Consider the following 71,648-nt stretch of genomic DNA (forward strand, 5'->3'; position numbering starts at 1 on the left):
AATCCCAAAATGCATATGATCTTGCATATGCAACTTTGTTCCAACTTTGCTTGCTTGTCATTTGAATTTGAGAAGGAATTTGAGTGGGTGGTTTTGGGCAAAGTTGAAGTCCTTGATGTTGTCTTGGATGAGGTGCAAAGAGTTGACAAAGTGTAGAAATGAAAAGTTAAAAACCAGGGGCTCAAAGTAAGCCTCGGGCTAAAAATGGCACATATGACCATAATCATATGTGAGCTCAATTTTGATTCAAATTTGATTTGAATTGAGTTTGATTGATTTCAAAAGTGTTAATAAGTGTTTAGTATCCATTTACAACTAATGGTGCAAAACAAAATGGCCTAGATCAAAGATTTGTAAAAATGGCATAGGCCATATGTGGGTGTGAAGTTGATTTTTAGAATTTCTTTTCTATTTTATTTTTATTTGACTTTGGAGGATCAAAGGATCCTTGCTAGGGTTTTAGAATGAGAGTAACACATAAACAAGCATCTTGGCAAAAGTACACTCAAATAAATTAATTAGGTGAGCTATATGCATAGTCCTATATGATGAGAAAAAGTTTTTGTTGGCTCTGATTTTTGGGATTCTTGAATTCTCTCTCTTGTTTCCTTTTATTGAAACTTGGGATGTTACAAACCCTTCCCCCTTACAAAAGATCTCGTCCCGAGATCTAGAGAAAACTAGGTACTAAAGAGATCTGGGTATTCCTTCTTCATGTCTTCCTCGCGTTCCCAAGTTGCTTCTTCTTCGGTGTGATTACTCCATTGTATCTTCAGGAACTTGATACTTCTGGTGCGGGTGGTCCTGAATGCTTCTTCAAGGATGCGAATCGGCACTTCGCGGTAGGTTAGATCCTTGTTGATATCAATGGCTCTGTGGTCGATGTTCTTGAATACTTCGGTCTTCTCCGGCACTTCTAGGCACTTCCTAAGCAGTGAGATGTGAAACACATTGTGTACGGCGGACATCTCTTCCGGCAGTTCCAGCTGATATGAGACTTCTCCTCGGCGACTCAGAATTTTGAATGGTCCGACATATCTGGGGGCGAGCTTTCCTTTGAGTTGGAATCTCTGCATTCCTTTGAGGGGTGAGACTTTGAGGTACACAAAATCTCCGATCTCGAATGTCATCTCTCGGCGTCTCTTATCGGCGTAGCTCTTCTGTCTTGACTGGGCGGTCTTGAGGTACTCGCGGATCTTGTGCACCTTCTCTTCGGCTTCGCGGAGAACGTCGGGGCCGAAGACTTGACTATCTCCGACTTCCGACCAGTTCAGAGGGGTACGGCATTTCCTTCCGTACAGGGCTTCAAAGGGGGCCATCTGTAAGCTGGCTTGGTAGCTGTTGTTGTAGGAGAATTCTGCATATGGTAGGCAGTCTTCCCATTTGGATCCGTACTCTAGCACACAGGCTCTCAACATATCTTCCAGTATCTGGTTGACTCGCTCGGTCTGTCCGTCTGTCTGTGGGTGGTAAGCTGTGCTGAAATTCAGACGGGTTCCTAGTCCTTCATGCACTTTCTGCCAGAATCTTGAGGTGAATTGTGATCCTCTATCCGACACAATTGACTTCGGGGTTCCGTGCAGGCTGACTATTCTGGATATGTATAATTCTGCGAGCTTTGGGCCTTGGTATGTGGTCTTGACGGGGATGAAATGTGCCACTTTGGTCAACCTATCGATGACTACCCAAATGGAGTCATTTCCTCGGCTAGATTTGGGCAATCCTGTGATAAAGTCCATACCGACAGAATCCCATTTCCACTCAGGGATCTGTAAGGGTTGCAACAGTCCTGCGGGGCGTTGATGTTCTGCCTTGACTCGTTGACAGATATCACACTTGGCGATGTAGCTTCCTATCTCTCGCTTCATTCCGTGCCACCAGAATTGTTCCTTCAGGTCTTGGTACATCTTGGTTCCTCCGGGATGAATGGAATACAGTGTATCATGAGCTTCCTTCAGAATGACTTGCTTCAACTCTGAATCTGACGGTACACACAGGCGTTCGTTGTACCAAAGAACTCCTTCTTCATCTATGGTGAATCCTGGTGCCTTTCCTGCAGTTATCTGGTTCTTGATTCCATCAATGCTGGCATTTCCCTTCTGGGCTTCCTTTATCTGGCTCATCAAAGTGGGTTGGAGCTCAATGCTGGCGAGGAATCCTTCGCTCACTAGCTCTAGTCTGAATTGTTCAAACTCTTGGTACAGGCTTGGTTGCTCTATTGCGATCATGGAGTTTAACTGACACGGCAGTCTGCTCAAAGCATCCGCTACCACATTGGCCTTGCCGGGGTGGTAGTGAATTTCCATGTCGTAATCTTTGATTAATTCAATCCATCTGCGCTGCCTCATGTTCAGCTCCTTCTGGGTGAAAATGTACTTCAGGCTCTTGTGATCTGAATATATCTCGCATCGATTACCCATGAGGTAATGACGCCAAACCTTCAGGGCTAACACTACGGCTGCTAACTCCAAGTCATGAGTTGGATAGTTCTGTTCATGTTGCTTCAGTTGCCTTGACAGGTAAGATATCACCTTGCCTCCTTGCATCAACACGCATCCAAGACCAGTCTTGGATGCATCACAATAGACATCAAATGGCTTGGTGACATCGGGCATGATCAATATTGGGGCTGTGGTTAATCTGAGCTTGAGTAGCTGAAAGCTTTCTTCACATTTGTCATTCCAGTCAAATTTCCGGTCCTTCTTCAGCAGTTGAGTCATTGGTCTTGCGATGCTTGAAAATCCTTCAACGAATCGGCGGTAATATCCCGCTAATCCCAGAAATGCTCGGACTTCAGTCTGGGTGGTTGGGGCTTTCCATTCCTCAACGGTTTAGATTTTTGCGGGATCTACAGCAATTCCTCCTGCAGACAAGATGTGTCCCAGGAATCCTACTTCTTTCAACCAAAACTCACATTTGCTAAACTTGGCGTACAACTTGTGCTGCCTCAGGGTTTCTAGGACCACTTCCAAATGTTGCTCATGTTCTTCTTCTGATTTGGAGTAGATAAGGATGTCGTCGATGAAGACAACGACGAACTTATCCAGGAATTCCATAAAGATCTTATTCATGAGATTCATGAAGTAAGCGGGGGCATTGGTCAGTCCAAAGGACATGACATTGTACTCATACAGTCCATATCTGGTGGTAAAGGCAGTCTTGGGAATATCGGTTGCTCGGATCTTCAGCTGTTGATGATAACTTTGTCCTCAGATCAATCTTCGAGAATACTTGGGCACCGGTTAGCTGGTCAAACAGGTCTTCTATCTTTGGCAAGGGATATTTGTTCTTGATGGTGACATCGTTAAGCTTACGATAATCCGTAACCAAACGAGTGGCACCATCCTTTTTATCCACAAACAAAACTGGTGATCTCCAAGGCGACGCACTTGGTCGAATCAGACCTTTGTATAGCATATCATCCAGTTGCTTCTTCAGTTCCACTAACTCTGCGGGGTTCATGCTATAGGCTCTCTGGGCTATAGGTCCTGTTCCAGGGATTAACTCGATGATAAACTCGATATCCCGATCTGGGGGCATACCGGGTAGATCATCCGGAAACACATCAGGGTATCGACAAACGACCCTGATTTGATCCAGAGTTGGCCTAGCTACACTTTGGTTGCAGGTGAAATTTCTGGGTAGCTTTTCAGACAAGTGTTCTATTATTATTCCGATGCTACTAGTCATGGTGATGGCCTTCTTGGCGCAGTCTATCAATCCATGATGTTTCGCCATCCAATCCATACCCAGGACTACTTCCAATCCTTTTGTTCCCAGAACAATCAAGTTTGCATAAAAGTCTATTTCATGGATTCTGAGGGGTACATCTTTGCAAAATTTTCTAGCTTTAGTGGTTGATCCAGGTATTTGAACTATCATGACATGTTTCAAGCTGATTGGTTGAATCTTACTAGTGCACACAAAATCTTCTGTAACGAACGAATGCGATGCTCCAGAATCAAACAACACTCTGGCTGGTATTGAGTTAACAGAGAACATACCCAGCACCACGTCAGGTGCTTCCTGGGCTTCCTCAGCGTTCATGTGGTAGAGGCGACCTCCGCGGTTGTTCGGGTTGTTGGGGGCGAACTTCTTGCCGGTGGAGACACGGCGTTGCTGCTGAGCTGGTGGTGCGGGGTTGCCTGCGAGCTTGGCGAGCCTCTTGGGACACTCATTGGAGTAATGCCCCACTACACCACACTCATAGCAAGTGATGGTGGTCTTGTCCTGCTTGTTCGCGACGGGGATTGCATTGCTCCCGGTCCTTGGTGCGGTATTGGTGTTGTTGTTGCTGTTGTTGTTGTTGGGGGCTCTCGGCGGAGCGCGGTTGTAGTAGTTGTTGTTGTTGTAGTTGCTGTTGTTGTTATTGTTGTAGTGGCCTCCTGGCCTCGAGTTTCCTCCACTCCGGTTCTGATAACCGGGGCGCGAGTTCTGCATCGGTGGCTTGTTGTTTCTCGGAGTGAAACCTCCGCTTGAGCTAGGGCGATACTTCTGGGGGTGGCTTGATCCACTTTGATTCATCATGCGGCGCTTGCGGTTCTCACTGGCTTGGTGCAGTTTGCCCTCCATTTGGATGGCGGAGTCAACAAGGGCTTCGAGGTCGGCGAAGGGGATGTTGATCAACACAGTCTGCATCTCATCATGCAGTCCGTTCAGGAACCTTTCCTTCCTCTTCTCAGTAGTGTCGGTCTCATCCGGGGCGTACCTTGACAGTGTGAGAAACTTGTCGCGGTATTCCACCACGGACATCCGGCCTTGCTTCAGTTCACGGAACTCATCTCTCATCTTCTTTATCAGACCCGGGGGCACATGGTACTTGCTGAACTTGAGCTTGAAATCAGTCCAAGTCATAAACTGTCCCGCGTTCATGGCATGGGTGCTTGTCCACCAAGCTCTTGCTGGTCCTGCTAAGTAGTGTGTGGCAAACAACACTTTCTCATTCTCTTCAACTCCAGCCACTTCTAGATTGTTCTCCATAGTTTGGAGCCAATCATCTGCATCAAGTGGTTCCTCAGTCTTGCTGAAAACTGGAGGGTTGGTATTCTGGAAGTTCTTGAGCTTGGATCCTGGATGATCATGGTGGCCTTGATTGTTGTTGGCAAGCTGTTGAAGTGCTGCAAGGTTGGCTTGCCTTTCGGCTCTTTCGGCTTCTCTACCTTCCAGCATAGTTTGCAACATCTGCATCATTGCTTCTTGAGTCGCGTTGCGAACCGGAGGGGCCATCTGAGCATTGAGATAGATCATGAGATAAGAGGGAAATTCTCTATGGCTTGTTTTGTGTTTTAAGTTCAAAAAGTTTAAAACTTGAGTCTCTTCATGATAACACAAACATACATTCATTTATGACAAACAACACACATTACAAGCTAACACACTAAGGGTTTTAAGAACCCTTCTTCTCCGAGCTACGATACATGGGGCGGGATACAACTCACACCTACGATAGTGCATAAGTGAACTACTCCTCATCCTCATCCACATCTATGGCAACATGGTCATCTTCTCCAGCGTCGAGGAACTCGTAGTCTTCCTCCTCGGTGTTCTCATCCTCCTCGAAGTCGTCGTCGTCACTCAGGAAGGCACTTCCTCCCTGAATGTCATCTCCATCTTCCTCCATCTTCTTCATCTGTTCCTCCTGGTCCTTGACAGTGGCCTCAAGCGCAGCTATCTTTGCGCGGAGGCGGGTGATGGTGGCATCCTTCTTTGCCCGTTGCTGGCGGAGAGTCTTGCGGTCGTTGTTGAGGAGCTTGATGGCTTCACCTTGCTCGATGATGTGGGCGTGAGTCTGGTTGGCGTACTCACGCGCGTGGTCGAGGTCCTGCTGAGTGTGGTACAGGATGAAGTCCAGGTGCTCCACATGGTGCTTCAGCTCCGGGTGAGGCGACATGTCCATGGGCTCTCCAGCAGAGTTACGCCTCGCGAGGTGAGAAAAGCGAGGGCTCCTGAGTGCCTCCCCGCTCATCCCGCACAAGCGTGCGAGTGCCTCCTGAAGTGCGCGGGCGAGTCCGTCCAGCCAGTTGCTCTCCCTGAAGGAGAAGAGGATCCTCTCAGAAGTGGGAGTCTCCATCTTGCCCCTCAAGTCAGCGGTGATGATCCACTGCAACTCGCCTCCTGGCTGGTCATTGACCTGCACTCCATGGAACTCCGGGTGCGGGCGACCAAGGTGGTCGGAAAGGGCGTTGAGGTCATGCTCAAAGACCAAGCTTCCCCGTTTGAGCTGGTAAAACTTCGTGTTCATGGGCTCCATCTGAAAGTGAAGGATTAAGTTAGAGAAGTGAACAAGTGTGGCAAAATTTTAGTTATATTTCTAAGGAAGAGCATGACTTCTTATTTTTCCAAAGAACTCAAAGAGAAGACAAAGACTAATTTTTTCAGAAATACTTCATTCATTTTTGAAACTAATCTTTCAGAACGTCCATTTCTAACTAGGGTTTCCTAAGGTCAAACAATGGCTCTGATACCAACTTGTCAACACCCGGATTTTTAAGTCCGGATGCCTATTATGTCATACATCGCAATCCCAGGAAATTGTTGTTGCGAGGCATAATAGTTAAGTATCACAGTCATCATTCATTACAAACCATAATGTCTTACAAATTGGAATCACATGACCCATATTACACAAATAGTTGATCTAATGATCAACGAACCAACACTAGTTCATAGCGGAAGCGTAAGATACAAGGACTCTCTAGTCCACAGGCTAACGCTTGACGTTAGAAGCTCCTAGTTGTGGTAGACGTCCTGCTGATCGTCATCCTCGTACTGCTGCTCGGCTTCATATTCTGGCCATTTGAATAGCCAGGGACAAAGCCGTGAGTACTTTAAGTACTCGCAATCTAATACTAAAGTAAGTACTGACATTACTATTGAGAGTGTTCTAAGCTCTAAGTTTATTTGCATAAAGCCAATTTTAGTTGATAAACCTTTTCGTAAACAACTCCTCATGTGCTAACTAACTCAAGTGGGAACATTAGTGTCATTCCCACAACTCTGTTGTGATGCAAAATTCAAGTCACCGTTCAAGTTCAAGTTCAAAAACACCAGTCACATAGATGTAAAATCTGATGACGGAAACCGTATGGCCTTTCCAATTGTCCATATCCGCGGACGCGGCTATTCGAATAGTTCTACACTCTGCAGAGGTTGCACACTTGTGCCACAACTTTTGATTTCATCCGTCAGGGATAAAACCCCGAATAATCGTAACTCAGTACGCGGATCATCAACCGTTAACCTTTCACTTACACACCCTAGTATAGGCACCTCTCCCCATGAGCTTGGCCTCCCGGTGAAAACCAATCGTTAACCCGGAACCGCACGAGCTTGGCCGTACAATTCACCTCAATTCACATCATTTCTCAACAACGGAGGCAGCCTCAAGCGTAACCCCTATGACGTGTGTTCAGAGGGAACCCATACTAAGACACATAAATTTCCAGCTAAGCCTTACCCATAATCAGGTATTGTGGGGGTACTTAATAATTGGAAAGGTATCGCATCCAACTCAATCATCAGTTTTAGCCATTTCACCAAGTCAACTTCATGTCATATTCACCTTCAAAATTCTTCAATGGAAATGACTCATCATTCCAAGGTTTTCAACTTCATCATTTCATAAACACATGTTCCCATCTAGAGTAGTCATTTTTAATTTAGCACTAGCATCTAGGTATGAGGGGTGCTAAGTACTTTGCTTTGCTTCTAGGCTAACCTTGATAATCTTGTACTAATCCAATTCTAATCAAGTGAATCATAAATCAAAAGTACTTTGATAAAACAAAAGTAAATAAAGCTGGTAGAGTAAAACTGGGAAATATGATCATAAGCATAAAGTAAATGGGGTAATGCCTTGCTCATGGTGAGCTTGCACTTTGCAAGAGTATTATCTTGCCTTGGTTGGGGAATTGGTCAAAGTGGTCTTCTTCTCCTTGGAAGTAGACCTCCTCCTCCTTCTGGTACTCCTCGGTACTAGCGTCTAAAATACGAATACGGGGGACACAATCATCATACCAAACTAAATTACTAAATTAGGCACACTCATGAGCTACACACTTTAAACTAGCATCACACACTAATATTGGGTGGATGGATGTGTTCTTTTTATCATTTAAGAAAAATAATTTCCTCTCATACTAAACTAAATGTTATTTTGAAATATTCAGAGAAATAATTTCCTCTCATTATCTCATCAAGATTTAATTTCTCTTATGCATAAAATGTGATCTAGGTTGACTCAAGTCAACCTCTTCACACTTACTATTTTGAGAAAATGATTTAAATGAGGTGAGCACCTCATACTATTTAGTTTTAGCATAGCAAAGATTTAATATCACCAACAATTCCTATGAGACCTAATTGACCAGAGTCTCTACTTCATTTGGAATTGGTGGTGACAAGATTTAAATGAGAGAAACTGTCTCATAAGATTTCTTAATAGTTTTGGACAATATCTTTGACTAGAAATAGCCATAAAGTCATTTAAATCAACTAAGCCATGATCATTCAAAGTAAGCATGGCATATTTTTGTATAAACAATTAGTATAAGTGAAATGTGAATTATTGGAGGTGGAATTAACTGAAAAGCATTTATGATTGATTTTTAAGAATTATTTTAAGGCAGAAAAGTCCCTGCCTTGTTTATTTTGTCACTTTAATTCTACAATAGATCTAGGGTTGGGGCCAGTGTAGTTTTGTAGATAATTTAACAAGGTTTCCATATATATAAAATTTGTCAAATTTGGTTTGGTAGATTTTATTCTATTTAATTTTCAAAACAGCCTCTGAGAATAAATAATCCAATTTCGAAAATCCTGATTTGAACTGGTGGGCTTAGGCGGGAAACGCTAACGGGCTACGCAGAGAGAGAGGGAAATGGGCCGGCCCAGTAGCGCGTCCACGCAACGGGCCGACTGACAGCGCGGGGGCCACGCGTCAGTGGGATTTACTTACCGAATCGGTACGCGGCGTGTGGAGCGTTGGATCAGGCGATGATCTGACGGTGGAGAGTTGTCGTCGTCGATGGCGAGAAGCAGCGGCAGGCACGGCGGAGGTAGGGGGTCGGAGGGCGCGTCGGAGCTCCGGCGAGCGTCGGAGTGGTGCGCGGCGGTGTTGTCGAAGACGAGGACCTCCCTGGTAGCAGTGGCGTGTCCTGGGGTGGCCTCCTGCTCCGGCGAACTCCGTGTACTAGCGGCGGCGATCTTGCAATTGGAGCAGTGGGGTGGCTAATCGATCAAATTGAGGTGGCGAGGAGAGCTGTGGTGAGGAGAGAAAGCGGATGGCATGCTCAGTTTGGGGAGCGGAGGGCTCCTTTTATAGTGGCCTCGAGCAGCGGAGGGAGGTCACGGTGACGATGGCGAGGTGGTGCTGCAGGCGATCAACGGCGTGGGCGAGGGCATGGCAGTGTGTAGGCGGGCTCAGGGAGCGTCACGGTGTACTCGGAGCAGTGTTCGGTGGTCAAGAACAGTGGCGCTCGTCACGCGTCCAGGGCTACTGTGGCGGACGTCGTCGTCCTCCTCGACGGTGACCAGGCACGGGCGAGCTCGTGGTGGTGTCTGACGGCATCCTGGTGCTGAGGTGAGTCCACGCGAGGGCGCTGATGGCGAGGCGGGGTCGCTGCTGACGGGGTGACGCGGCGTTCTGGCGTGCTCTGGCGTCGCGACCATGCGCGGCATGGCGTCGCTGGAGCGTTCTGGGCGCGTGGCTGCTGGCGTGTGCACGCGTCGGCTTGACCAAGGGAGGGCAAGGGCTGGTCCAGGAGAGCACGAGGAGCGTCCAGGACATGATGGCACGTCGTTGAGGTGAGAGGGGAGATGAATGGCATGGGGTGGCCATGCCAAGCCACGGCATGGTCATGCCCGTGTCACTTTGGTCAAGTGGAGGTGCTTGCAAGTGGTGGCATTGGTGCAGTGAGGTGAGAGGAGACTCCAGAGCTGCAGAGAGGGACAGAGTTGGACCAAGTCCAAGGTGAAAACTCAGTATGGGCACTTGTTTCACCCCTGCCTGCAAGGTGTTTGTTAAAATGGCCGAAAGAAAATTAATTTCAAAATTTGCAAATCTTTTTGGTGGGTTGTAAACATATTTCAAAAGGAGTAGAATGGTGGTGGTTTGGTTCAATTTGGAGTTGTTTTGCAAAATCCCAAAATGCATATGATCTTGCATATGCAACTTTGTTCCAACTTTGCTTGCTTGTCATTTGAATTTGAGAAGGAATTTGAGTGGGTGGTTTTGGGCAAAGTTGAAGTCCTTGATGTTGTCTTGGATGAGGTGCAAAGAGTTGACAAAGTGTAGAAATGAAAAGTTAAAAACCAGGGGCTCAAAGTAAGCCTCGGGCTAAAAATGGCACATATGACCATAATCATATGTGAGCTCAATTTTGATTCAAATTTGATTTGAATTGAGTTTGATTGATTTCAAAAGTGTTAATAAGTGTTTAGTATCCATTTACAACTAATGGTGCAAAACAAAATGGCCTAGATCAAAGATTTGTAAAAATGGCATAGGCCATATGTGGGTGTGAAGTTAATTTTTAGAATTTCTTTTCTATTTTATTTTTATTTGACTTTGGAGGATCAAAGGATCCTTGCTAGGGTTTTAGAATGAGAGTAACACATAAACAAGCATCTTGGCAAAAGCACACTCAAATAAATTAATTAGGTGAGCTATATGCATAGTCCTATATGATGAGAAAAAGTTTTTGTTGGCTCTGATTTTTGGGATTCTTGAATTCTCTCTCTTGTTTCCTTTTATTGAAACTTGGGATGTTACAGCCTTCGTGGCGCTCGGTGTGTGATGTGAGTACCGCATCTTGGGGTTAGGCCTTTGTGGCGTTAGTGTGCATCCAGCAACCACACCTCAAGGTGAGGCCTCTTGTGGCGTTCGGGAGCACTAAGCCACCGCACCTCTCTAACGAAGATTAGCACTCGCAAGCGTGTGAACTTCGGGATAAATCACCGTCTCCCGCGTGCCTCTGTTATCTCTATACCCGAGGTCTTTACTTATGCACTTTACTTTGTGATAGTCTTCGTGCTTGAAGTTATATATATATATATATATATATATATATATATATATATATATATATATATATCTTGCTATCACATAGTTGCTTATCTTTCTTAGCATAAGTTGTTGGTGCACATAGGTGAACCATAGTATATAGTATTTGCGCTTGACAGAGTAAACACTAGTTTTATTCCGAATTTATTAAGCCCATCTCGTAATTTTTTTAACCGCCTATTCACCCCCTCTAGACGACATCTGTGTGCTTTCAGCTTGCCACGAGATTTCCTAACAACATATATCCAATCCTCAGCTAATTCTTCATGCTTATCCTTATATGACAAGGAATAAACTCTAGGGGAAGAACAAGCTGAGTGCATGCTATCACTATCATCGTTAATATTAAATCCAAATATTTTAGCTACATTATCTAATTCTTCATATTGTAAAACATTAAAAGCATTACCGAACATTGTACCTTTCATCCTAGGGATTTCCAGATTATTGATCTTCAGTTCATGTGCTTTCTCCAAAATATTCTTTGATCTATCAATTCTGCTATTCTGGCTGATAGGCTGCACATGGCTCCATTTGGATTTCTTCATAGCAGTAACATTTGTCTCCTGCAGAAGGATCTTGGTTGGAATCTCAATATCTCGCATAATATCATCAGGAAGCTCAAAATCATGTTCAGAAGCATCTTCACTGATTACTGTTTTTCTTGAGCCTCTTCTCACTATACCAAAACCTCTTCACTTCCTCATTCAGTGCAGCTGATGATGGAGTTTTATCCCAGATAAAGGCACCTTTACTATCTACCGGACCCTTTTGGACCAGCAGTTGGAAGACAGCACATGCTTTTACACTCCCAGGGGAACAACAATCATCTGGAGGAAGATAAGGATAGACCTTGGGGTTCACCGTGAAAGATAAGACTTCACACTCTCTTGTGATACCGCTCCCACTTGCCGATGTCGCTGTTGCAGGTCAAAAACCACCAAACAAGGTCATCATCGCAATGAAGACACATTCCGCCATTACTAGCCTCAGACCTAAGTCGCCTGCCATTCTCCGCGACAGTCTTCTCCATAGAAATCGAAAAACGACATCTCACATGACGGCAACAAACATCGCATCACTCCCACCTGAAGACGCATGTCCCAAAATATGGGTACCACGACCGAATTCCATCCAATCCAGCAATCTACAGGTATGGCGAATCCAGCTCAATTTGTTACGGTGGGGCAGACCTAAATTGGGTCGGGATTTCTTAAATTTTTGCTTATTTTCTATATATGATATATGGGGTTGGTCCAACTCTTAGGGTAGGGCCCGTCCCACCCTTCCACCCTGCTGGCTTCGCCAGTGAGCCATCATTCACCTAAATGAGCTCGCCGGTTGAGCCTTCCAGAACTCGTCACCGTCCAGATGAATGAGTGTCGTCATCAAGAAGAACATCATCCTGGCGCTAGAAGAACCAAAGGATGCCCCCCTTTATTGGGCAGATCGACCAACACCCACGCTGCCGACCGCCGGCATACCCCTCCGACGAAAGAGGAGACAAGCCTAAACATGAAGCACACACACCCGCTGGCCCACTGGTTTTCGCCGGGGGCAAGATGCCTAGCACGACGCCACAACAAGTCAGGAAACATGCACCATGCCACCTCCCCACGTACCTCTGGGCGACCGTCGGCCGCGCCAATGACGGATCTATGCAGGAGCCTAGACCTGCAACCGCAGCCTCCACCCCATACGCAGACACCAAAGGAAAAGCCACCATCACACACAAACGATCTCCGCTCCATGTGCGGATGTCGCACCCAAGGGAAAGCCGTCGTCGCCATCTAACTAGGTGCGTCGCCCTAACCGCACGCGTAGAAACTCCACCGGTGTCGTCCCCAACCGCCACAAGAGAGCCACCGCCACGATCTGCAACACCCGACACCTTTGGCGGCGGTCATGTCGCCACCATGGCCTTCGCTGGCGGCAGCAGCATCATGGGAGGCCACCAGGGGCTTGTCTTTGGCGGCGCTAGGGTTTCGCCCCGGTGCTGCCCTAGGGGTGGCAACACGGGAGCGATCTTCTCCGAGGTGCACCAGCACATGCATGTTTGGGACAGTAGAATTGTATGCACTACTATCTCATTTTGACGCCCACATTGGTTTGTTGCATGTATAATTAAGGTGTTGTGGCCTATCGAGGTTATGAGCATGAATTAACGGTATATGACAGTAGACATGATACCACTTATATCCGTGAGGCTGAATGGTTAATCATCCAGGAAAAAGTTTCCATGATAGGATGTCGGAGAAAATGATGTTGTAGGAAGATGGGAGGTCATAACAATTTTACTAGGGTAAGTTTATAATAAATTGTTTAACTACATAATATTTGTTCGTCTGGCCTTCGTCCATCTTGTTGTTGCTTCGTCCTTGCTTCATACAAATGACAGATTTGTGTGTTTTTCTGAAGTCCAGAAAACTCCTCGCAGTTGTTCATTTTCATCCGTGAGTGATCCAGCGACAATCCATGTAATTCTATAACAAAAATATATCTTATAATATGCTCAATTTGGATGGAAGAATAAATATTAATGACAAGTTTACCTATGTATCACTTACTGCCGCCAAACCATGCGGTCGTCGGAGCAAGCTTGCCACTACCACCATTGACATCGACCACGCAACGTTGGCGGCTTCCATGTCTGCGAAGAGCAACGGTCCATGTTCCACCTCGCAACTCCTTGATGGTGACGTAGAAGAAGGTTGGCAAACTTGACATTGCCCCTTCTCATACCACCGACGAGTAATATGACATACCAGGTACTATAAAGGATTGAGGAGAAAGCCCACCCTTGTACATTGGCTTGGCAGGGCTAACGAGTTGGAGTATGACTATCTAAAGTAGGGTGTGTTTTATCAACTTGGAGTACAAGACAATCAATGTACTTATCCGGGATACACTAAAATAGCATAGGCAATCCTCGGCGGTTATAAACACCGAGGCACTCGTTTAATCACCATCTTCGCGCTTAGGTGGCACTTAAAAGCTGCCAGTAATAACTACGATGGGAAAAGTGCACACATGGCGCTTTTTAACGGGGCACATAAGATTCGCCGCACACTCTCGTATACGACACCAAGCCAATACACTTCGGTGGATTAATAGACGTTGTAAATTTTAGTGTTGTGCGCATGTAAGGCGAGGCCCAATATTTTTTGCCTGTGTTAGGTATACTTCAACGACACTTAAATTAATCACGATCAATTATTCAAAATCAAGTAGTTGTCTGTTCATATCCTAATTTCTATTCTAAGATATAAAATTACATTTTTTATTACATTGATATTACACTGCAGACACTTGCTACGTAACTAGGGGTCCCCTGCAACTCCAAAAGAAAGGAAAAATTAAAAATGGCTGCAACTTTAGTCGGGTTACTTCCATCCTTCACTATGGTTATAATCATCAGTAGCTCCTTTATATACTTTAGAAACATGGGCCTAGTAGGCCCACATAAAAGACACATGGTCAGTAATTTGGGCCGTGTCATGCCCTTGACCAAACAACATGTGCGATGGTATGAATATGATACTGTACACGGTTGTTTTCGTCGATCCTTTTAGCATGCGGTTATTTTAGACAGTGTATGTACAAACATTAATCTGCCAAGGTGTTGCTCAACTGTGTGTGATTACTGATAAGGTGTCCGCGAACCATCGTTGATCGCTGTTTTTTCAGGTAGCGACAGTGTTTGTGAACAATGCTGAGTTGGTAGTGCAATATAAGCATAAAAATTGTAGCACACCATTGTGTCTGAACAGGGAACTGTCATGTAAGTAGCAGGTTCGCATTGCTGAAGTACTACAAGTTTGGACAGAAGCTAGTACTAGTACAGCGTCTATTGAGTTGACAACAGCTACAACAGGTTCACTGGTACGCGACAATGCTCGTCGACTGCAAACCAATTAAGGAACTGTTTCGATGACAGGGAAGCGGACTTAGGACTGATGATGATCTGATAGCAAGCCAACTATCTGTTGGACTTAACTGTTTTGTTCAGGCCGTGCGGTTTGCATCACATATTATGAGCTCAACTGTGACTATATCCAACAACATGAGCTGCAATATGCCAGTCGATCTTGACATTTAATCTATATGGAACTAACATTCCAATGCATGTGGTAATTTGTCTGGGAGTGGACCGGTGGAACAAAACTCGGACGAATAAGGGAAATTATGTACAATTTGTGTTATGGCAGACATACTTTTGTTTTGTGCAGAAATTGAGGACAAACTTGAAGCATGCAGAAACGAAATCCAGATGCTACTCCGCCTTGTAGGTTGAAAAAATATGTTATCCGAGATGATACGGGGGCTTTCATGGAGGCTGGCTGCTGCAAACATTAGCAAGTGGGGGATCCTTTCATCAGTGAATTACTTGCTACACGTGAAGTCGTGAAGGTCTAGAGGCAGCCGTCCGAAGGGGGCTCCCAAAGGTGATAATTCAAACTGATTGCTCCTCTCTTCTAAAGCTGTGGCAAGATGATGGACGTACGCGCGCTCAGGGCGCACATATTTTTCAAGAGATGAAGAGGCTATGTTCGAGTTTCCAGGAGTTCAAGCTTCTCTTTATAGGCCGTGATGCAAATGGTGCGGCACATCGATGTGCCAGACAAGTTTTAGGCGTTTTAGTTCCTGCTCGCTATGATGTAATATCTGGATTTTTGACTAACGTGATTCACTCTGACTGTAAATAAAGCAGTGGATTACGATAAAAAAAAAATTGGAAAAGAAAAACTCACGCTGACCCAGATGCTAGTTGGCCCAAATAATGGCACTATCTATTCACGACGTAATGGACCTGGATACCTTTAAACAAAAATTGGCGCAATAATGAAAGCCCACATACTCAGGCCGGCCCAGATCATTGTCAGCCCAAACAATCGCACTATGTATCTACGACGAACCCTAAAACCAAGGACAACCACCATAAATCAAACCCTAGCGCCGCCGCAAAGAACTACTCCGTAATCTCTTCTCCTTCAACCTCCTCGTCTGGTCGCCGTCTTGATCGCGGTCTCCGCCCACACCGCCGGAGGTACACCTCTCCGCTCTTTCTCCCCCGCAGCGACGTTAAACCTGAATTTGTAACTCCGCGCAATAGTGGGATCGCCAACTTCTATCTTCAGAAAACTCGTTGCGTAATCCTAGGGTTCTCTAGTTTTCGCTGTGTGAGCGGTAATGTGTTCTCAAACGCGCCTTCGTGCGCTCGGTGGCTAATTAGCCAGTCACACACTGCGGCCACCACGCGTGGCTGCGTTCTCTGTGTGAATGGTCAGTAAGCTCACCTACATTAACTCGATTTGTTGTGTCAATAGGAGGAACGACTCTTCCACGTGCTTCCTCCTTCGATACATCAACTCACACGAAGCTATCAACAAGCTAAAGCTATGGTTTGCCCGGGGAAAAAAAATCATAACTTTTAGTTCCCTTAATAAATAAGCTATTTTTCTTGGTTTTGTCCTACGTTTATTAGGTTTTTAGCAAGACATAGTTTCTCGAGTTGACATTCTGTGTTCAAGGTTACTGAAGAAGTCAGCATAAATGGTTTGTACAGCGCATAGCTGTGCGCTAAACTGTTGCTGTGTTCAATTGCAGACTACTGTCTGCCACTAACAATATTTTCTTCATATTATGTGAACATGAGTTTTTCATTACTTGGACGAAACCTTTTGTTCATCCAGTAGACTCCATATGGGTTAGTGCATCTGATTGATCTGCCACTGCCAAATATACTCCATTACAAGGAATTTTCTGTGTGGAACACCCATATACAAAATTGTATGTTCAGTGCGATCTCAAGCCTTTCTTGGCTCGGTGGCTAATTAGCCAGTTACACACTGCAGCCACCTTGGCAGCAATATCTGTGTGAATGGTCAGTAAGCTCACCAACATTAATTTGTTTTGTTGTGTCTATTGATGGAATAACTCTAATGTGCTTCCTTCTTTGATACATCAACTCACACAATTGCCTGAACAAGCTAAAATTTTAGTTTCGTGACAAGTTTTGTTGGCTTCTAGTTCTAGGAACCAAATGTGCATATATTAGTTGCACTTCACTTTCATTTTTGTTGCAATTAGTAGTAGATGTTTGTCTAAATTTACAAATTTGGTAAAAGGCTATATAGTGAGGCAATCAGCAACATTTGTCCTCCAACCTGTATTAGCAGACTTGACTGTTAGATTGCAGACTGTGCATTGAACTTCGAATCCTTGCTAAGAAACGTATCCTCTGGCTATAGCACTATGTTCCGCCTCAGTTGATGTAGTGGTAAAGTTTGGTGCATAAGTACCACCATTTTTTGTGACCAATAGGGACTGTCTGTCACTATATTAGGAAATCAGGACTGTGTATATTCATGTCCCTGTACAATCTGATTTACCCTTTCTGAAGCAACCTTAGTTTAAACACCTGATGGCTCTTTCTCTAAAACATGTATACACAACTAGTTCAGACCTTCTGTCAGTATATTAGGAAAATAGGATCGTGTACATTCATGTCACTGTACGATCTGATGCACCCTTTCTGAAGCAACCATAGTTTAAACACATGACTCTTTTTTAAAACATTCACTCACAGTTAGTTCAGACAATTGCTTGTTGCTCTATTGTCTGTCACTTCACAGTTTTAAAACTGCAATCATGGTGCCTGTTGATTTGATGATATATCAATTCTTTTCCTTTTCTTGTAAGCTGGAATTACTGTAAGTAATGCTTAGGATTATGGTCAACCATTTTTACCATTGACTCTTGTAAAATATTGAATTTCTTGTTGCATCATATACTCTGTCAAACCCAAATGCGAAATAAGTTTTTAAAAATACTTCATGAGTATTGGTTGATAGTTTCTGAAAATATATCAAGATGATGGATTGATTGAAGTCTAGAATTTGTCCATTGTGCTCACTTGGCTGTCCATCATATGCAGTTTCCCACGATGTCTGGCGGTACACAATCTGAAGGCTCCCAACCGTCTGCTGCTCCTGTAAAGCCTGCCTCGACTTCGTGCCGAAAAAAGAACTCTGGCAGCACCTCGTTTGTCACGGAACTGAGAGATCACTTTCACGAGTTCGTTCACGCCTCTATGGACGACCACAGGACATGTTTAACAAACACTGTCAAGAAAATGTTTGCGATGTCAAAGGCTGTAGCAGAGAGAAGCAATGAAGCAAAAGAAGCTGGAGCTGAAAGCGTTTTGTCACTTAAGACTGAAGTGTCACATTAGAAACGTGATGCAATGGTGTCCTCCGTAGCCAGAAATGTTTTCACTGTCAATAAGCATAATCCTTAGGTAGAAAACATTGTAGTTACACTTTTGATGAATATATTATGTACAGTTACATCATGCTGTTGTCCTTTTGACTTTGCAAAGCAATGTATACAAGAGTGGAAACACTTGCCTTCTGTAGATTCACCCTATCCAACTGCTATCCTTTTGCCTATAAAAACATGTCCTAGTCTATCTACAAGTGCTTCACGAGTATGACCAAGGCTGTTGCACAGAGAACCGCTGGAGCTCAAAGTGTTTTGTCACTTCAGACCGAGGTGTCACAGTAGAAACGTGATGCAATGGCCATTGGTAGTCCTCTGTAGCGAAAGGTTTTCACTGTCAGTAAGCATAATCCTGGTGTAGAAAACAATATATTTACACTTTTTTGATGAATATATTATGTACAGTTACATCATGCTGTCGTCCTTTTGACCTTGCAAAGCAATCTATACAAGAACATAAACGCTTCTGTGTTGTGTATAATCACGCTACCAATTGTTTTCTTAATCTATCCCTTTTGCCTATAAAAACAAGTCCTAATCTATCTACAAGTGCGTCAGAAGAATGATCGAGACTGCACCAACTAGTAGCCTAGCCGAGGAAGCGACCCAACTGCTCCTCTCCGGTGCCATGGATGTGTCCTGCTCGCTGTGGAGGGAGCTGAGACTGAAGTCCGGGTTGGATCCGTAGAGCAGCTGCACGCCTTCGACGTCGTCGACGGTGAGGTCCGCCTTCTTCTGCAGCGGCTTGATGCTCGGGTACATGACGGCGTGCGGCGACGTAGAGTGCCCAAGCCCGAGGACATGACCAATCTCATGCGTGGCGACGGACTCCAGGTCGATGGATTCTGACGTTTCCGTTCCATCGCTGAAGCTCAGAGCCCACTGCTCCGAAGCGTCGAGGTGGAGCCGCCCGTTCTTTGGGGAGAAAGCATGGCCAAGCACGCCGAGCGGCCCGTCGAACGGCACGCCGTCGCCGTGGTTGCCCTTGTGGAACCCCACCTTGATGTCGGCCGCGTCGTAGTCGTCCGTCTCCACGAACGACACGGGGATCACCAGCGCCCATCGGTCGAACGCTCGCCGGAACACGGCCCGCACGTCTTCTTGCGACAGGTAGCTGACGGTGGCCGTGGGCGACACGGCGTAGGAGAGCACGATCGGGTCCGACCGCTGCGTCCACCTCGGCTCGCCCTTGAAGAAGGTGAAGCGGCTGACCACGGCGCCGCCGTGGTGGTCCGGGGAGACGGACACGCCGTGGTCGTGGTCGTCCTCGACGCCGCAGCGCGGGGACATAATCTGGTCGAGCGTGGCGGCGTCAAGGCTGCCGGTGACGGGCAGGCTGAGCCGCGACTGGTACCGCTTCACGGCGGCCTCGAGGTGCTCGTCGAAGGCGTCCGTCGGCTCCCCGCCGCCGTGCTCCGCCCCGGCGGTGCCGGCTGGCATGTACCCGAACGTGGCCAGGTACCGCTTCAGCTCGCGCAGCCCCGTGACGTGGCTCCCCCGCCGCGCGTCCTGCAGCCGCTTGAACGCGTGCCACCCCGCGCCGTCGTGCCGGCCGTGCGCCGGGGCCGGCCGCGCGGCCGCGGCAGGGCCGGCGCAGGACAGGATCAGCAAGAGCAGGAGGCACGCGGCCGCACGACATGGAAGCATCAGAGCCAGGGGCGCGCGCGCGCGCTGGCCGTTATTCCGAGGTGCACGCTGGTGGTGGTTATTCTCGTTACCGGTCGCGCGCGGCAAAGAATCTCGTGCGCGCGCGAAACAGGACAGAGCAGAACGGTGCGGATAGGGGCCTGATGTGCCTTTGGTTGGCCACCGGCTGACTCCGTCTTCTCCGTCGTCGTCGTCGTTCGTCGTCTCCCCGTGTGCCCTTCGCCGCCACGCAATCGACGACCGGCTACAAGGAAAAATCCGAGCTCTGCGTCACTCGCGACGACCGAAACCGCTGCGAGCCGCCGTGACCTCAAATTCCAAACGCATATCGCGAGCTTGCATCGTGATCGCACCGGTGCTTATTAACAGGGAGAACATATGGAGGAGCTAATCCGAGCAGTGATCGCACTCGGGCTCGGAATATCATAGGCGCACGGATAGAATTAGAACCTGCAGTGCAGGCAGGCGCTAGCTGCGACCGTTTCAGTTTTGGACACGCCTATTGCCTGGTCCGAACTCGGCACGTCCTCTCTCTGTCAGAGACGAGAACGACCGGGACGGTTTGCAATTTGCAGTTTGATGACAAAGGACGATGGTTTGAGTTGACAAGCTAATGGATTAGTTGATTTTGAATGAGGTCATCGTCTGATGATCAGGGCTAAAGACGAGATTACATTATGGATGCCCCTGTCAAATGACATTTTCAACACTTTCAGCGCACACGCCAAGTTGGAAAACGACACGGCCGTTTCCATGCCTGGTCGTAACGAGTGGCCTACGTTCGTACTAGAAGGAGAAGTTGCTCTAGCCTAGCAAGAAAGCTACTTTTGCACCATCAGCGATTGAACGAAGTTTCTTCGTTGCAGAAAGGTATCATCAGCGTACCCACATATCGATTCAAACGACTGGAAACAATGACATAACAAATCATTTCGATCCTACTAATCGCCAGTGGTTTTCTCCCAATAAAAGGATTGCACATTTGTTTGCCAACGCGACACGGCCGTGTCACGATCAAATGGGGGTCTCTTTGTCTAGTGCGAGGTGTTCGACCACGATATCTTCCATCGTTATTCGTTCACATCCTTCTCACGCGGGCGACCCATGCGATCGCAACCCGCGCGCGCTGCACCAGAACACCGCGCTAACTGTCCCAAGAGGGTGTCAAGGTGGATCCACGTGAGATTTCACTTATATTGTACTTTGATTTTTCTACTCCCTTCGGTTTATATTAATGGACTCAATTTTATCTAGATACATATGTATCTAGTCTAAAAACTTAACTAGATACATACGAATCTAGATAAAGTAGACTCCATTAATATGGATCGAAAGGAGTACTTTAAATTCTACTGTTAAAATGTATACTATAAAAAATAAAATGCACTACAAGTTAGACTTAGGTGAGATCCCACTTGACACCCCACCTATAAAAACCAATGAAAAGGGAACTTTGTTGTGAATCACGTAAATCAATGTAAAACAATTAGGGAACCTCACATAGCATGTATGTATATCATATAACATATCAAATGTACCAAAGTTCATGGATACATTTTTCATGTATCATAAATACATAACATGATTAGTTGCTTTAGCCCAAAAAGAATTAGGCAACTTTGCATGAGAGAGAATATATAGATGTGACCCTCTCCGTGAGTGCCCTAGTCACTCTCTGTGCAAGACCGTTGAGCTGGGGTGTATTTGGTGGAGTCCTCTCAAACCTCTCAAAGTGACCTCGGTATTAACCACCATTGTTTGAACTGACGCATTTCAACTTTCTGGCAGTTTATCTCTCAACCTTGGCATGGAATTTCTTGAAGATGTAGAGCACCTGCCACTTTTTTTAACACATACAAAAATATCTTTCTAGAGCGGTCATTAATGAGTGTCACAAAGTATAATGATCCACCTTGAGATTTTTCGGTCATGAAGCAAACAACATTATGCACAATGTCAAGACGTGTACAAAATGCAAACCTATGTTAGCAAAACAATGTTCACGGGGTTTCAAGGTTATGCTTTTCAACTTAGGGAGGAACTCTACGCGAGCAAAATCCAACATGCCTTTCTCACTCATATGCCCAAGCCTCTTGTGTCACGACTCAACCGAAGTTTCATTCTCAGCAAGGTCAGTACATCATTGCATAGCTTGGTTTTAGTCACATAGAGAGATGACCTTGGTTACTTCCTCGAGTCACAATAAAAAATCCTTTGTCGAGCTTCCATTTTTATCATCAAAGTAACTTCCCTGGCCAATGTCAGAAAGCTTGCCAACTAATTAAAAAAATCCAACCGTATATCTGGTACATGCTTCACATCATCGAGCACCAACCTTGCAGCATGTGTTTGTCTCAATACATATAGAGCCTTGCCGGCCAACAATAGTCGACGAGCCACTATTTACCATCCCCACCAAGCTAGTAACATTGTTGGTATAGGAAGTGAAATACTCCTTCTGTGATCTAATGTGGAAGGACGCACCTAAATACAGAACCCAACTCATGGCATCATCACGAACAACACTATAGCATTCTTCATCTTCAGTTACTAGATAATCTTCTACTTCACCTTCGACGGTCATGGCGGCGCCATTCTCGATCTTTTGCTCGTTCTTTTTTGGAGGTTTACCTTCTGCAAGATCTCTTCTGTGTTTCCCACATCGCTCTTCTTGTGATTTTGCTTGCCACAGTAAAAGCAAGTAACTTCTAGTCTCTATTTTGACTTTGACCTCCCCTGGATTTGTGGTCTTGTCTTTGCTAAATTTTGTATTGGATACATCCACGGTTATCATTCTTGCCATGGGATTCAGCCACATAAAGATTAGATGAGGAGGCATCATATTTTTTTTCTTCTTTCTGACTTCTTTATTCAGCATGCTATTCTTAACCGTCTCCAGCGTCAACTTCTCATCTAGATCTAAATTGCTAATTGGCACAACAAGCATGTTGCTTTCACCTTATCCTCGAAGTTGATCTTCATGATTGAAAATTGATTTATATGGTATTGGAAGACATTCAAGTGTTCAATCACATGGTTGCCATCTCGGTACTCAAGCTTTGCAAGTCTTTTGAGCACTGAGGCCTTGTTTATAGTTGTCTTCCTCTCATACATTGGCTCCAACTTCTGCTACATCTTGCAACATGGTGGAATATAAAGAAGCTCTCTCCTGACCATAGAGGGTGTCTATGGTAGGGAGAAAGTTCAATGGACAGCTGCAACAGATCATCACAAAAGGACACCAATCTATTTTTTATGTGTAAAACATCTCAACTTGAGAGGAAAAACCACGAAATCCACACAAATCTTCTTCGACTGTTATCAAATGGGGGTATAACTTGTTCTTCTTTAGAGAGCACTTGAGGATCACATACATCAAGATACACGCAGATCTTAGATGCCAACAACAAAATTCGGGGCACAAGAGGTAGGATTAATTGGAGCAATCTCAAGAAAGATGGTGGAGCCACATCTTAGGACAACACCCATTAGTTAGCTATTTCTAGCTCTCCCCGGTTCCGCTAATCCAGAAGTCAGTTCATCTTCTGGATTAGGAGACAAGGTTGTCGATCTGATCTTCACAACCTTGTGGGCAAGGCCTTGCGCTTGATTTATCTTCTTGCTTGAACTTCATCTCGTTCCCTTCTCTGTTGGTTTTTTTCTCCTTCCTTTGTTGGAGGCTATCATGGATTTTTGTCACTCCACTTAGCGGTAGCTGGATGGGAGAATTATCCTCTCCCTTCCTCATGTGCAATGTCTAAAATGACCCTCAGCCATAACCCAAATGGGTAATGTGCTTTTGCACTTGTTTGGGACTCTGGGTCGTGTAAAAGGTTTCAAAAGTCCATCTCCTCATAGCCCACATGATGAGGAGGATACCCAACAGTGCTCAACGCTGCCACACTGCAATTCTCAAATGAATTTGCCGCCATTCATAAAAAAAGGAAGACTCCACACGTTTTATGCTTGGTGAGACCAAGGTTGGCAATATGTGTATTGTTTGTGGAGCTGAGTCCAATGAAAAGGAAAGCATGCTTGTTGTTTGTTTTTGGAGAGCCGACGCTGAGGGCGTAGAGAGATGGATGGACAAGAGGTTCCCCTTGCACACAATTACTGAGGTCACTAGTTCATCGGGGATCATATCGTAATGACCGCTGAGGCGGTTATCGACGGCGTTGTGTACCTGTTTAGTTACTATGAAAACACTGTTTCTCTGCATTGGTTCCTATCCTTCTGCCTAGAAACAGTGGTGCTCAAAAATCTCTTTCTGGATACATATGAGTATATGACACACCATGGTCACCATTCAGGGGAGGAGCTACAGTGTCCGGCTGGGGTCAATTGACCTCGACGACTTTTGCGCAGTACCTTGCAACTATAGGCTTGTGCAGAAAATTATCCCTGTGAAGAAGGAATTGACCCTGGCGCATCAGGTTACATGCGCAATAATCATTGAGGCCCAGTAAGTTGTAACTTGAAACCAATCGCTCATTCAATCTCCGTGTCGATCGATTGCATGAGGAAATTAGGGCTTGTTGTCTACATTCAACCTCCATATTTCAGTGCTAATATCTCTTACCTATCTGCTAATGGGAATCATCAGTCTCTAAAAGAAAACACAATATGGCCATTTTTTTCAATTTCAAAACAAAATCATTACCAACCACATCAAATTGCCAATCATGATAAAGATCCACCCGTGCATCGTTTACTTCTTAGAGCAAGGTATTTAAACGGTAATATCGAGGGCAAGGTAATTAATTTTATAAACAAGGTTTCCTTATATCAAAGGCATTGTTCTTTATGAGGCACTAGCAAGTATGATTTTGTTATTTATGTGAGCTAATTAAAAGATAACTTATAGGCATGTTAGTTAATACAAGCTACGTATTCGAACTATGTAAGCTATACGTAATACATTAGTGGTATTTTTTTGTAAAGGAGGAAAACCCTGAAATACTAGTTTTCTTAGGGCATTAATTAATGCTGCTTGTTCATCTTGACCCGGGCGACCTTTTTCCCTGGCTTCGCCCCTGTCACCGTTCCATCCTTAGATCATGGCATGGACACCTTCTTCTTCGGTATGTAACAAGGTGAGCCCTGACTTGAAGATGATGGTAAACAATTTTTCTAGTAAGTTCCTTGAGAGCATTTGGGTGACTGTATTGTTTTTAAAATCACATCTATCGACTCTTCAAATTTCATTATTCTGGTGAACATTCATTGAGTTTCCTACAAGGATGCAGTATTTAATTTTGTAGCATGCGGTTAACATGTCTGGTTTCCGCATGGCATAGTACACGAATTCATTTCCAGATTGTATATTATTACAAGGATACAGTATTTAATCTTTTATCATGAGGGTCTCTGCAGATTACCTGATAGCACATGGATATGAGGTGCTGCACTGACAATATTTGTGGCTTAAAAAATTGACCTGAAGTGGCTTAAATTTTCTCTGCACTCTCAAGTAAACTGCTGTCTAGCAAATACTTTGTAATGCTAACAACTATGAGATGGATTTGGTGTGACAGTATCTTATTTTACTTTCATTCCTTCTGTTAATAATATATAAATCCATCCTGTTACTGTAATCTATAGCCTTGCTCAATCTGGATCCATATAAACTCAACTGAATCCTTACCTGCTGTGAAATACTTTTATGTCTCAGGAGTCAGAAAACAACGTTACTGGAGACAGCGTTGAGGATGATGGTCCTGTGGGCTGTGGACACAGAGGAAACTTTATCTGTAGTAACAGTGTTGCAAACATACAAAGAAGCCTTGATTAATGGTGATAAGGCCAAAGTAGGGGAGATAGAAGCTTTTTTACTTTCTATTGAGGATGAGAAGAAGTCTCTTAAGAGCAAACTCATTACTCTAGATGCAGAATTGACAACTGGGAGAAAGCAAATCTTGAGGATAGGCACCAACTTGATGACTTCTTTTTTTTTTTTTTTTTTTTTTTTGCGAGGAACTTGATGACTTCAGTGGCTACAAGAAAATGACCAAGATTGAGCTGCTGATAAATGTGCAAGGGGAGGATGTGGTGAAAATGCTGCCACTTGACACTTGTTTGCTAGTTCAATTAGCCTCTTTGGAGTGATCATCGCATACTTGTTCTGCTGAGATGAGTTTTTTTCAGGTGTTTGGTACATCAATTTTGCGATGGGACTTCGAAATGAGTGTAACCATTTTTTAAATTTCATGGAGATTTCTATGTTGCTATCTCTGAGTGAGTATTCCTCTGTACTTGATCCATCATACTGTCGATCACCATTGTTTCCATCTTTTCACCTGACGGACGGTGCATATCGCTTCTCGTGTCAATGAAACATATACATATGTGTGTATATATATGTAAAAAAAAATCGGCAATCTGCGAGCACGTTTTGGGGGGAGATAAAAAAAGTTGGTTCATGAAATGTTGCTCATCTGCAGACACCATATATGTAAAACAAAAAATTCACAAAATATATTGTTCATAAAAATTGTCAGAAATCCATGCTATGAGAGAATTACAAAGAACATCCATCTGAAAGCAAAATATATGAGACAAAATAATTGGCCAAAACAAAGACATGAGACAAAGGAAAGCACAAACACTATCAGCAACCTGCGAGCAGAAAAGTTCACTGAAATACAATCACTACTCTGATCATATAACTATAGCTTCAAGCTCTCCAGGTACCTCCTCCCTTCCAGCTTTGCAGTGAAGTATCCCTTTGTGTACTCAAAACCGTCTATCGCCTTGTAGCGTGGATCGCCTAGCTCCTGAAGCGGGCCGATTGTGCAGGGAAGGTGCACGCTGTGGAACGCTGCAATCGTGATCCTTTCCTTTTCAGGGTTTATCACGGCCCGGTGCTCGATGCTCTTGTACTTCCCGTTGGTGATTATCTGTTGGAAAACAATAACAATTACTCAGGCAGATTTAGAGTAGTGAACTGGTTCATTTCGATTGCATCATCTTGTTTATAAGAAATTCTGGTCCTACCCTGGGCTCTAGTTCCTTTTCTTTCTCCTTTTGCTGAAAATTGTTACATTTCTTTTCAGTGTTTACTATTCTGGGCTGCTCTCTTAACAGTAAATAGTATTTGCAGTTTCTTAGCCAGTTTTCTCGAGAACAGACCAGATCCTAACTAGGCACATACCTCGAGAACGTCGCCGATATTGACGACGAGAGCTCCAGGCAGGGCCTGCACTGAGAACCATTCCCCGCCCTTCCTGATCTGCAGTCCTTGAACATCATTTACATGGAGGAGCAATGTCATGCCGATACCATCCGTGTGAGGTGATAGGCCTAGCACCTTGTCGGCTTGACGGCAGGGAGGGTAGTAGTTGATCCTCACGGACTGGGGCAACCCCTTGAAGGTGCCCAGGAGTGCCTCATGGTCAACTCCCAGGTCCTCTGCCATGAACCTGAACAGTTGCTCAGTTACATTTGCCAGCTCCGTCGTGTACTTGTCGAGCGTGTCCCTAGGATGAGCAAACAGGGGGTCAGATGTTTGACACTTTGACTCCGTCAAAGCCAAGCACGAATTCGGACTATGATGAAGTCTTTTGCATCAAATTGAAAAAATAGCCTATCAATCTAGGTGAAGAAACGTTAGCATCCAATTGTCACTTCCGTACGTGCAAAAAAATATTACTACTCCACTATGATCAGGTGAAATGACCTTGAGCAACGTACATCACCTAATTGGCGAAACAGAAAACCATTTCACCTGAAGGTGGGGGGCTTCTTAGGCCAGAAATCAAGGCTCCGTTCCTCGACGGGCCTAGTGGCGAGGAACAGCAGGTCAACCCAGTCGAGCTTCTGCTCCTTGGAGAAGACGAAGTGGTGGCCGAAGCCCTGCATACCGTTGGGCGGTATCGCCACGGCTGACTTCTCCTCCAGAGGAAGGCTGAAGAACTCCGAGACGTCGGCCTTGATCTGTTGCGACAGCACTTCGTCCACTCCATGGTTCACAAGCTGCAGGGAAAGAAACTTGCACGATTCTAACGAGGTTTTCCGCTGCCCAATGGTGTGAATCGTGGCAAAATATTGCAGAGAGAGAGAAGTGAATCGCTATGCTCTAGCGACTATGAACAGTAGAACACAGACCTGGAAGAATCCCCAGTGCTCACAGGCGGATCCGAGCTTAGCCAGCTCCTCCTGGGAGAACTCGGGGTTGATCAGCCTTGACATGTCGATCGTCGGCAGAGTATAACTCCCGGCGTCGGCGATGACGGGATCGGCATCGATCTCCGGCCTGATGTACCTTTCGGGTACCTCACCGGAGTCGTGGATGGTTGCTGCCACGGCCTGCACGCTCTCTTCAAGGCAGACGAACGCCACCTTGATTTCATCAAAGGCTTCAGCCATGCTTCCTTTGGTCAAACTAGCTCGCTAATGATGGATGGCTAAAACTATGAGCAATACTAGTTGAGATGTATGTATTGAGACAATTCAAACAAGCGAATAATTTAGAAAGTCAACGCTGGCATTTATGTGTAAGGATGACACAGCTCACAGTAGAGAGCAACCTAATTCTATGTCATCGCAAATCGGTAACAGGAAGTCGGCCTACAAATCAGAGTTGCTGCTTGCTTCACGATTCATTGCTTTCGGCAAACACATCCCTATACAATGCATCAACGACAGTGCAACAGCCACGACAACGGATTGCCAATCACACATCAAGGTCAAAGCATTCACTTACACCGGAAGCAAGTAACCAGTCGATCATTCCAACATGGGGCTGGCACTAAAGACAAGGTAAGATACCACCCTCACATACATACCTCATGACTGTTGATGATTAAAAACCAGACCCGTTTTTTCCCTTCGCACTGTATCTACACAGTGACGGAGGTTTTGGGGAGATTAATGGCTAACCCTAAGACACAATGATACTGTCAAGTACAATAAATAAATAGAGAAAATGCACTAACTTAAGCTAGTTTATAGTACATCCCAACACAGCAACACTCCAATCCTATCATTTTGCTTCCATACTCGGCAAGCCACCCATTATGTACAGACGCCTTTAATTAGCCATGAGCTCTCCCTGTTTCCAAACAGTTCACAAAATAGATTGACCATCATGGCATCAGGAATGACATCAATAAATTAAATCTCCAAACCACCAAGAATAGAAGCGTTACCTCTTGAGGCAGAAGTAGCACTCCTGAAATTAGTCCTAGGGACTTTTTCGCCAGTAACTTTGGAGAGTATAAGGGAACTCTGCATGCCCTCAAGCAACTGTGTAGCAAAACCAAGTTAGCACATATACAGCAACAAGCTCCATAAAGTACGTTGTAACACATCAATACTGAAGACTACAATGAAACTGAAAGGTGCCAAATTATGCCCCAATATACAGTTGCCGCAACAAAAACTATCAATATTCAGTAGCAGAATGGATAGTTCCTGTACCCGTGAGGTTGGTTGAATTTTGCGGTTCGACCGTCGGGGTTCAGCAGAGTCAGAGCTAGCCTGGGCTGGAATTTCAGATGTTTTCCTGTTCAAGTTATTATCCATAGAAGGAACATATTTCCTTTTTGCTCGATCCATAGTGGCTGGCTTCTTCTTGGTACTAGGGACACTTGGTGTAGGAACAGAAGCATCTTCAGTTATAAGGTTGACAGTAGGGTTGACAAGGTTGGAAGAGCTTGCCGCGTTAGCCGCAAAAGCAAAACTGCTTTCAACAGCACTAGAGCCTGGGACATTCTGAGACTTCGCAGATTTGAGCCCTCTGGGTCGCATGTCACCTACCCTCTTTGCTCTCTGGTCGAGTTTTAGGGTACTTTCCCGTGGTCTTCGCAGTTGTGCTACTGATTGTTTTGGAAATCTTGTTGATGTACTACCCTCAGAAATCTGTTTGCTTACATCCATGAACTTCTTCATCTTTCCAGGTTTTGGGACACCGAAGACCTTTGAGCCTTCCTTTTGCAGTCCAGGCCGCCTGGTAGTTTTATCCTCAGCTGCACTTTTTCCGATGTTGAAAATCATGTCCCTATCAGATAAAGACAGTGGTTTTGGCTCCCTTAGCTTTGTTCCGGCGTTAGTGATCTTGTCTTTATAAGGGCCCTGTGCTTCTCCAATGATGGGCATCTTGTCTTTCGAAGGGCCTTGTGCCTCTCCAACGATAGGCACATGGTCATTCACTGCTGTCCGTTGGCGTTTTTCATAAGGAGAATCACCCTGTCCACAAAACATTGCTATTCAACATGACTGCAGAAGTAATATTTAGCACATTCGATAGATATTGTAATGTGCATTTGAACTGTACAAATATGAGCTTTGACTGTAACTTTTGGTAGAACATTTTGTTAGTGGTTACAAGTACGTGTGGGTAAAATCAGTTTCACGGTTTCGCCGGTTTCAGCTTAGTTCATTATTTTGTACTAAACTGGAATTAAGATTCGATGTGTGAAAATAAATGAACAAGTCACATTAACTGGTTTCAAACGGTGTCAGTTTTGCCCACCCCTAATTACAAGATCATAATCAAAAGTGCTTTTGAAGACGATTCCAATAGTATCAAATGTGCAAATAAACGTAAGTATTATCGATTAAATTTTGGTCAAAGCTCGAATTTGGGCAGTTTAAAGTACACCTTAGATTTGCAACGGAGGGAGTAACATGTCCAGAAAATAGGAAGGAACCTTATAAGATTTGTCTTTCCTATCTCGTGCACGGGACCACTCTGTCCATTCGCCATCCTTCCAAACAAGTGATGGACGAAGAGTCCAAGCATCAACGACTACAGAATCACCAACTGCAAATACATGATTAAGACAAGACGTTAAAGAATCATCTATTGAAGAACTTTGTCGTTACATAAATAAAAATTCACAGGTCAAACTAGAAATCTAAGCAAAAAAAAGTAAGTGCAATAACCAATTATGTCCCATCAAATGTTAATGATGTCAATTTCAGTTCAAATGTGGGCGGCATACTCAATACTTTGTCTAACTGGAAGCATTGATTGTCATATACAAATTTTGAGATTGAATTAGTACTAACTTGAAATATACACTCAACAACAAAACTCACCGTGCAAACAGGTTACAATAAGAATACCATACAGCGAGCATATACATATATAGAGGTGCTAATGTTACCTGGAAATTGCACAACAAACTTTGTTTCACCAGATTCGCAGTTCTGAGAAATAATACCCTCTCGCCAACTGTTGAGAAACAAAGCTTCAGATCATTAAGTGGTATAAAATAGAACACTACTATCACACTCAGAACACTGTTACCATAGGAATGACGCTGTAGCAAGAAAGAAGACGGTTGTAGAGTTGTTTCTAAAACTCATTTTTTACTTGTATGTATGACATACTGATTCTGTGCAGCCTTCCAAACAAAAATACTGAAACAGGGATACCCACCGCAGTATTGAGCATAAAGACCACAGGTGGATATGAAAATCTACAACATATTGCGCTGTCCGCAGCTATATCTTATTGTCCTTTTCCATGGAAAAAAAAGTTAAGACTTGAGAAGACTGAATGCCATACCTATTTTTGATCCATGCATCCACGTGATCACCAATAGCCCAAGAATAATTTCCTGCGGTGTCCCTGTGGCGCTTTCGAGTACCTTTTAATTTAGACATAGTAGCAGGATGGGCAAGGCGTATTTGAGGTGCCTTCTCCCCCTCCTGCTTCAGTGACACCCATTCTTTGCAAAGACCAGGTCCTAAAAATGATCAGTTAATCACAGAGCCTGATTAGCATAAAGCCCAACACTTCAGTGTAGCCTGAGGATAACAAAAGAGTGGATAGAATGCATCCGTTATGGAAAACGAGGCACCTATGAAAGTGCACATATTAATTGAAGAAATTGGTACCAACCTCCACTGTGGACCTCATAGCTGATGAACGCACTATGTTCGTTTATATCAAGGACTTTAGCAGAAAACCAAGCCGCCCCAGACCCGCCCACATCAGCTAAAACCTGAAAAAAAATGGAGTAATATTAGACAAGGTTCTTATCATGTGACAGATCAGGTTGTAATCTTGTGGCAGATCAGATCAGATAAGATACTGTAAGGGTGACAAACAAACATACTACTGTCCCATTACAATCATTTCAATGTGCGTAATTAAACTTGCCAGATTTAAACTTTAGCTGCTGATACACACAAAAATGTAAAGCTTGGTCCCATGAAATGTATCAATAAATGGGTCATATAAGAGTACTTAATATTACCTTTTTATGGATTTCTACCAATATGTCACTTAAAGTAAACAGACGAAGTTGTGTATTGATATTCATGTAGAAAGGGGGAAACATATCCAGGCAAAAAGAATCAACTGACCTCAACAAGAGATTCCTTTCCAATACCATTCCAGATTATGCTTGGTGCTGTATCATTTGTGATGACATTGAATGGGGCAGCAGATGGATTTTCTTCAACCCCATTTCCTACACGAGCCAAGCAAAATAAAAATCAGCTACTGAACATCGATCAAAACATACAAAAAGATACTTGTAGTTTTACCTGAGTGCATCCCATCGGGCTGCAATTCTTTGACACTAGAAGATGGCTCCAATTTCTGGTCATATTTAGATTTATTACCACGCTTTCTGCCAGATTTATTAATACCAGAAGGCAGCTCCAATTCTTCTATTACCACGTTATCAATGGTGTTCTCAGCCTTTTTATTCTTCACTCTATCGGACTTCCAGTAGCCATCAGGACCAGCTTCCAATAGCTCACCTAAAGTAAAAGGCAGAGGCTCACCCATTCCAATGATGCTTCCTGCTTTGAATACAGCCTCTGCTGCAAGCTCTGCAGCTTTAAGTATGGCATCTAAGTTTTCTGCACGTTTTGCAGCTGCAGATGCCTCTTCAACCCTCTTTCTAGCAACCTCTCGTGCCACCGAAATGGTGGAGCCTGGGGCATGAGTGCTGTCTTTTGTTTTCCAAGACGATTTGGGCGTGAAACTTAACATACTGGATAGATTGTTATTGACATCAACTTCGCCAGCGTCACGCTTCTGCACGGAATTAAAATATTTTGAAGAGCCAAGGGCTTCTTCTGCCATCATTTTCGCCTGCAATGCAGCTGTTGTCGCCATCTTAGCAGCTTCTGCAGCAACCTTCGCAACAGAAACTGCAGCAGAAGCAGCAGCAGCAGCTGAAGTAAGCTTTTGTTCTACGTCTGCAGGTAATTTCCCCATTGAGTTTGTGGATAATTGGCTCCATACACCTTCACTGACCCTAAGTGCCTCCATAGAGTACATACTTGCACATTTGTCTTGGTCCATACATTGCTCTACTGCACCACTGATCTGTTCTGAAAAGATTATTCTACGGTCAACACTCTTACCACCCAGGTAGTTAGGCACAGAGGTGATCAAACTTGCATTAGGAATAAGCCCGCTGCCCAGAACATTACTTGGAGAAGGAGTAGATAAGGTGAAGCCTGGTACGTGCTTAGTGGCAGGAGTAACAGATGCAAGGTCTGTTTTGAGTTGAGAGGAAGCAATGTCAGGTTGCTGTTCTGGACTTTCTGAAGCTTTCTTTCTTTTTCTTGGCTTTTGTGATGCAGCCCCACCTCTGTTACGCTTAGTACTAGCCGGTGCCTTCTGTTTCTCTTCATGTACAACTGCTAATGGTGTAGCTTCTGAAATGGATATGTTTTTACAAGGTCCCTTTGCAGATTCACCTGAAGTGGCAGTTGGTTGCATTGATGAATCGAATATTAAATTTTGTGGTGGAACTAGCCAAGGTGCAGCACGTGGACCCTGAGGAAACCACGATGTAGCAGCAGAAGTAGGTTGCCTCGTCTGTGAGTTATATGTGAATACTGGTGATACAGCCTGGCTAAAATCCAGATGGGAACTTCGTTGTAGATTCAGCGCAGAACTAGCAAGAGGTGACATACTGAAAGTTGGTGAGTGCAACGGTACAGCAGTATATGCCGGCAATACAATTTTGCCACCTTTTCTGCCATCTGGTTCAGTTTTGCCCGCTGTACCCTTACTGGCTTTTTCAGCCACGCGATTGCCTGCAAACTCATTTACTGCAATTAAGAAGCATGTAATTATAATTATATCATAGTAGTGCAATCATCATATCACATATTACCTATATGTGAGCTTGTAGGAGTTTCCAAACCAGCTAAAGGTGATTTTTGATTCTGAAATCTCTCAACAGCAGCCCGCCAAACTGCCTCCCATGCACAGTTGCCATCACCTACTGTTCGTTAATGCCAAAATTATAAGACAGGACAAACAAGGGAAGAATCTCGCAAAAAAAAATAGTACAACACTTTCAGCAATGAAACAACACGCACCAGACTCTCCAAAAGCTGACACCATGTAGGCCTCTGCTGGTGGTATTCCTTGACTGCAGAAAGAAATTAATTTCCATAATATGTACACTTATAACTAAACAAGTAAACAATGTAAGTGTAAGAGAGTTCGAACTCACATAAGAGCTCCATAAACAAATATCTGAGCACGTAGCTGCACATGTTGTAAATCTGTGAAAGGTTGGTGTGCTACAGCTGCAAGAAGCTGATGTATTCAGGACAGGTAATATAGATATCTGGACTATTTGAAATATAGAAGGTTTGCCTACCACTGCTTGCAGACGTTGAATGCTGTTGTGGCTGCTCCTGCTCTAGTGTTGCACTTTTAGTTTTAGTACTATCACCGGTATGGGAGCTGACAGAGAGCACTCCACCACTTTGAACTACTTTTGTCCCAGATTGTTTCTCTTTGCCAGTCTCCAGAACAGATGTTTTCTTACTCTCTTCAGTGTTTTGCCTCGGTGCATTTCCAGGGCTTCCAGGTTTAGAGTTTTCTGTGGTGGCCTAAAATTGGGACAGAGTAAACAAATTACAATATAATAAACCGTGCCAATATCTCAGCTAGCTCATGCAAGTCTGATGTGTATTTAAGGTTCAAACTCATGCACACAGGGAGAGAGAGAGAGAGAGAGAGAGAGAGACCTTGGTATTTTGAGCAGACTTAGATATGGGAAAAGGGCTCCAAGCAGGACAATGAGCGTTTTCAGATACTTTTGGTGGATCTCCAACCTCAAACGAGAAACTTCTATCATCACCTGCTGTATTTGCCTCAGAACTGAGAGTAGGTTGTATATTTTTGGCAGAACATTCTTTGGAGCTCTGGGAGGCATCAGCTGAGGCCACAGGATCTTTTTTATCATCGGATTGTTCAGTTAGGGTGTGACTAATCACAGCACTACCCTCCTGTCTACCTTCCTGGAGACAGGGTTCAGTGCAACTAATCACTGTAGGGGACCCACATGTAGAATCATTACAGCTTCCATCGATATCTGTAGCCAAAAGAATATGTCACTTCAGGTCCGCTTGGGCTGATTGTGTTAGCACGGTTAACAACTTAACAGCATACTTCTCGCAACAGAATGGAAACAAGTAAGTTGACAGAATCACATATAGTGAGGCTCGAATTTGTAAAAGAGTGCCAAAACTGAGTGCAAGGCTTGAATTTAAACAATGCTTCAACATTCTATACCTTCTAGAAATATATTATAGATCTGGAACTTGTTTGGAGCAAGAAGATGAATTTGCGGAGTTTGGCTGTCTATGTTAGCATGACAAATGTATGGAAGGGGAAAAAGGGGTTACTAATCGACTAAAGGGCTAAGTGCATAAGAGCTGTCAGAAATATTTGCTTTGTAGAAATATAGTTTCTTCTAAAAAGTGGTCACACATCCCTCTTATGGAGGAAAACTGGTAGCACACACTAACCTTTTATATGCACACTCATATCATCCTTCTCATTTAAAGGAGTTTCTATGATTGCTTTTGCAGCCTTGTCAGATGAGATACTCGAGGGTGGTGTGGACAAATTTCCGCGATGCTCAGGTTGTACGGAAGGTCCATCAATCTGGCAATTTTGTGGATAAGAAACTTCTTGGTGGTCCGAGTGTGCTGAAGGCCTGTCGGCCTGGCATTTCTGTTTCTGAGCATCTGGATGATCACCTGAACGAATCCTAGCATTGTCAGTTTTAAGAGAAAACCTGCTCCAATGAAACACACATTGCTAATAGATACTCAACCAGGATGAAATTATGGGAGGAAACAAACAAAGTCACCTGATTTATCCTGAGTCTGTCTCGTGGTCAAACTACCCAAAGAAGTCTGCTCGTTGAATTGCGTCTTTTTTGCAGCAGGATCAGTTTGACTGCTCGAAACAGCATTGACATTTGAGTTCCCTGACATTGCTGGCTTCTTTCCCCATGACCCAGGAACAGATGTTACATTGTGGCCTCCAACTTCTGAAGAATTAGCACCTTCCTCAAACGACTCCACGTGATCTATTGAGGAGACCGTCAAAGTATTTTCATCGAGTACACCAGCAGGAGAACGGTCGGATGGAACACCTCCTGAACAGTCAAGTTTATCCATTGTTGCATTGTGTGTATCAGCAACAGTGGTAGAAACGATATTGCTGCTTAAAATGCTCAATGGTGCCATATTTTTCTCTTGAGACCCAGAGTTAGGTGATACCAAATGCTGGTTCCCAGACTCATCTTCTAAAGCAGGCGTATGATCTTCCTTCACTGGCCCCTCCTGATTTACTGATGAAATGTTTAGATTCTTTTTGTGAATTAAACCAGCTGAAATATTGTCAGGTGCTGCGTTGCCCGACAAGTTAAACCCATCTTTTGATGTACCAGTAAGATCTCTATCATTTCCATCATCACTAGATTGTACCGAGTATTCAGACTTCTCTGAAATAGCTGAGATTTCCTCCATAATTGTTTTTTCTTCCATAGCAACACTGTTTAGATTATCAGCAGAATCTTGACGCTGCTCTAGCACTCCATGTTTTGAGTCGTCACCAGTGCTCATATTTGTATCAGCTATAACAACATTTTTTAGATTGGCAGGTTCTTGATGCTGCTCAGGTCCATGCTTTGAGACGTTAATATCTGTATCATCCACCCCATCACTTTTTGTAACTTCAGTGACATGAGCAAGCTGTTCTCCATTAGGAGACTGAATCAACTCACTACTTTTGGTTGACAGGGGAGTAACTGGATGAGGACTAGAATCTTTGAAATCTGGATGGTACTGACTAGATTTAGCAGAACTGGGTTCTTCGCCAATACCAAACTTCTCAATGGCAAGCTTGCTGCTGGTGTCAACTGAACTTTCAAGGACTTCTGCTGCATGTTCCACTTGTGAAAAAGATGGTTGAAGCGAGGCACTGACACTCTTGCTAGTGCCATCACTCCTTTGCAGCATCTTAACTGGATTGGTGATGGCCTCCAATAACCCGTCCGAACTTTCTGTCAATTTTTGCAATTCATGCACTCCTCCACCAAGTTTATTCGCATGCATATGGTTGTCTTGGTCGAAGCGATATGAACCAGTAGAGTATATGCTCTGAATTGGAGCTAACTCAGAGAAGGGCTCGCTTTTGAGCGTCCTGGAATCTACTCCAGCTGAGTGTACGTTGAGATTGTCCAAAGAAGCACCATCATGAACCACCTCAAAGTAATTGCCAACAGCTGGACGGCTTTCTGGTACGCTTTTGGAAGCAGAAGACAAGTTCTCGCTCGCAATGCGCTTCTCAGGAATAGAGTCCAGCATATAGCTTGACGTCCTACCTGATAAAGTTGAACCTGCAGTACGTTCAGCTTTCTCATCCATCGAGGACCGTGCAACATCTACAAATTGAGGTTGATTCGCCGAAGGTTCTTCTGAATGAGCACCCTGAGACTGGTCATTTACGGCTGGCCCTACAGTGCTATCTGGTGGGGAGTTGCTTGACTTAGGTTGCGTCTTGGATGGATCGATCTGACTATCCATACCACTTGGCTGCCGATGTGCACTACCATCCATGTTACCCGTCATCTCATTTTCCCCGACCGACTTCAGCAACATCTCCACGCACTCAGTGGACGTCGCGTCCGACCAGACATAGTTGGTCCTGGATATGGAGCAGGACTCAGCCGCGCTAGAGCTGAAATCAACAGCGCTCCCGGTGGACAGCACGTCGATCCAGCTGTTATCGTGCCCTCCCACGCTGAAAAAGCCCTCGGAATCCGTCAAGTTGTCGAACCTGAGATGGCCCTGCAGCTGGTCGTCGATGTCAAGCTTCGGCAGTGCGAATGGCCGCAGACTTGACGGGGATTTACTGCTGTCCTCGCCGGCTAGCTGGAAACTTCGGCTCTGGAAATCCGTATCATCATAATCCATGGGTGTTTGCCTGCAAGATGGGCAGATTTATTTAGAATGTGCAGAGATGGAAGTTCCAACGGGTTGTCGACGTGCGTAAGCAGAGTCTGGCAATATCCGGCGTTACAGTTTACACATGATGTAGTTCATACATATTGTTCGGATGGGTGGCCTAAGATTACAGGGTAAAGTAATTTTGCTTGACAGGAACTGTAGGAGACCACAGCAGCTTAGCCTAGAATCATATCGCTAGTGAGTTCGAGACAGCTGGGTTGATGCAAACCAGGTTCCAGGATTCCTGACACAGTCATCATCCAACACTTAACGGACTGCCAGTGGACGCTACCCCAAAAGCTCGAAAACCCTAATTCCGAAACGTCGCCCACGAAGTTGAAACCAGGCCGCAGGTCAAAAGCATCATCCAAAACACGAAGCGTCCCCATCCATTTCAAGCGGCACCCAAAACCCTAGCTCGCGCAGGGCAGGCGGCTACAGGAGCAAATTCCCGACGCAGGCCAAAGCGGCGCGCGGGAAATGGAAGAGGGGGGAGGGTGGGGGGAGGTACCGATGGGAGGTCGCTGGAGCTTCTAGCACCCGCCATCCGTGAGCGGAACCCTAGATCCTGCAGGGCGGCGGCTGCTGCTCATACCCCGGCGGCCGGCGCCGGGACCGAACCCTACCCTCCTGCCTCGGCGGCCGCGCGGCGCGTGGGAGGGGAGACGGCGGCCGGCGGCGAGGCGCGGCGAGGGCGGCGGAGGGGGCGATGGGCGGGCGGGCGGGATGGAGTGAGGTTTTGTAGCTTTGTGGTTTGGTTTGGCTGCGCGAAGCACCACGCCAGTCGCGAGGCAGGCACCAGTCAGTCCACCACCGCACACACTGGGGAGAGGAGAGGAGAGGAGGGAGGCGGGTTTGGGGCTGGGTCGGGTTCTTGTTGCGGCGTTTGGGTTCGGGTTGGACCACCTGTGACTCTGTTGGTAGTGGTAGGTGTCAAATGTGTTGTGTGGGTCATGTCATGTGTGAAAGCCCTCTCCCTCCCCCTCTCATCTCAAATAAAGGTGTGAAAGCCTTCTCTTTTGTCTTTATACTCTTTTGTGTTGTTTGAATTTCGTGTTGAGAACTACGATTTTTTTGGCTCGAAGAGTGTAAAATACGGAAGTAAAACAAAATCATCTATGTTCACCATACCAATAGTGCTCCTAATTACATCAGCGGTGACGCAAGAGTTCGTTCGATCCTGAAAATGGAAGCATAGTTACGAGTTTTGGGGAGGGCGCGTTACATTTACGCCCATATATTATTCATTGTGCCAGCTAGATTGCGCGTTTTTGGTTGTCGTTTGTTCCCAACGTTCGGAAACCTTGCAAGCCACCCTCTAGATGAGCGTGAACAGTTTTTTCGTCTTGTTCCCTTCTATAAAAACGGTCGACCACGTGTCTACTTTCCATGTCAATCTCTTGTACGATCAATTCAAAAAATACTAATCAATGTTTGATAAAATTGTTTTGGCAAAAGTGCATGGGTTCACATTGTTTATGACTCAAATTACATCGTTCGCCATGGGCTATCATGATCGACGTCCAAGCGTGAAGTCGGAGAACAGATTTTGGAACTTCGATGTCGAATGACTAAACCGTTTTGTTAGGGACACATGACTAAAATGATATATTATCCTTCTTTAGCAAAAGCATAATTTTGAGTTTTGGGGAGGGTGTGTTACGTTTACATCCACGTATTATTCATTGTGACAGCTAGCTTTCGCATTTTTGCATGTCGTTTGTTTCCAATGTTCAAAAACCTTGCGAGCGCCCCTCTAAACGCGCATGAGAAGTTTTGTCTTGCTCCTTCCTATAAAAACAGGCGATTGACACTACTTTCCATGTCAATCTCTTGTATGATCAATTCAAAAATACTAATCAATGTGTGACAAAAATGTTTCGACAAAAGTGCATGAGTTTACATTGGTTATGACTCAAATTACATTCTCACGGTGGGCTATCATGATGACGAATCCAAGTGTGAAGTCGGAGAACGGATTTTGGCACTTCGATGTCCAATGACTAACACATTTTGTTAGGGAACACATGACTAAAATGATTTTATGTAAAAATGACATGCATCCCTTTTTAATATCTAAAATTATTATTATTTACATTATGGAAACTGGAAAATGATGGGTGATACGTCTCCGACGTATCGATAATTTCTTATGTTCCATGCCACATTATTGATGATATCTACATGTTTTATGCATACTTTATGTCATATTTATGCATTTTCTGGAACTAACCTATTAACGAGATGCCGAAGAGCCAGTTGTTGTTTTCTGCTGTTTTTGGTTTCAGAAATCCAAATATTCTCGGAATTGGACGAAATCAACGCCCAGGGGCCTATTTTACCACGAAGCTTTCAGAAGACCGAAGAGGAGACGAAGTGGGGCCACGAGGTGGCCAGACACCAGGGCGGCGCGGCCCTGTCGTCTGGGCCCCTCGTGACGCCCCCTGACCTGCCCTTCCGCCTACATATAGTATTCGTCGCGAAACCCCCAGTACAGAGAGCCACGATACGGAAAACCTTCCAGAGACGCCGCCGCCGCCAATCCCATCTCGGGGGATTCAGGAGATCGCCTCCGGCACCCTGCCGGAGAGGGGAATCATCTCCCGGAGGACTCTACGCCGCCATGGTCGCCTCCGGAGTGATGAGTGAGTAGTCTACCCCTGGACTATGGGTCCATAGCAGTAGCTAGATGGTTGTCTTCTCCTTATGTGCTTCATTGTTGGATCTTGTGAGCTACCTAACATGATCAAGATCATCTATCTGTAATGCTATATGTTGTGTTTGTTGGGATCTGATGAATAGAGAATACTATGTTATGTTGATTATCAATTTATACCTATGTGTTGTTTATGATCTTGCATGCTCTCCGTTATTAGTAGAGGCTCTGGCCAAGTTTTTACTCTTAACTCCAAGAGGGGGTATTTATGCTCGATAGTGGGTTCATGTCTCCGTAAATCTGGGGGAGTGAGAGAAACCCCTAAGGTTATGGATGTGCTGTTGCCACTAGGGATAAAACATTGATGCTATGTCCGAGGATGTAGTTATTGATTACATTACGCACCATACTTAATGCAATTGTATGTTGTTTGCAACTTAATACTAGAAGGGGTTCGGATGATAACCTTGTTGGAGATATGCCCAAGAGGCAATAATAAAATGGTTATTATAATATATCTTTGTGTTTATGATAAGGTTTACATACCATGCTATAATTGTATTAACCGAAACATTGATACATGTGTGTTATGTGAACAACAAAGAGTCCCTAGTAAGCCTCTTGTATAACTAGCTTGTTGATTAATAGATGATCATTGTTTCGTGATCATGAACATTGGATGTTATTAATAACAAGGTTATGTCATTGTATGAATGATGTAATGGACATACCCAATTAAGCATAGCATAAGATCACGTCATTAAGTTATTTGCTATAAGCTTTCGATACATAGTTACCTAGTCCTTATGACCATGAGATCATGTAAATCACTTATACCGGAAAGGTACTTTGATTACATCAAACACCACTGCGTAAATGGGTGGTTATAAAGGTGGGATTAAGTATCCGGAAAGTATGAGTTGAGGCATATGGATCAACAGTGGGATTTGTCCATCCCGATGACGGATAGATATACTCTGGGCCCTCTCGGTGGAATGTCGTCTAGTGTCTTGCAAGCATATGAATAAGTTCATAAGAGACCACATACCACGATACGAGTAAAGAGTACTTGTCAGGAGACGAGGTTGAACAAGGTATAGAGTTATACCGATGATCAAACCCCGGACAAGTAAAATATCGCGTGACAAAGGGAATTGGTATCGTATGTGAATGGTTCATTCGATCACTAAAGTCATCGTTGAATATGTGGGAGCCATTATGGATCTCCAGATCCCGCTATTGGTTATTGGTCGGAGTGAGTACTCAACCATGTCCGCATAGTTCGCGAACCGTAGGGTGACACACTTAAAGTTGGATGTTGAAATGGTAGAACTTGAATATGGAATGGAGTTCGAATATTTGTTCGGAGTCCCGGATGAGATCCCGGACATCACGAGGAGTTCCGGAATGGTCCGGAGAATAAGATTCATATATAGGAAGTCATTTTATAAGATTTAAAATGATCCGGAAGGTTCTATGGAAGGTTCTAGAAGGTTCTAGAAAAGTCCAGAAGAAACCACTATGGAAGGCGGAGTCCCAAAGGGACTCCACCACCATGGCCGGCCAACCCTAAAGGGGGAAGAGTCCCAAGTGGACTCCCCTAAGGGGGCCGGCCACCCCCCCACATGGAAGGGGGGAATCCCACCCCAAGTGGGATTCCCACCTTGGGTAGGTTTCCCTATCACATGGAAGGTTTTGGGTTCGGGTCTTATTCGGAGACTTGTAGTCCAACACTTGGGGCTTCCACCTATATAATGAGGGGCCAAGGGGAGGGGGCCGGCCACCCCAAGACCACAAGGTGGCCGCACCCCCTAGTGGCCGGCGCCCCCCTCTCCCAAACCCTAGCGGCCCTCTCTCCTCCACCACATCCCGCACGCTTAGCGAAGCTCCACCGGGTTTCTCCACCACCACCGACACCACGCCATCGTTCTGTCGGATTCAAGAGGAGCTACTACTTCCGCTGCCCGCTGGAACGGGGAGGTGGACGTCGTCTTCATCAACAACCGAACGTGTGACCGAGTACGGAGGTGATGCCCGTTCGTGGCGCCGTGATCAAGATCTTCTACGCGCTTTTGCAAGCGACAAGTGAACGTCTACCGCAGCAACAAGAGCCTCATCTTGTAGGCTTTGGAATCTCTTCAAGGGTGAGACTCGATAATCCCCTCGTTGCTACCGTCTTTTAGATTGCATCTTGGCTTGGATTGCGTGTTCGCGGTAGGAAAATTTTTGTTTTCTATGCAACGAATCCCTACAGTGGTATCAGAGCCAGGCTTATGCATAGATGGTTGCACGAGTAGAATACAATGGTTTTGTGGGCGTTGATGCTCTTGTTGTCTTTAGTTTGAGTACTTTGCATCTTTGTGGCATAGTGGGATGAAGCGGCTCGGACTAACTTTACATGACCGCGTTCATGAGACTTGTTCCTCGTTCGACATGCAACTTGTATTGCATAAGAGGCTTTGCGGGTGTCTGTCTCTCCTACTATAGTGAAGATTCAATTTACTCTTCTATTGACAACACTAGTATCACCGTTGTGGTTCATGTTCGTAGGTAGATTAGATCTTACTCGAAAACCCTAAACCACGTAAAATATGCAAACCAAATTAGAGACGTCTAACTTGTTTTTGCAGGGTTTGGTGATGTGATATGGACATAATGTGATGATGAATATGTATGAGATGATCATTATTGTATTGTGGCAACCGGCAGGAGCCTTATGGTTGTCTTTAATTTTCATGTTGAGTAGTATTTCAAATTAGTTGTAATAGTTGCTACATGAGGTGAACAACCATGAAGACGGCGCCATGAACCTTGACGTTACGACGACAATGATGGAGATCATGCCCGAAGATGATGGAGATCATGTCCGTGCTTTGGAGATGAAGATCAAAGGCGCAAAGACAAAAGGGCCATATCATATCACATATGAATTGCATGTGATGTTAATCCTTTATGCATCTTATTTTGCTTAGAACGCGACGGTAGCATTATAAGATGATCCCTCACATTAATATCAAGATAATAAAGTGTTCTCCCCTCGTATGCACCGTTGCCAAAGTTCGTCGTTTCAAAGCATCTCGTGATGATCGGATGTGATAGATTCAACGTTCATATACAACGGGTATAAGCCATGTTGCACACGCGGAATACTTGGGTTTGCTTGACGAGCCTAGCATGTACAGACATGGCCTCGGGACAACGGAAACCGAAAGGTTGAACACGAGTCATATGGATGATATGATCAACATGTTGATGTTCACCATTGAAGCTACATCATCTCACGTGATGATCGGTTTTGGTGCAGTGGATTTGGATCGTGTACCACTTAACAACTATGAGGGATGTTGTATTAAGTGGGAGTTCATTAGTAATTAGATTAAAACATGAACTAATTATCATGAACATAGTCTGAGTAGTATTTTGAATTAATTTTGTAGTATTGGCATCCGTTTTTCTACCATGCGCTAGTCTTGTGATTGAGATAGAAATACTGTTAAAATCTGACAAGAAACTTTACGGACTGGTACCGTATTGTTAAAGAATCAAGAAATGATTAAGTCCTATTGCAAACTTTTAGTAAACCTCACATTGTTGATTCAAAAGAGCTATGGTTTCAATTAGTACCTAAAGTTATCTTGTCTCCATGAAACTTGAAGTTCAAATCTGTTTGAAAAGTAAGGAGCTGAAAATTTAGTTTTCAGAAATAATCAAGGTATGAGATATATGTGATATCTAAGACCTTATTGCAAGATGTTAGAATATAATTTGGTGAGACTACATAAACTCATAAGTTTATGGGAATGTACGAAGGTTGAAGACGCAAGGCGTCCCAATCCTCCAACTATTGGGGCACTAACAATATTCGCATATCCATGAAGTAATCATCCTTAGTATGCACCGTTGCTAAGACTCGTCGTATCGAAGCATCACGTGATGATCGGGTGTTATAGATTCTACGTGTGCATACAACGGGTGCAAGCCAGATTTGCACATGCGAATACCAAGGTTAAAACTTTATGAGCCTAGCATGTACAGACATGGTCTCAGAAAGTCATCATGATACAATGGATAAAATTATGAGTGAAATTGTTCATCACATTTCAAGGTTACTAATAGTGAAATCCGGAACACTTGTCATATGATGATCAACTTCAAAGTAAGAACCTTAAGGTTATTGGTATTTGACTAACAAACCGAGAAGTTATTGAAGTTGATGTGTTTTTCTGAATAATGAGGAAAGCTAAAAGAGAAACTACAAAAGATTATTGGCAGAAAGAAAGAAAAGACTAGAAAGTCTAGCTCAGGTGTATATAAATGATATACATGTTATGGATGTATTCCTCGTTTAGTCACACAATGAAATTCTTGGGTATTTGTACCATTTTGGTTGGTATGAAGTGTCATACAAAACAACGCAATACAAGAATACAATGGCCTAAGTGACTAACAAGGAATATGATAGGAATGCGCGTCTGGAACAAAAATAAAGTGTTATTATGTTCGTCGTTGGCATTCTATCTAGCCCTTAGAATTTATAATAAAGAACTTAATAATTGTTATTTTGCTCTTGTCAAATAAAAACAATGAGTTGTTCAAATTATGACATTACTCCATGTACGATGGATAAGTTATTATAAATTTTAATGGTGAAACACACATACATAACACTGACGCTAAAATGTCGTAAGGCAAATGATTTGAATTCCACTTATTTGTGGAACCGCCATTTAGGTCATGTTGGAAAGGAACGCATGAAGAAACTCCATGCAAATGGAATATTGGAGTCATTTGATTTATGAATCATTTGGCGCTTGCAAATCTCTTCTAAAAGGAATGACTGAAATACCGTTCATAGGCCAAGTTTTGAACGGGCAACTAACTTAGTGGAAACATACATGATGATGTATATGGTTCACTGGGCATAGTTGTGTGCGGGAGATTCTTCTACTTCATGAAAAGTTCAAACAATGAATTGAGTATATATATGTAGATATATTCGATAAGGAAGAAGTTTGAAACATTTGAATGGATTCAAATAAATTTCAGCATGAAGTGGAAATCATCGTAATAGAAAAGTCAAATATCTATGATTGGATCATAGTGGAAATATTTGAATTACGATTTTTAGCGAACATCTAAGAGAGTTATGAAATTGTTCTACAACTCACATTTCTTGAAGTATCATAGTGATGATGAAGTATCCAAGAGATGTATCCAAACCTTGTTGGGTCAATGATGAGATAAAATATTAATGCCATTATAATTTTTGTGGATTATGCTTTAGAGACTACCGCTTTTACACTAAATAGAGCATCATCATGATCCATTGAAATGACACCATACAAGTTATGGCATGGGTATAAACCCTAATAGTCATTTCTTTAAATTTTGGTCTAAGAGTTTACAACCAAAAACGGATAAATGTCTTTGTTGGTTATCCCAGAGAATTGATTGGGAATTCTTCCCACTATGTAGACAAAAACAAAAGTGTTTGTCAATGTTTCTTATTTCCAAGAAATTGATTCTAGCGAAGTATTTGAGTGAGAGGACAATAGAACTTGATAAGGTTTATGAACCTGAGCATAATGATCAGAGTAGCGCAGCATCGGAATTGGTTTCGGAAGCGGCCACGACGATCATGGCTCCCATGACTACAAAGTGTTTTAGCCATGGAGATCGAAGTACATATTGAACCTTGTAGGTATGGTTTACTTTGTGATCAAATAAATGATTTGTGGACAAAGGATTGATTTTGAACAATGATAAACCAACTACAAACAAAGAAGTTATGATGGGCCCCGACTCCGTTAAAATGGCTATACGCCATGAAATCCAAGATAGATAAATACTTTTTGAAAGTAAATAGATCTATAAAATTGATGGACTTGGATGAAATATCCTTGAAGAAGCTCGACTTGTCGAAAAGTTGTTTACGACAAAGTTCAAAGAGTTGACTACGATAAGATTAGATCTTTCGTAGCAATACTTATAGTCTATGTGGATTATTCTAGTAATCACTACATATTTCTTTTATAAGATATGTTAGTAGGATGGTAAAATACATTACTTATCAGAAGTATGTATTAAAGGTGTATACAAGATACAACCAAGAGTTTTGCTGGTCCATGGAATACTAGATAGGTATACAAACTTCAATTAGATGAAGTGAGTATCGCGGAGTTGAAATCTTCACCAGATGAAATAATCAAAGAGTTTTTGATTTCATCAGAGACGATGAAGAGACTTGCATTTGCAAGAAATTAAGTGGGAGCGCTGAAACATATTTATAATACTTATGTAGATGACATATAGTTGGTTATAAATGATGTTATTATATACTTGATTAAAAGGTTTCATTGAGAAATTAACTTCAATGAAAGGATATGGACTGAAACAAAATTTGTGTCAAGATCTATGAAGATAGATTGAAACACATAATATGTTTAAGTCAAAGTACATAGAATGGATATTGAAATAGTTCAATATAGAAATATTAAGAAAATGTTCTTGTCATGTAAAGTTTTAACAAGACTTGAGTGTATCTGACACTCAATGAGTGATTATAGATCACAAATAATATGTACACAATCAGATATCACGTACTCTTAAAAATGTTATGAGCATGTACCAGAATGATGAAGGAGATATGCCCTAGAGGCAATAATAAAGTGGTTATTATTTATATCTTTATGTTTATGATAAATGTTTATATATCATGCTATAATTGTATTAACCGAAACATTAGTACATGTGTGATATGTAGACAGACAAGAAGTCCCTAGTATGCCTCTTAAACTAGCTTGTTGATTAATGGATGATTAGTTTCATAATCATGAACATTGGATGTTATTAATAACAAGGTTATGTCATTGTATGAATGATGTAATGGACACACCCAATTAAGCGTAGCATAAGATCTCGTCATTAAGTTATTTGCTATATGCTTTCGATACATAATTACCTAGTCCTTATGACCATGAGATCATGTAAATCACTTATACCGGAAAGGTACTTTGATTACACCAAACACCACTGCGTAAATGGGTGGCTATAAAGGTGGGATTAAGTATCCGGAAAGTATGAGTTGAGGCATATGGATCAGCAGTGGGATTTGTCCATCCCGATGACGGATAGATATACTCTGGGCCCTCTCGGTGGAATGTTGTCTAATGTCTTGCAAGCATATGAATGAGTTCATAAGAGACCACATACCACGGTACGAGTAAAGAGTACTTGTCATGAGACGAGGTTGAACAAGGTATAGAGTGATACCGAAGATCAAACCTCGGACAAGTAAAATATCGCGAGACAAAGGGAATTGGTATTGTATGTGAATGGTTCATTCGATCACTAAAGTCATCGTTGAATATGTGGGAGCCATTATGGATCTCCAGATCCCGCTATTGGTTATTGGTCGGAGTGAGTACTCAACCATGTCCGCATAGTTCACGAACCGTAGGGTGACACACTTAAAGTTGGATGTTGAAATGGTAGTACTTGAATATGGAATGGAGTTCGAATATTTGTTCGGAGTCCCGGATGAGATCCCGGACATCACGAGGAGTTCCGGAATGGTCCGGAGAATAAGATTCATATATAGGATGTCATTTTATGTGAATTAAAATGTCGCGGAAGGTTCTATGGAAGGTTCTAGAAGGTTCTAGAAAAGTCCGGAAGAAACCACCAAGGTGGAGTCCACATGGGACTCCACCTCCATGGCCGGCCAACCCTAGTGGGGGAGGAGTCCCAAGTGGACTCCCCCTTAGGGGGCCGGCCACCCCCCCATATGGGAGGTGGAACTCCCACCTCTAGTGGGAGTCCTAGCTTGGCTAGGTTTCCCCTCCATATGGAAGGTTTTTGGTTCGGGTCTTATTCGAAGACTTGGACACCAACACTTGGGGATCCACCTATATAATGAGGGGCATAGGGGAGGGGGCCGGCCACCACAAAGCCACAAGTTGGCCGCACCCCCTTGAGGCCGGCCACCCCCTCCCAAACCCTAGCCGCCCCCCTCTCCTCCATAACTCTCGCGTAGCTTTAGCGAAGCTCCGCCGGACTTCTCCACCACCACCGACACCACGCCGTCGTGCTGTCGGATTCAAGAGGAGCTACTACTTCCGCTGCCCGCTGGAACGGGGAGGTGGACGTCGTCTTCATCAACAACCGAACGTGTGACCGAGTACGGAGGTGCTGCCCGTTCGTGGCGCCGGAACCGATCGTGATCAAGATCTTCTACGCGCTTTTGCAAGCGGCAAGTGATCTTCTACCGCAGCAACAAGAGCCTACTCTTGTAGGCTTTGGAATCTCTTCAAGGGTGAGACTCGATAAACCCCTCGTTGCTACCGTCTTATAGATTGCATCTTGGCTTGGATTGCGTGTTCGCGGTAGGAAATTTTTTGTTTTCTATGCTACGAATTCCTACAGTGGTATCAGAGCCGTGTCTATGCATAGATGGTTGCACGAGTAGAACACAATGGTTTTGTGGGCGTTGATGCTCTTGTTATCTTTAGTTTGAGTACTTTGCATCTTTGTGGCATAGTGGGATGAAGCGGCTCGGACTAACTTTACATGACCGCGTTCATGAGACTTGTTCCTCGTTCGACATGCAACTTGTATTGCATAAGAGGCTTTGCGGGTGTCTGTCTCTCCTACTATAGTGAAGATTCAATTTACTCTTCTATTGACAACACTAGTATCACCGTTGTGGTTCATGTTCGTAGGTAGATTAGATCTTACTCGAAAACCCTAAACCACGTAAAATATGCAAACCAAATTAGAGACGTCTAACTTGTTTTTGCAGGGTTTGGTGATGTGATATGGCCATAATGTGATGATGAATATGTATGAGATGATCATTATTGTATTGTGGCAACCGGCAGGAGCCTTATGGTTGTCTTTAAATTTCATGTTGAGAGGTATTTCAAGGTAGTTGTAATAGTTGCTACATGGAGGACAATCATGAAGACAGCGCCATGAACCTTGACGCTACACCGACGATGATGGAGATCATGCCCGTTGATGATGGAGATCATGTCCGTGCTTTGGAGATGAAGATCAAAGGCGCAAAGACAAAAGGGCCATATCATATCACATATGAATTGCATGTGATGTTAATCCTTTATGCATCTTATTTTGCTTAGAACGCGACGGTAGCATTATAAGATGATCCCTCACATTAATATCAAGATAATAAAGTGTTCTCCCCTCGTATGCACCGTTGTAACAGTTCGTCGTTTCAAAGCATCTCGTGATGATCGGATGTGATAGATTCAACGATTCACATACAACGGGTGTAAGCCATGTTGCACACGCGGAATACTTGGGTTTGCTTGACGAGCCTAGCATGTACAGACATGGCCTCGGGACAACGGAAACCGAAAGGTTGAACACGAGTCATATGGATGATATGATCAACATGTTGATGTTCACCATTGAAGCTACATCATCTCACGTGATGATCGGTTTTTGGTGTAGTGAATTTGGATCGTGTACTACTTAACAACTATGAGGGATGTTGTATTAAGTGGGAGTTCATTAGTAATTAGATTAAAACATGAACTATTTATCATGAACTTAGTCTGAGTAGTATTTTGAATTAATTTTGTAGTTTTGGCATCCGTTTACTACTATGCGCTAGTCTTGTAATTGAGATAGAAATACTGTTAAAATCTGATAAGAAACTTTACGGATTGGTACCGTATTGTTAAAGAATCAAGAATTGATTAAGTCCTATTGCAAACTTTTAGTAAACCTCATATTGTTGATTCAATAAGCTATGGTTTCAATTAGTACCTAAAGTTATCTTGTCTCCGTGAAACTTGAAGTTCAAATCTGTTTGAAAAGTAAGGAGCTGAAAATTTAGTTTTCAGAAATAATCAAGGTATGAGATATATGTGATATCTAAGACCTTATTGGAAGATGATAGAATATAAATTTGGTGAGACTACATAAACTCATAAGTTTTATGGGAATATATGAAGGTTGAAGACGCCAGGCGTCACAATCCTCCAACTTTTGGGGCACTAATAATATTCGCATATCCATGAAGTTATCATCCTTAGTATGCACCGTTGCTAAGACTCGTCGTTTCGAAGCATCACGTGATGATCAGGTGTGATAGATTCTACGTGTGCATACAACGGGTGCAAGCCAGATTTGCACATGCGAATACCAAGGTTAAAACTTTACGAGCCTAGCATGTACAGACATGGTCTCGGAAAGTCGTCATGATATGATGGATAAAATTATGACTGAAATTGTTCATCATATTACAAAGTTACTAATAGTGAAATCTGGAACACTTGTCATATGATGATCAACTTCAAAGTAAGAACCTCAAGGTTATTGGTATTAGACCAACAAACCTAGAAGTTATTGATGTTGAAGTGTTTTTCTGAATAATGAGGAAAGCTAAAAGAGAAACTGCAAAAGATATTTTGGCAAAAAGAAAGAAAAGACTAGAAAGTCTAGCTCAGGTGTATATAAATGATATACATGTTATGGTTGTATTCCTAGTTAAAGTCACACTATGAAATTCTTGGGTATTAGTACTATATTGGTTGGTATGAAGTGTCATACAAAACAACGCAATACAAGAATACAATGGCCTAAGTGACTGACAAGGAATATGATAAGAATGCACGTCTGGAACAAAATAAAGTGTTATTATGTTCGTCGTTAGCATTCTATCTAGCCCTTAGAATTTATAATAAAGAACTTAATAATTGTTATTTTGCTCTGGTCAAATGAAAGCAATGAGTTGTTCAAATTATGACATTACTCCATGTATGATGGATAAGTTATTATAAATCTTAATGGTGAAACACACATACATAACACTGACGCTAAAAAGCCATAAGGCAAATGATTTGAATTCCACTTATTTGTGGAACCGCTATTTAGGTCATGTTAGAAAGGAACGCATGAAGGAACTCCATGTAAATGGATTTTTGGAGTCATTTGATTTTTGAATCATTTGGCGCTTGCAAATCTTTTCTAAAAAGAAAATGACTAAAATACCGTTCATAGGCCAAGAGTTGAACGGGCAACTAACTTAGTGGAAAAATACATGATGATGTATGTGGTTCACTGGGCATAGTTGTGTGCGGGAGATTCTTCTACTTCATGAAAACTTTCAACAATGAATTGAGTATATATATGTGGATATATTCAATAAGGAAGAAGTTTGAAACATTTGAATGGATTCAAATAAATTTCAGCATGAAGTAGAAATCATCGTAATAGAAAAGTCAAATATCTATGATTGGATCATGGTGAAAATATTTGAATTACGAGTTTTAGCGAACATCTAAGAGAGTTATGAAATTGTTCTACAACTTACGTTTCTTGGAGTATCATAGTGATGATGAAGTATCCAAGAGATATATCCAAACTTTGTTGGATCAATGATGAGATAAAATATTGATGCCATTATATTTTTGTGGATTATGCTTTAGTGACTACCGCTTTTACACTGAATAGAGCATCATCATGATCCGTTGAAATGACACCATAAGATTTATGGCATGGGTATAAACCCTAATAGTCCTTTCTTTAAATTTTGGTCTAAGAGTTTACAACCAAAATCGGATGAATGTCTTTGTTGGTTATCCCAGAGATTTAATTGGGAATTCTTTCCACGAGACAAAGACAAAAGTGTTTGTCAATGTTTCTTATTTCCAAGAAATTGTTTCTAGCGAAGTATTTTGAGTGGGAGGACAATAGAACTTGATAAGGTTTATGAACCTGAGCATAATGATCAGAGTAGCGTAGCATCGGAAATTGGTTCCGGAAGCGACCGCGACGATCATGGCTCCCATGACTACAAAGTGTTTTTAGCCATGGAGATCGAAGTACATATTGAACCTTGTAGATATGGTTTACTTTGTGATCAAATAAATGATTTGTGTACAAAGGATTGATTTTGAACAATGATAAACCAACTACAAACAAAGAAGTTATGATGGGCCCCGACTCCGTTAAAATGGCTATACGCCATGAAATCCAAGATAGATAAATACTTTTTGAAAGTAAATAGATCTATAAAATTGATGGACTTGGATGAAATATCCTTGAAGAAGCTCGACTTGTCGAAAAGTTGTTTACGACAAAGTTCAAAGAGTTGACTACGATAAGATTAGATCTTTCGTAGCAATGCTTATAGTCTATGTGGATTATTCTAGTAATCACTACATATTTCTTTTATAAGATATGTTAGTAGGATGGTAAAATACATTACTTATCAGAAGTATGTATTAAAGGTGTATACAAGATACAACCAAGAGTTTTGCTGGTCCATGGAATACTAGATAGGTATACAAACTTCAATTAGATGAAGTGAGTATCGCGGAGTTGAAATCTTCACCAGATGAAATAATCAAAGAGTTTTTGATTTCATCAGAGACGATGAAGAGACTTGCATTTGCAAGAAATTAAGTGGGAGCGCTGAAACATATTTATAATACTTATGTAGATGACATATAGTTGGTTATAAATGATGTTATTATATACTTGATTAAAAGGTTTCATTGAGAAATTAACTTCAATGAAAGGATATGGACTGAAACAAAATTTGTGTCAAGATCTATGAAGATAGATTGAAACACATAATAAGTTTAAGTCAAAGTACATAGAATGGATATTGAAATAGTTCAATATAGAAATATTAAGAAAATGTTCTTGTCATGTGAAGGTTTAACAAGACTTGAGTGTATCTGACACTCGATGAGTAAAAACACATGAGTGATTTTAGATCACGAATAATATGTACAAAATCAGATATCTTGTGCTCTAAAATGTTATGAGCATATACCGGAATGATTCATAAGATGATCATGGGACGATAAAGAAGAATATCCTTGAGTACTTTAGAAGAACTAAGGATATATATATATTTTTGTATGAAGAAATGACAAACAAATCGCTGTAAGGTGTTACACCGATATTGGTTTTGTCACATATAAATTATAATTTCAATCTCAAATTAGACTAAGTGTTGTTTAAAAGGTAGCACAATGAGCTAGAAGTTGTCTATGCTAGATTTAGAAGAGTTCTAAATATTGTGACGGAATCTACAAAAGAAGGCAGAGTATGTCATTGTTTTGACAATGACAAAGGATGTTAAGTCAAGAGGTTCTTTGAGAACTTGGTGTAATTCCGACAGAGTCAGAACTTTGAAGCTATATTGTGTGTGACAATATTAGTGACATATTTCAGACCGTGGAATTAAGGTTCCACCTGACAAGGTATAAACTTGTCAATGCCTATGGATTGTAGGCTAGGGTTTAGTTGGAAGTAGAGGGCAAGTAGATCTCGAAGGTTTCAGCCGAAAAGTACTCGACGATTATGAAAACTAGGGTTTGCAAACAATGATTCGATGGTCTCCTCGTCCCTCGACTCCCCCTTATATAGGAGGCGGAGCCGAGGGATTCGTGTAGTACAAGTTACATAATCCGGGAAGGTTTCTAACTCATCCCGTAAGATTACAAATGACACTTCCTATTACAACTCTATCTTTCCTTAAATACATCTTGGGCTCCCGAATCTTCTTATTCTTCGGGTAGTGGGCCTTCAGTAAACCCCGGGTACTATCTTCGGCAGGCCCATTTGGGATGCCTATGTCAGTAGCCCCCGAGATTTTGCTTGAATCGTAGAGTCAAGGAAAATCTCCACTGTTTATTTTTATTCGACAGCTTCAACTTTTTTATATTTCTTCACATAAAATTCTATATTGTACAGGGATAATGGTAGTTGGGGCTAGTTCATCTGACGGATCAGGTACTAGTTAACTGCTCTCGTGGCAATCCGCAAAAACCTACTTCAAGATCACGTCCCCGGACATGACCTCGGGATACTGGTGTAAACTTCGACAGGCGCCGCTTAAGGCCTTACCATTCTGTCGAGTCCCAGTAAAATTTATCGGGTACCTAACGCGTCCGTTAGGATTTTTCTTCTTATCTGTTGATACGGATAAAAGTAGCAGAGCGCAGTCTTCGGCGATGCCACGCCCAGCAGAACGGATCTGGGGTCTTACCTTCGGAAATTTGCGGCATTCAGAAATTGATTGCAACTTTGGCGTTCTGAGAATATATTGTCGAGTGCTCTTCCGGCTGTTGGAATGGCACATTTTATTGAGTCAAAGATGACTTATATTGCTCTCCCGATGGGAGTATATGTAGAGTTAGTTATAACTCGAAATATACTCTTTTGCTCTTCTATCTTTCTTTTTTCTCTTTCTTTCTTTCTTTTATAATTTCATCGGGCACGCGAACAGCGTTCCCGATGGGAGTAGCCCCCGAGGCTACAGCCAAGGATTTGTTCTTGGTTGTAGGCTCCACGCCTCATGCCGCTATATTCTTTTTTATCTCCCGAAATTTTATAATTCCTCGGGTGCGCGAACAGCGCTCCCGATGGGAGTAGCCCCCGAGGCTATGAACAAATATTTGTATTTGGTCATAGGCTCATGCCACTTCTATTTTGTCTTTCTAGATCTTTTTCCTTTTTCCAAAGTAGCCCCCGAGCATTTGATCACAAACTTGTATTTGATCAAAGGCTCAATCATTATTTTCCCATGTCGCCTTTTATGAAGCTGTTGACCCGAATTTTTCCTTCTGTCAAGATGACGTTGTTGCTGACGATAGCCACGATTGCCTGTCAAAAATTTGCGACAAGCCTTTTCTCGCCGCCATGCGGGCCCAACTAATCCACTATCTTGACATGTCGTGCAAGTGGGGGACACACGTCCTCCGCTTTTTCTGGCACGCACACCGTAACTTCCGCGACGTTAAATTACTTATTTACCCTTGATGCCACGTGGCTATCATCTGTCACACATTTTCCTTATCCAACGGTTCGTCGTTTCACCGCACCCCTATATAAATTCATCTTCTTCCTCCTTGGACACTTCCGCCCGCGCCGTCTTCCTTCTCTCATCTGCAAATTTCCCCTTGCAATCCACAACCTCCTGAGCTCCTCACCTCCAAACTGCGAATCCTGCACCATTGTTGATGCCACCTCGTCGCTTGACAAGGCATAGCACGCCGGAGTCCTCCATGGCTGCCGTGGATCTTGGAACGGCGGAGTGGGAAAGATCTAAGATTTCCGCTCAGGATATCAACATGCTGAGGAAGCTGGGGATCAGCAAGAAACCCCAGGCATTGCGCTTCCCCAGTGAGGAAAGCTACCCATCCCCTCCAATGGGGTACCGGGTAAGTTTTGTCGACCACCTCATCCGCGGTCTTTCCGCCCCCATTCATCCTTTTCTCCGTGGACTTCTTTTTGTCTATGGTTTGCAACTCCACCACCTTACGCCAAATTCAATCCTTCATATTTCCATTTTCATCACTCTGTGCGAGGCCTTCCTTGGCGTCCAGCCTAACTGGGCGCTTTGGAAGCGCATTTTCTTCTGCCGCCGTAATGGCTCGCCCAATGTCGCCTATAATATAGGCGGCGTTGTGATTTCTGTTCGACCCACTGTCAACTACTTCGACGTTAAGCTTCCTGACTCAGTTCAAGGATGGCGCAAGAAGTGGTTGTACATTCAGGAGGAGAACCATGGATGTGCAGAGGACAACATCCCGCCTTTTGATGGTGCCGAAAAAAATTTCCGCCGCCGCTCCTGGGATGCGGAGGCCACCGAAGAAGAACGGGTGTCGACAGAAGCCCTGATGGCTCGTATCCACGAGTTGCGAAATACTCGCGGCAAGGAGTTATCGGGTATCCAAATTACTGCATATTTTCTTAGGACTAGAGTGCAGCCGCTTCAAGCTCGCAAATACCCTCTATGGAGATATGCTGGCAGCGAGGATGTAGATCGGCTGTCGGTGGATTTGGAGGTCAAAGACTTGGAAAAGCTTGTCCGAAAAATCTCATCTCTCAACAAAAAAGATCCTGTCCCTGCTTCTTGTCGTGTAAAACCTTTCAGTGCCGCTAATCCACTCCCCCAGGAAATCTTTGCCTATTGTCTTGTTATTGCTTTGCTAACTATTTTGTAACTCCTTTTCTGATGTCTCTCCCTATTTTTTTTGTGCACAGGATCATCCAGATCTTGTCTCGCTTCCTCCTCTCCCTGAAGGTGGAGAAGTCGAAGAAAGGGCGATTGTCACTGATGACAATCAAGAAGCCCCATCTTTTGTGAATGAACCCGTAGATTCTCGAAAATCTGCGGGTTCTTCCGAAGGCACTGCGTCGGCACAATCTCCTCCTCCCGCTGTCTCCCCAATAGGCAAAAGGAAGAGGAAAGATGTCGAAGATTCCGGCACTTCCAAAGCCGAAGAAGTTGATCCTTCACGTCAGAAGGCAGCTTACGATCCTTATCTTGAATCCCTCGTCAGCTCGTAAGTCATTTTTACTTCTCCTTAGTTCTGTACTCGAAATGTTTATCTTGTCTTGCTTTTTATGCTGTCGATTTTTAATCACAGTGATGATGAGGAAGAAATACCAACTGTTGACGTGGCTCCTCGGACGAGCACGTCACATACTTTACTTGCCTCGGACACGTTAGTTGAAGGAGAAGAATCCTCGCCTCCTCAACGAAACGTCGTCACCACTACTCCGCCATCAAGCCCCCTTGCTTCTTCACCAAAAAGGACAAGGATTGAGACGATCACTGAGCCTGCCCCTCAATTGGGTAGCTCTTCTACTCTGCTCTTGGATGATGTAAGTTTTTTAATTTTCTTGCCGATTTCTGTATTTCCTCTATTTTGCTTTTTTACGCCTTCACTCTTTTTTCATGCCGATGTTTCTCTTTCTTTGTTCTTCTTTGACAGCCCATGATCAAAGAGCTTATCCGCGTCGGATCCCAATTCATTGGGTACCGTGAGTATGCCAGCAGAACTGAAGGTAACAACTTTTATACTTGCCATTCTTTCTGACTTTTTGCTCCTGTTGTTTGTCGCAATTTTTGATCTTTCTTTTTTTTATCTCGACAGAGAAACTTGCAGAGGCCAACAAACGTGCCGACGCACTTGCTCAAAAACTGGAGCAAAGTGAGGCGGCTCGCAAGAAAGCCGAACTTGTTGCTAGCGAAGCCAAAGCCGAGGCTGATGAAGCCAAAGCAAAAGCTGCTAGTGTCGAGGAACTGCAAAAAAGACTTGAGGATGCTGAATCTGCTTTAAACGAGCATAAAGCTGCACAAGCTGCTCGTGAGCAGGGGATCCTCAAGCGCCTGAAATCACAAAGTCGACGCACTCAAAGTAATATTATTGATCCCTTCTATTTTTATGAGACCCGTTGTTTCTTGTTTTTGACCAACGTTTTGTTTCCTGTGGCAGACCAAACAAACCAAGAGTTTGATCTGGAGAATCCCGTCAATGACCCTCTCCTTGACGCACTTTCTTATCTGGAGCTTCATGGATCCGAAATTCGTGAAGGCATGGCAAATGCTAGTGCAGGACTGTCGACGATGTTCCCCTACTTCTTCCCGAAGAAAGAGGAGCCCCCGACTTTCCTTGCCCTTGCCAAGAGCTTCAATTCATCAGAGGACCTTGGACTGAAGATGCGCCAGGAAAACATGAAGATTGCTATCGAGAGTACTGTTGCCCTGGTCGCTGACAGCCAACAAACTGTTGATTGGATGAAGGTTGGCGACACCGATCAGATAGAGCAGTCAAGATGGAGGTTGTTGATTAAGGCAGCCAAGCCCAACACGAAGAAAATCCTGGCCTATCTTGGGATCGAACCAGCTTCAACTCCTAGCTCATCAAGGCCGGAGGTCTAGTTGCATGCCTCTTTGTTTTTTCGTTCTCTGTTTCTTTTGCCCTTGTCGCCAATTTAGCTGTGGCGACAATTATCCTGGTAGTCCTTTAGGAGAAACTTCTTTTGTAATGCCTATGTAAATATTTCTAGAAATTAATGAAATTCCTTCTGGCACTATCATTGATCCTGGCGCTTTCTTTTCCAGTTAATATTTGACAACTATTCGACCAATCCTTGCTCTGCCGATGCTTCTCCCGCTTCTTCCTTCTCGAAGAAAATGCCAATCGCTGATAACCCTCTCGAAGGTTCTTCAAGCAAACATTCGTCAGAAGATTTGCAAGAACTTCGACAGCAACTTCAATCCATGAAGAAGAAAACTCTCGCAATGATGGAACAGTCTCGAAAAGCATCTGAACAAGAAAAACTTGCTCTCCAACAAGCCAAAGAAGCTGTGGCTGCCAAGGATACTGCTGTGTTGGAAGCAAAGGGAGCCACTACCCGAGAAAATAGCATGCTCGAGCTAATGTTGGAGGCTAGCACAGATATGTTAGGTATGTTTTTCTAATCTCGTGATGCCTCCTCCTTACTTTGCTGTGCCCCCCTTCAAATTTTTTGCCTTGTCGCTTTAATAGGCTCAGTTCTTGATGCTGCCGCCGAAGATCAAAGAGTACTCGAGAGAACAAATCTTCTCGTCAATCTTTCCCTTAACCATGGCTGTTTATTCTGGGCTTCCCCTGAATGAACCCAGCAAATTGTCAGGTTTCAAGATCGTGCTTGCCAAGTGCGCGAATTTCTCAATTTTTGCACGACAACATTAACCCTTGTTTACAAAACTCTGTTTCCTCGGAATGAAATTCCAAAGACTCTTCCTGAATTGCTGGAGGTTTTCAGAGATGCTCCCCGCATTCATAATTTTGTGCGAGCTCAGTTGACTGCTGGAGCAAGGTTCGCCATGATTATGATAAATATTTGCCATCCAAAATTAGACCTGACGAAGATTGTTGCTGATTGCCTGGCCAAGAAATCGCAGCGAAAAAATGACATTGACTCGATCAATGAGATGGTAACTCCTGTGGCTGAGTCGATGATAGATGAACTCCTTCGGATGGACTCAGAATTCTTCATCAAGGGGTCCTATGCTGAGCATAAAACAACCAGAGGCTTGTCCATAGATAGTATTCTAGGTTTTGACTGATTTGTACTATATTGAACAACATTATGTCTGTATCTTTTTTGATTCCCGAAGAAATTTGTTGTATCTTGTAAACTGCTCTGTATTGTTGGAGCCCCCGAGCCTTCTGGCTAGAGTTGTACTGTTTTTTCCAGCTCGAAGATTTTTCCTCCTGTCATAATAAGATATCTCTGTTTTTTCATTGATGGGTGGAAAGCCCCCGAGTGTCATGATGTCAAAGTTCTATATTTTTGTTGTGAGGTTCTTGGACCAAAGCAATAAGTTTTTGGCGCGTATACTATATTTATAATTAGCTTCCGATATTTGGCGAGGTATTTAGTGTACCAAGGCGAAATATTTTGGTAAGTCCAATATGTCTATGTTGTATGTATTTTGAAAACTTGAAGGCATTGAGCCCCCGAGCGTGTCGAAGAATAAGAAATAGATCTCCACTATCTTTATTATATTGCAGCACCGCGAGCCCGCCTCATTAAAAACCTTTTCGGCCCCACTCGGTGCCCCGAAAAGGAAAAGAGTGCGTCTGAAAACTCGCGGGCGTTTCAGTACATTGTATTTTTACAGAAGAGGACTATATTTCGACTCTAGGCGTAGAACCGCCTGAGCTGTGCTACGTTCCAGGGGTTTTTCTCGGGAACCCCCGTCTTCTTGTCCTTGATTCTGTATGCGCCTCCGTCGATGACTTCTGTGACAACGTAAGGTCCCAACCATGGCGACTCGAGTTTTTCAGTGCGCTCTTGATTGAGTCGCAAAACTAAGTCTCCGACTTGAAAAGATCTTGGTCTCAAACGTCGACTGTGGTATTTTTCAGGTCCTGCTGATATTTGGTTACCCTTGATAATACTTCGTCTCGAGCTTCGTCGAGTGCGTCGACGTCGTCTTCCAATGCCTTCCTGGAAGCTTCTTCATTATACTCTGTGACTCTAGGGGAGTCGTGCTCTATTTCTATTGGCAGTACTGCCTCTGCTCCATGAACAAGGAAAAACGGGGTTTCCTGTGTCGCTGTATTTGGTGTTGTTCGGATGCTCCATAACACACTTGGTAGTTCTTCTGGCCAGGTGTGTCGAGCTTTTTCCAGTGGTCCTAATAGGGGTTTCTTGATGCCATTGCAGATGATGCCATTGGCTTTCTCGACTTGACCATTGGTTTGAGGATGTGCAACTGACGCGAAGTGCAATTTGATGCCTACCTCTGCACAGTACGCCTTGAACTCCTTTGACGTAAAGTTGCTGCCATTATCTGTAACGATGCTATGAGGTACTCCAAATCGAAAAACGATGTCCTTCACGAATTTTATTGCTGATGCTGCATCTGGTGATTTTATCGGCTTTGCTTCTATCCACTTGGTGAATTTATCGACAGCAACCAGCAAGTACTCATATCCTCCTGGCGAAGCTTTATGCAATTTGCCCACCATATCAAGTCCCCATTGGGCAAAAGGCCACGACAATGGTATTGGTGTTAGCTCTGCTGCTGGAGAGTGAGGTTTTGCGGCAAACCTTTGACACGCGTCGCAAGTTCTTACTATTTCCTTGGCGTCCTCGATTGCTGTCAACCAGTAGAATCCTGCCCGAAAAACCTTGGCTGCAATAGCTCGACTACTTGCGTGGTGGCCACATACTCCTTCGTGTACATCCTTCAGAATTATTCTTCCTTCTTCGGGTGTGACGCACCTTTGCAGGACGCCTGATATACTTCGCTTGTATAATTCCCCTTTGATCACTGTAAAAGCTTTAGATCGTCGAATAACTCGCCTTGCCTCAACTGGATCATCGGGTATTTCTTTCCTGAGGATATATGATATATATGCTTGCATCCAAGGAATTTGTACCATCATCACAAGCTCTTGGTCCTCTTCTTCCTCCGTGGTTTCTTTGAGGGGTGCCGAAGTTTTCTCTTCTTTTGCTTTTTTCTGTACCTTTTTGGGCTTCGTGGATCTCTCCGTTATTTCTTCCCAAAATACTCCTGGCGGGATTGGGAGGCACTGCGACCCGATGTTTGCGAGAACGTCGGCTTCATCATTGCTCAATCTACTGATGTGATTTACCTCGCATCCATCAAACAGCTTCTCAAGCTCATTGTACACCTCCTTGTATGCCATCATGCTATCATTGACTGCATCACATTGGTTCATAACTTGCTGAGCCACCAATTGCGAGTCGCCAAAGATTTTTAGTCGAGTTGCACCGCAAGCTTTCGCCATCTTCATCCCGTGTATGAGTGCTTCATATTCTGCTTCATTGTTAGATGCGTTAGGGAACGTCATCCGAAGGACGTACTTTAACTTGTCGCCTTCAGGTGATATAAGTACTACTCCTGCGCCAGCTCCTTCTACTCTCTTGGACCCATCGAAGTTCATGGTCCAGGTTCTCGACAAATCTGGGGGTCCCGTGTTTTGTAGCTCCATCCACTCTGCAATGAAATCGCGAGAACTTGCGACTTGATTGCCTTTCTTTTTTCATACGTGATGTCCCGAGGGGAAAGTTCTATTCCCCAAAGGGAGACACGCCCTGTAGCTTCTGGATTGTTCAGTATATTTGAGAGAGGTGCTTCATTGACTACTATTATCGGGTGTGCCGAAAAATAGTGGCGCAACTTCCTTGCCGTTGTAATTACTCCATATGCTAGTTTTTGGTACTGCGGGTACCGCTGTTTGGAAGGCGACAGAACTTCGCTGGTGAAATATACTGGCCTTTGCACTCCATGGAGTTTTCCTTCTTCTTCTCTTTCGACAACTAGCACCGTGCTCACCACTTGGGGCGTGGCTGCAATATACAGCAGGAGAGGTTCCTTTTCCTTCGGCGCCACCAGAATTGGTGGTGACGAGATTGTGCGCTTCAAATCCTCGAAGGCTCTGTCGGCCTCTTCGTTCCACTGGAATTTATCTCCTTGCTTTATTAGAGCGTAAAATGGTAACGCTTTTTCTCCCAGCTTGGCGACGAATCTGCTCAAAGCTGCGACTCGCCCAGTTAGCTGTTGTATTTCTTTCAACTTTGTTGGCTTCCTCATTGTTACGATAGCTTGTATTTTATCGGGATTTGCTTCAATCCCTCTTGCTGAAACTAGAAACCCCAGAAGTTCTCCTGCTGGGACGCCAAAAGAACACTTCGTCGGGTTTAGTTTGAGGCAGAATTTGTCAAGGTTGTCAAAGGTTTCCTTGAGATCCTCGATCAATGTTGTCCCCTTTTTTGATGTTATGACGACATCGTCGATGTATACTTGTACGTTTTTCCCAATCTGTGTCGCCAAACACTTCTGCATCATCCTCTGATATGTTGCTCCCGCATTTTTTAGACCAAAGGGCATTGTTCTGTAGCAAAACACGCCGTAAGGTGTAATAAACGCTGTCTTTACTTCATCTTCTTCTTTCAACCTGATCTGGTTATAACCAGAATATGCGTCCAGGAAGGAAAGACGTTCACATCCAGCCGTGGAGTCGATAATTTGGTCGATCCTCGGGAGGGGAAAGTGATCCTTTGGACAATGTTTATTGAGACACGTAAAGTCGACGCACATGCGAAGGACCTTAGTGTTTTTCTTCGGCACCAACACAGGATTTGCTACCCATGTGGCTTCTGTAAATATCTCTTTGATAAATCCAGCTTCTCGTAGTTGATTGATTTCTGACAGCATGGCCTTGCGGTTTGGTTCCGAAAAACGCCGCAAGGGTTGTTTGATTGGTCTCGCTAATGGATCCAAGTTTAGGTGGTGCTCGGCAAGTTCCCTGGGTACTCCTGGCATGTCAGCTGGACACCATGCGAAGATTTTCCAGTTCTCACGGAGGAACTCGACGAGCGCGCTTTCCTATGCGAGGTCCATGTCGTTTGCGATGGATGTCGTCTTTTTCGGGTCTGTCGGGTGAATCTGCACCTCCTTAGAATTTTTCTCTGTATTGAAAGTTGATTCTTTGTTTGGCCTTCCAATGTCTGGCAGCACGTCGTAGTCAGTCATACTCCTTGACGCCAGGTATTCCGCTTGCATCCCGAAAGTTTCTGATAGCCGGTGAAAATCCTTATCGCATTTATCGGCTAAGGCGAAGCTTCCTTTGACTGTGATTGGTCCCTTTGGTCCAGGCAACCTCCACAACAGGTATGTATAATGTGGCACCGCCATAAATCTAGCATATGCTGGTCGTCCCAACAGAGCGTGGTATTGCGACGGAAAATCCACGACTTCAAATTCCAGCCTCTCGATTCTATAATTCTCTCGGGTTCCAAACTGAACGTCGAGATTGATCTTTCCCAACGGATAACTTGGTTTCTCCGGTGTGATACCATGGAACCTTGTGTCTGTTGGCTTCAAGTTTGCTAAGGATATGTTCATCTTCCTTAATGTATCTGCATACATAAGGTTTAAGCTGCTGCCGCCATCTATGAACACTCGAGAAACATCAAATCCCGCAATTACTGCTGGTAAAATAAGTGCTGATTGCCCTGGTCGAGGAACTTGCTGCGGATGATCTGCTATGGTGAAGCCAATATCTTGCCCTGACCAATTAAGATACTCGACTGTTGGTGGAGGCATTTTTTGCCATAAACACCTGTCGTGAGATTACTTTCTGAGCTCTATTGGATGACCTTCCCTTCTGAATCATCGACACCGCTCCGTTGGAGTTAGGATCAACATAAGGTGGTGGTGGAGGTGCTGCCGCTATTCTGAGCTGATGCCGATTGTCGTCTGTAATCGCGGGAGGAGGCGGCAAGTGAATCTCGCTCCTGGGTTCTCGAGGATTTCTCTGTGTTGCCCGCGCGTTAGCGTGCTCTGCATACCTTAGCATTGCCTGAAAATTTCGACAGTCTTTCTACAGGTGCCCTGACTGTCTTTTACCGTTGCTGTCGAGGAAAAAGTGCATCTGACACGGCCCATTCATCATCTCTTCAGGGGACACGAAAGGCCTTGGGAACCTAGGCCCGCTATTTTGCCTGTTGTTGCGAGAATCATCCCTGTTATCACCTCGCTGTTCGCTTCTCTCGATAATCATCTTGTTGTTTCCTCCTGTGTTTGCCCGAAAACCTGCCGAAATTTGCCCTGGAGCGTCATAGTTCGGGTACCGCCGAGGAAATCGTCGCCTCGGTTGATAATTTCGACCACGGTCCTCCTCTCGGCGACCCGTGCCGTTTGTTGTGGACAGCATCTTCTCCATCTGCCCATCTGTTTGCTATCTCCATTAACGCGGATCTTGTCTTTGGATTGGTCCTTCCCAAGTCCTCTACAAAATCTCCACGCCTGATTCCTGCGACAAACGCATCTATTGCTCTCTCGTCAGATATATTTTCTGCCGAGTTTTTGATGATGTTCCACCTTTGGATATATTTTCTCATTGGCTCATCTGGCTTTTGTCGACATGCTCTCAACTCCTCTAACGACGCAGGTTTTTTGCACGTGGATCTGAAGTTCTTGACGAACACGTCCTCGAAGCTTTCCCAGCTGTCGATAGATCCTGGAGTAAGTTTCTTTATCCAGGATCGTGCGGCTCCACTCAAATGCACCTGGATGCTTTGCATAGCTGTTGCCCTGGTTCCTCCTGTGAGCTTCACTGTCTCGAGGTAATCAACTAGCCAATCCTCTGGATCTTGAAGGCCGTCGAATTTCTTGAAGTTGTCGGGTAACTTGAATCCTGAAGGGACTCGAGTTTTTTGGACTCTCCTCGTGAAACACGGCAAGGCACACATATCTTCGTCGTTAAGCTCTGGGGATTGCCGCTGTTCCCTTCTGCTTTGCCGCGCTCTGTCGACCCTTGCCTGTGCTGCCGTGTCTCTTGCTCCACTTGGTCCTTCAGGTGCTGCCGCTGTTGCTGCTGCAGGTCGTGGACTATTTTGCCTTGCCGCTCCTTCGGGAGGCGTTGATACAAACGTTGTCCCCATAGCTCCAACTACTGCTACCGCCATATTGTATAGTGTTTCCCTTGGATCACCTGGCGGTGGTTTAGATGCGAGGATAAAAGCATGTGTCGCCATATACCCAGCCTCTGGTGTCTTAGGGATGATGTTTCCTCTTGTATCTATCGACATAAAGGACATGTCGAGGTTTTGGACCAAGTGCTCTCTTTCTGCTTCGGGTATATGTTGCAACCTTGATCTTGCTCTGTTCCGCGCCTCCCTGTGGCTATCACCCGAAGTTCTAGATTGTCGACTTAGATCTGCCCTTCTCCTACTAGATGCAGAAGCTGCCTCCTTTCTTCTGTTTAACTCAGCTGTCTGTTTTTCCAATTCTCTTGCGGCTCGTGCGAGCCTATATTGATATGCTTGCAATTCCTCTGGTGTGGCTGTGGTGGCCATTGGTTCTGAACCGTTCATAGCTCTCGCGGCTCTATCCCACGCTGCTTGCGAAAGTTGAACTCTGTCTCGCGGCTGTGGCCCAACGTATTTATTGCCCAGACCTTGTCGCAGATTGGAGGGATCGACGTATGGATTTCCCAGATCGTCGAAAGCCTCAGATGTTTCCTCTTGATCTTCAATGGCATAAATCTGATGATACTTTGTATTTAGATCTATGTTGGGTTTGGTGACATCATCGTTGAGATTGATGAAGACCTTGCCCACTGTGATAGATTTGTCGATGAAGTCGTAACTGTCGACATCGCTTGAGCCATCGCTTATATATGAGTCCGCAGATGACTCAAACGACATGTCATTGAAGATCTTGGCGAGTTTCTCTCTTGCTCTGGTGCTGACGTAGCGTGTCGACGAAGTTTCTTCTTCTCCTGATTCGGTTGACGATGTATAGCTTGAAAAATCGGAATCGACCGCCAACGATCCCGACGAAATCGGAATTTCGACACGATACGATCCTTCCTTCTCGACGCGAAAGCGAAACCTTCCGAACGTCATCTCCATAGGCTCCGCCAGATAAGCATATGCATCCAAACGGGAGGGTGGGTGAGGAACAAAATCGACAGGACCAGCAGCGATCTGTTTACCTCGATCCATTGCGTTGCTTGCGGTTGATGATGTCGAAGATCTTGAACGTGCCATCGAGATCAGATCCTTACGCCTCTAGTCCCCACAGACGGCGCCAATTGACAAGGTATCAACTTGTCAATGCCTATGGATTGTAGGCTAGGGTTTAGTTGGAAGTAGAGGGCAAGTAGATCTCGAAGGTTTCAGCCGAAAAGTACTCGACGATTATGAAAACTAGGGCTTGCAAACAATGATTCGATGGTCTCCTCGTCCCTCGACTCCCCCTTATATAGGAGGCAGAGCCGAGGGATTCGTGTAGTACAAGTTACATAATCCGGGAAGGTTTCTAACTCATCCCGTAAGATTACAAATGACACTTCCTATTACAACTCTATCTTTCCTTAAATACATCTTGGGCTCCCGAATCTTCTTATTCTTCGGGTAGTGGGCCTTCAGTAAACCCCGGGTACTATCTTCGGCAGGCCCATTTGGGATGCCTATGTCACCACCAGAAGACCAAACATATTTAATGCCGACTCATTTGAAAATGAGTGATGCGTTGAGACGCAAATGAATTACAAAATACATACATTTCTGAGCATGTCAGATCCGTTGACTAAAGCTCTCCCTAGGGCAAAGCATGACCAACACCAGAATGCCATGGGTGTTAGGTATATTACAATGTAATCTAGATTATTGACTCTAGTGCAAGTGGGAGACTGAAGGAGATATGCCCTAGAGGCAATAATAAAGTGGTTATTATTTATATCTTTATGTTTATGATAAATGTTTATATATCATGCTATAATTGTATTAACCGAAACATTAGTACATGTGTGATATGTAGACAAACAAGAAGTCCCTAGTATGCCTCTTAAACTAGCTTGTTGATTAATGGATGATTAGTTTCATAATCATGAACATTGGATGTTATTAATAACAAGGTTATGTCATTGTATGAATGATGTAATGGACACACCCAATTAAGCGTAGCATAAGATCTCGTCATTAAGTTATTTGCTATTGCTTTCGATACATAATTACCTAGTCCTTATGACCATGAGATCATGTAAATCACTTATACCGGAAAGGTACTTTGATTACACCAAACACCACTGCGTAAATGGGTGGCTATAAAGGTGGGATTAAGTATCCGGAAAGTATGAGTTGAGGCATATGGATCAGCAGTGGGATTTGTCCATCCCGATGACGGATAGATATACTCTGGGCCCTCTCGGTGGAATGTTGTCTAATGTCTTGCAAGCATATGAATGAGTTCATAAGAGACCACATACCACGGCATTTAGTAAAGAGTACTTGTCATGAGACGAGGTTGAACAAGGTATAGAGTGATACCGAAGATCAAACCTCGGACAAGTAAAATATCGCGAGACAAAGGGAATTGGTATTGTATGTGAATGGTTCATTCGATCACTAAAGTCATCGTTGAATATGTGGGAGCCATTATGGATCTCCAGATCCCGCTATTGGTTATTGGTCGGAGTGAGTACTCAACCATGTCCGCATAGTTCACGAACCGTAGGGTGACACACTTAAAGTTGGATGTTGAAATGGTAGTACTTGAATATGGAATGGAGTTCGAATATTTGTTCAGAGTCCCGGATGAGATCCCGGACATCACGAGGAGTTCCGGAATGGTCCGAAGAATAAGATTCATATATAGGATGTCATTTTATGTGAATTAAAATGTCGCGGAAGGTTCTATGGAAGGTTCTAGAAGGTTCTAGAAAAGTCCGGAAGAAACCACCAAGGAAGGTGGAGTCCACATGGGACTCCACCTCCATGGCCGGCCAACCCTAGTGGGGGAGGAGTCCCAAGTGGACTCCCCCTTAGGGGGCCGGCCACCCCCCCATATGGGAGGTGGAACTCCCACCTCTAGTGGGAGTCCTAGCTTGGCTAGGTTTCCCCTCCATATGGAAGGTTTTTGGTTCGGGTCTTATTCGAAGACTTGGACACCAACACTTGGGGATCCACCTATATAATGAGGGGCATAGGGGAGGGGGCCGGCCACCACAAAGCCACAAGTTGGCCGCACCCCCTTGAGGCCGGCCACCCCCTCCCAAACCCTAGCCGCCCCCCTCTCCTCCATAACTCCCGCGTAGCTTTAGCGAAGCTCCGCCGGACTTCTCCACCACCACCGACACCACGCCGTCGTGCTGTCGGATTCAAGAGGAGCTACTACTTCCGCTGCCCGCTGGAACGGGGAGGTGGACGTCGTCTTCATCAACAACCGAACGTGTGACCGAGTACGGAGGTGCTGCCCGTTCGTGGCGCCGGAACCGATCGTGATCAAGATCTTCTACGCGCTTTTGCAAGCGGCAAGTGATCGTCTACCGCAGCAACAAGAGCCGACTCTTGTAGGCTTTGGAATCTCTTCAAGGGTGAGACTCGATAAACCCCTCGTTGCTACCGTCTTCTAGATTGCATCTTGGCTTGGATTGCGTGTTCGCGGTAGGAAATTTTTTGTTTTCTATGCTACGAATTCCTACAAATGATTCATGTGATGATCATTGAAAAACAGTAAGAATATTCTTGAGTACTTAAGAAGAACCAAGGATATATATATAGTTTTGTATGGAGAAATGACAAACAAATCGCTGTAAGGTGATTACACCGATATTTGTTTTGTCACATATAAAAAAAATAGAATTTCAATCTCAAATTAGACTAAGTGTTGTTAAAGGTAGCACAATGAGCTGGAAGTTGTCTATGCTAGATTTAGAAGAGTTCTAAATATTGTGACGGATTCTACAAACAAAGGCAGAGTGTGTTATTGTTTTGACAATGACTGAGGATGTTAAGTCAAGAGGTTCTTTGAGAACTTGGTGTAGTTCCGATAGTGTCAGAACTTTGAAGCTATATTGTGTATGACAATATTAGTGACATATTTCAGACCGCGGAATTAAGGTTCCACCAGAAGACCAAACATATTTATTGCCGACTCATTTGGAAAATGAGTGATGCGTTGTAACATCCCAAAAATTCAAAACAAAACAAATGAATTTCCCTAGTTCCAAATTTTGGAACCAACAAAAACTTTTATTAAATAGAGTGGGATACATAGTGATCTTGCTTAATTCTTGTGCTATTGCCATGATTGCTTGTTATAGTAGTTTGAAATAATCTTAAACCCTAAACCTCACCCCTCTTTTCACCATCCTAGTTAAAATAAAATAAAAGAAATTTAAATAAGAAAAAGGCATATGTGCCTATGGCTATATTTATAAAACCTTACCCTAATCTTTTCTACTTTGCTTAGAGGTTTGGAAAACCTTCATACACCTTACCTAGTACTTATCAAACCTAATCCAAGTTGTTTCCAAAGAAAATAAAAAGGAACTAAAAATGCCATAGAGGCATATGAGAGTAAAATAGCAAATATGTGAATTTAAGAATCTTGACCCTAATACATGTTGTGAATGGTGGGATCACTCCTATATACCATTTCAACACTCAACAACACCAATTGGGTCAAGCTAAGTCAAACTAGAACTCAAATGCAACATATGCATAGAGGCATATATGACACATAGCCATAATACCCAATTCTTGCCCTAAGCCTTTAAACCTTGACCAAATGATGTGAAACCATCCCTCAACCTAATATAACACTAAATTTACCCTAACCCATGTCCAAGTAAAGCAAGATCAACAATTTACAAGAATAATGAAAAATGACACATCACCTCTTATGTGTTATGGCCATTTTTGCAAATCTTTGAGCAAGACCATTTGAATTGGTTTCAATGGTCTTAAAATGTTTCTAAACTAATAAGAATCACATTAGAGTCAAGAAATATCAAATCAATTGGAGAGAAATCAAATGGTGAGGATTTCCCAATTTCACTCACATACACATAAGGCCAATTTTGCAAATCTTCACCAAAGGCCACCATTGCTTGATCTATTGTTTGTAAAACTCTTATATATGATAAACAAACACAATTGCACCAAAGAAACCCAAATCAAAGCAAATAAGAATTCAAATGCAACTTATATATGATAATGGTCATTTGGCCATTTTATATTATCTTACCCACTTTGAGCTCTTCTATTAAGAGATTCTTAAACCAAACCCTAACAAGTCTTTGCACCTCATCCAAGACCTCATCAAGATGAACATTTTTCGTGTTGACCACTTTGACCAAAGCTTTGACCATTGCTCTAATTATTCAAGCCAAGATGCCACCTTGAAACAAATTCTAGATTCCCTCCACTATTTGAATTTTCACAAAACCTCTCCAAATTTCAAACCAATGCCACACATTGTTGCCCAACATCATTTAGAACACAACCATGCAGCCATTTGTCCAAAGTTACACACAAGGGAGGTCATTGCTTTGGAGATGAAAAGTACACATAAAGTGAAAATGGGGTACAATTCACTTTAATCATCACTTTCTCACTTTTCTCTCTCTCTCTCTTTCCATCATTGATAGTACACCATGGTACTCTGAAAAGCACATCATGATATGACACCACCTTGGCCATGATCACCATGCTCAATCATGCCACTCATTTGCATGTACCACATATGCTTTTCACTTTAATCAATGGTGCACACCTCTAGCCCTCTCACACCTTGCACCCTATGTCAAATACCATCATCACACCTCAACCAAGCATGCAGCACTCATAGACCAAGAAAATGATGCAAAGAGGACCATGCCAAGCCCATGCCATTGGTGTAGACCTCACCATGCCACCACTTGTCCTCATCCTTCTCTCAAGCCTATATAAACCCCCCTCCTCACTTGGGACAGCACCACACCACCTCACAGCCTCCCTCTCTCCCTCCTAGAGCCACCCTCTCTCCCTCCTTGCCTCACACCGGAGCCAAGAGCTCGCCACGGCCACCGGCGGCATCCCTCAAAAACCGCCCAGATTTTCATCACCATAGCCATCGAGCCCTACACCAAAGTTGTAGCCCTTGAAAATACCTTTCCAACGCACCTAACCACGCCT

At 43.8% G+C, this 71,648-nt stretch overlaps 4 protein-coding genes across 8 annotated transcripts; 1 reads left to right on the forward strand and 3 right to left on the reverse strand.

The window, feature by feature from the left end:
* The first annotated feature begins 15,973 nt into the window (after positions 1-15,973).
* Positions 15,974-18,481, forward strand: LOC127309417 (uncharacterized). Its single transcript, XM_051340284.1, has 2 exons — positions 15,974-16,109; positions 18,000-18,481. Exon 2 carries the CDS (start codon positions 18,009-18,011, stop codon positions 18,294-18,296), a length of 288 nt encoding a protein of 95 aa, XP_051196244.1. The 5' UTR covers positions 15,974-16,109; positions 18,000-18,008; the 3' UTR covers positions 18,297-18,481.
* Positions 18,482-18,696: 215 nt separating this feature from the next.
* Positions 18,697-20,289, reverse strand: LOC127309405 (metalloendoproteinase 1-MMP). The gene has a single exon (XM_051340274.2). The coding sequence runs from the start codon at positions 19,988-19,990 to the stop codon at positions 18,887-18,889; it is 1,104 nt and encodes a 367-aa protein (XP_051196234.1). The 5' UTR covers positions 19,991-20,289; the 3' UTR covers positions 18,697-18,886.
* Positions 20,290-26,440: 6,151 nt separating this feature from the next.
* Positions 26,441-28,527, reverse strand: LOC127309460 (2-oxoglutarate-dependent dioxygenase 11). 2 transcript variants are annotated; one of them, XM_051340324.2, is made up of 5 exons: positions 28,094-28,527; positions 27,714-27,961; positions 27,297-27,465; positions 27,141-27,218; positions 26,441-26,886 (listed from the first exon to the last, which is right to left on the reverse strand). In XM_051340324.2, exons 1-5 carry the CDS (start codon positions 28,352-28,354, stop codon positions 26,656-26,658), a joined length of 987 nt encoding a protein of 328 aa, XP_051196284.1. In that variant the 5' UTR covers positions 28,355-28,527; the 3' UTR covers positions 26,441-26,655. The 2 variants fall into 2 exon arrangements, with proteins under 2 accessions (XP_051196284.1, XP_051196280.1); XM_051340320.2 differs by having other exon boundaries at positions 27,141-27,465.
* Positions 28,528-28,668: 141 nt separating this feature from the next.
* Positions 28,669-39,041, reverse strand: LOC127309425 (protein SWOLLEN 1). 4 transcript variants are annotated; one of them, XM_051340302.2, is made up of 17 exons: positions 38,736-39,041; positions 36,079-38,201; positions 35,732-35,965; positions 34,949-35,295; positions 34,576-34,810; positions 34,426-34,501; positions 34,289-34,341; positions 34,081-34,188; positions 32,489-34,015; positions 32,306-32,412; positions 31,839-31,941; positions 31,503-31,683; positions 31,099-31,166; positions 30,640-30,752; positions 29,408-30,175; positions 29,137-29,233; positions 28,669-29,039 (listed from the first exon to the last, which is right to left on the reverse strand). In XM_051340302.2, the coding sequence occupies exons 2-17, from the start codon at positions 38,189-38,191 to the stop codon at positions 29,023-29,025; spliced, it is 6,147 nt and encodes a 2,048-aa protein (XP_051196262.1). In that variant the 5' UTR covers positions 38,192-38,201; positions 38,736-39,041; the 3' UTR covers positions 28,669-29,022. The 4 variants fall into 4 exon arrangements, with proteins under 4 accessions (XP_051196262.1, XP_051196255.1, XP_051196271.1 ...); XM_051340295.2 differs by having other exon boundaries at positions 34,081-34,191; XM_051340311.2 differs by having other exon boundaries at positions 32,489-34,000; positions 38,736-39,040.
* Positions 39,042-71,648: the final 32,607 nt, after the last annotated feature.

The sequence above is a fragment of the Lolium perenne genome, chromosome 1, assembly GCF_019359855.2.
Source record: "Lolium perenne isolate Kyuss_39 chromosome 1, Kyuss_2.0, whole genome shotgun sequence".
NCBI lineage: Eukaryota > Viridiplantae > Streptophyta > Magnoliopsida > Poales > Poaceae > Lolium > Lolium perenne.

Bases quoted from the DNA above. Each gene is read 5' to 3' on its own strand.
- LOC127309405 (XM_051340274.2), bottom strand. From the start codon at position 19,990: ATGCTTCCATGTCGTGCGGCCGCGTGCCTCCTGCTCTTGCTGATCCTG.
- LOC127309417 (XM_051340284.1), top strand. From the start codon at position 18,009: ATGTCTGGCGGTACACAATCTGAAGGCTCCCAACCGTCTGCTGCTCCT.
- LOC127309460 (XM_051340320.2), bottom strand. From the start codon at position 28,354: ATGGCTGAAGCCTTTGATGAAATCAAGGTGGCGTTCGTCTGCCTTGAA. The intron at 27,466-27,713 runs GTGAAATGGTTT...TGCTCATCCTAG, and splicing joins AAGAAGCCCCCCACCTTCAG to GGACACGCTCGACAAGTACA. The intron at 26,887-27,140 runs GTATGTGCCTAG...GTTTTCCAACAG, and splicing joins ATATCGGCGACGTTCTCGAG to ATAATCACCAACGGGAAGTA.
- LOC127309425 (XM_051340295.2), bottom strand. From the start codon at position 38,191: ATGGATTATGATGATACGGATTTCCAGAGCCGAAGTTTCCAGCTAGCC. The intron at 34,192-34,288 runs GTGCGTGTTGTT...ATTAACGAACAG, and splicing joins GTCAGCTTTTGGAGAGTCTG to TAGGTGATGGCAACTGTGCA. The intron at 30,753-31,098 runs GTAACATTAGCA...ATGTATTTGCAG, and splicing joins GTTTGTTGTGCAATTTCCAG to TTGGTGATTCTGTAGTCGTT.